A 54058-nucleotide genomic window follows, 5' to 3' on the forward strand; every position below is an offset into this window, starting at 1 on the left:
GCACGTTTTGCTGCTATCACGAGCATAACGGCCATAACGGCGAGAAGTGTATCACCCTTCGTGATCATATTGAAGCTTTGGCACGTGAAGGAAAAATTGATCAATTCCTCTTTCACCCTCCAAGGGGTAACCGTAACCAACGCTAGGTAAATGTGATATATTCCATAAGTGGTGGCACACCCATATCTAAATCTTCCAACAGGGCCATGAAAAATAGTGAACGAGCTTTAAGGTTTGGCCACCAAGTGTTTCACGTGGAAGACATCAGGGGAGATAAGTATCAAAAGCCTAACTGGGATCCAATATGTTTCTACCCTGAGGAAGAAAGAGGTATCATCTACCCTCACAATAACCCATTGATCATGGAAGCTCACATAGCCAACTTTGAAGTACGACGAATCCTAGTAGACACGGGGGCCTCGGTCAATATCATGTTTGCTGAAGCTTTCAGGGCACTTAATGTAGCTGAACACTTGCTCGACCGCTCGATTTCCCCTCTGATAAGCTTCTCCAGTGATATTATGCAACCTTTGGGGAGCATACACTTACCTTTCACCATTGGTACAGGCCCTTACACAGCTACCATTACCACTAACTTCCTGGTGGTTGATTGCCCAACGACATACAATGTCATCTTCGGATGCACAAGCATCAATGATCTCAAGGCCATGGTATCCACACATATGTTGTTGATGAAATTTCCAACCCCTTATGGCAATGGTTACATAAGAGGAGATCAACTTAGTGCACGATCATGTTACAACACTTCGGTCAAGCAACAGCACCTGCATGTGCCCAAGGAAACCCTTTCTATACATGACCAAGTCATAAAGACCAGCCCAGACGAAGCCAACTTGGATCTTCACGATGGCAACAGTCAACCCGACGATCCTCGAGATGACTTTTTCACCCAGCAAACATAACCTGCTGAAGAGTTGAAGAAGGTCTCTATCTCAAAAGATTATCCGGATCGCATGGTGAAGATTGGGACCACCTTGTCACCACCAATTCGGTTGGCATTGATCTCTTTTTTGCAAGAGAACACTGAGGTCTTCGCCTGATCATACGAGGATATGCCAAGCATCTCTCCCCGATATAATCTGTCATCGCTTAAGTATTAACCCCAAGACCAAGCCAGTGAGACAGAAGCGAAGATCTTATGACGCTGAATGGTACGAGGCAATAAAGGCAGAAGTTGAAAAACTAAAAGGCATAGGCTTCGTCTGCGAAGTCAATTATCCAACATGGGTAGCAAATGTTGTCCTTGTTAAGAAGAATTCGACCAAGGAGAGTCTCTTGCTCCAAAAGGTCTTACGGAGAATGTGTGTCGATTACACCGACCTAAACAAAGGATGCCCGAAGGATAGCTTTCCTCTTCCTCTCATAGACTAGCTTTCCTCTTCCTCTCATAGACAGACTTATAGACTCTACGGCAGAGTGTGAACTCCTAAGCTTCATGGATGCTTACTCAGGATACAACCAAATCCTCATGAACCCTCCAGACCAAAAACACACAGCCTTCACTACTGACAGGGGACTATATTGCTATAAAGTCATGCCCTTCAGCCTAAAGAATACAGGAGCGACTTATCAGAGACTGGTCAATTCAATGTTCGCCGAACAGATTGGGAAAAGCATGGAAGTTTACGTTGATGATATGCTAGTCAAGAGCAAACATGCTGACCAACATATCACCAACCTATCTGAAACTTTCACCATTCTAAAGAGGTATCGAATGAGGTTGAACCCCAACAAATGTGCCTTCAGCGTAGGCCCTGGAAAATTCTTAGGCTTCATGATAACCCAATGAGGCATTGAGGCTAATCCCGATAAGATCAAAGCAATCCTCGTCATGAAGGAACCGGTAACTTCAAAAGACATCCAGAGCCTTACTGGCAAGGTGGTAGCCTTAACTAGGTTCATCTCTAAGGCCATAGACAGATGTGCTCCTTTCTTAAAAGCACTTAAGGGAAGTAAGAAGTATATTACATGGACTGATGAATATGCTGAGGCATTCAAGAACCTCAAAGACTACATGAGTAAAGCCCATTTGCTCTCCAAATCTGAGGTTGATGACATTCTCATTATCTATTTATCGGTATCGGCTTCAACAGTAAGTTCCGTTCTCATTCGAAATGATGGTAATGTCGAACGGCCTGTCTATTACGCTAGCAAAACCTTACAAGATGCGGAGACACGATACTCCAACATTAAGAAATTGGCTCTAGCATTGGTCATGTCTGCTCGAAAACTTCGCCCTTACTTCCAAGCACACTCCACCATCGTGCTTACTAATCATCATCTTCGACAAATACTTCAAAGTCCTGACACTTCCGAGCGAATGATCAAATGGGCGATAACATTGGGTGAGTTTCACATCTCCTACCAACCAAAGCCAGCTGAGAAGGGCCAAACAGTGGCAGACTTCATCGCCGACTTCACATATTATGTTGCCATTGTTTCTACGCCTAAAGAAGTGGTTTCATTACCCTCAGAAGCTCAGAAAATATAACCAACAACCCTAGCATGTAGTCTATATGTTGATGGCTCGTCCAACCAACAGGGTTGTGGAGCAGGACTAGTCCTTACGACCCCTGACAAAGTGGCGATGGAGTATGCTCTTCGTTTCAAATTCAAGGCGTCGAATAATGAGGCCGAATATGAAACCCTCCTAGCAGGCTTACGTTTGGCCAAACACCTTGGGGTTAAACGAATTGATATCTTCAGTGACTTTCAATTGGTGGTTAACCAGGTCACCAACAACTTTGACGCTAAGGATAGCTCCATGGCAACATATCTGGCACAAACACAATTGTTGCTCAAGCACTTCCACTACCAGATCACCCAAATTCCTCGAGCGGCAAACAGACATGCAGATGCTTTGGCTCGCCTCACCTCAGCAGTGGAAGACAAGATTGGGAGAAAAATTCAGGTCGAATTGTTGGCAGCACCAAGCACCATGGTTGCGGAAGTGTGCAACTTACAACAAGGAGATAGTTAGATTACCCCGATTTATAAATTCCTTGCTCATGACACCCTTTCAAATGACAAAGTCCAAGCTAAGCATATTCGATACAAGGCTACCCATTATTTGATCATTAATGACCAACTCTACAAGCGGGGTTTTAACCTACCATACCTAAGATGCCTTTTGCCAGTAGAGGCGGAAATTGTCATTCGGGAAATACATGAAGGAGTCTGCGGAGATTCATGCTGGATCTCGATCCCTAGCACACAAGGCTTTTCGCCAAGGATATTACTGGCCAACACTCCACCAAGATGTTATCAGAATATCTCGTTCATGTGATTAGTGTCAACGCTACGCAACTATTCCTCACTCCCCTCCCTAGCCGCTCACTCCTATGATCAGCCCTTGGCCCTTCGCCCAATGGGGACTTGATTTGATCGGCCCAATGCCTGCAGGGAAGGGCAAGGTTCGCTATGCAATCGTTGCAGTTGACTACTTCACAAAGTGGGCCGAAGTAGAACCCTTGGCAACCATTATTGAGGCAAAAATAGAAGACTTCGTATGGAAGAACATCCTTTGCAGATTTGGCATTCCCAATGCGATAGTCACTGACAACGGGCGACAGTTCGACAACAATAATTTTAGGATGTTCAACTCTAAGTTCAACATCAACTTATGTTTTGCCTCCTCAACTCATCCCAGTCTAATGGACAAGTTGAAGCCATCAAAAAAATAATCAAGCGAACTTTGAAAACCAGCTCGGACAAGGCTAAAGGTTGTTGGCCAGAATTTGTACCTCAAGTTTTTTTGTCATACCGCACTTTGTATCGGACATCAACAGAAGAAACCTCATTCTCACTTGCCTTTGGTACAAAGGCAGTTGTCCCAGTTGAGTTTGAGCAAGCAACGTTCCGAGTCCAGAACTACGTGCAAAGTGAAAATGACAAACAACTTACCCTCAACTTAGATCTAGTCGAGGAACACAGAAACCAGGCTCACTTGAGGAATGTCGCCTACAAGCAGTGCATCTCCAACTACTATGACTCAAGGGTCAAACCTTGTTCTTTCAAAGTGGGGGACTGGGTATTGAAGAAAATATTACTTTGCAACAGAGTCCCAAGTGAAGGAACACTTAGTCCAGACTGGGATGGACTGTTTGAAGTTGTTGGCATCAGTCGCCCTGGCTCCTACAAGCTTAGAAGCTCCGATGGCAAGACCCTTGGCCATCCATAGAACGCTAATCACTTGAAGTACTATTATAAGTAAACTCACATTGTACAAGTGTTAAGCTTCAGCCGTTCGGCATCCTATGTAACGAAGACTATTTGGCATGAATTCAATAAAGAGGTGATTTAGACAACTCGATCCTAATCCTCTTACATTCCTAGCAATGAAACATTCGGGTTCAAAGCTTCAACATGAATGCTTCCAACATAAAACAAAGTCTAAGTATATGTCAACAAGACTATACACATAAATGAACAGCTTCATAGTATATTCGTTCAATCATACATTCTAACACATTCATACATAAACCAACTGTGCTTTGAAAGGGTTCAACATATTTTGTGTCGTTCAACATATTTTGTGTCATTTGACACTTGCTACAATGTGAAGAAGGAACTCATCTTCATGCCACCAATCAGGTGATGAAATGTACAACCCGTACTCTCCTTCATGCCACTAACCAGGTGATGACATATACAATCCATACTCTAATATCATTTGGCAACTTGCCACTCATGCCATCAACCAGGTGAAAAAGGAACTCATTTTCATGCCACCAACTAGTTGATGAAATGTACAACTCGTACTCTTCTTCATGCCACAAACCAGGTGATGAAATATACAACCCGTACTCTAATATCATTTGGCAACTTGCCACTCATGCCACCAACCAGGTGATGAAATGTACAACCCATACTCTCCTTTACGCCACTAACCAGGTGATGAAATGTACAACTCGTACTCTAATATCATTTGGCAACTTGCCACTCATGCCACTAACCAGGTGAAAAAGGAACTCATCTTCATGCCACCAACCAGGTGATGAAATGTACAACCGGTACTCTCCTTCATGCCACCAACCAGGTGATGAAATGTACAACCCGTACTCTAATATCATTTGGTAACTTGCCATTCATGCCACCAACCAGGTGATGAAATGTACAACCCGTAATCTCCTTCATGCCACCAACCAGGTGATGAAATGTACAACCCGTACTCTAATATCATTTGGCAACTTGCCATTCATGCCACCAACCAGGTGAAGAAGGAACTCATCTTCATGTCACCAACCAGGTGATGAAATGTACAACATGTACTCTCCTTCATGCCACCAACCAGGTGATGAAATGTACAACCCGTACTCTAATATCATTTGGCAACTTGCCATTCATGCCACCAACCAGGGGAAGAAAGAACTCACCTTCGTACTACCAACCAAGTGATGAAAGCAACTCACCATTCATTCCAACTACCAGAAGACGAGTGGTACAACTTGTACATGTGAACTCCTAGCATTCACAAATAATCAAAAACCCTCAAGCTTGACAACTCAACTAGAGGAGCACTTATGTCCAACAAGAGTTATAGCCACCAACAAAGTCTTATTGCAAGCCAACAACAACTTCAGTGCATGGCATCCGAAGATCAAGCTATTCAGGCCTCTTGCATCTGCTTCAAACATTTCCCCTCTGTAACAATGCAAACACTACAACTCGTAGAAAGCTTCACACACTCTTGATCAAGATAGTGTGAAGCAAAACCAATTAATGGTGCCAACAAGAGCTTCATCAATGGAGGGTAACCACAATTCTCAAAAGCTTCACACACTCTTGATCAAGACAGTGTGAAGCAAAACCAATTTATGGTGCCAACAAGAGCTTTATCAAAGGAGTTTAACCACAATTCTCAAAAGCTTCACACACTCTTAATCAAGATAGTGTGAAGCAAAACCAATTTATGGTGCCAACAAGAGCTTCATCAATGGAGGGTAACCATAATTCTCAAAAGCTTCACACATTCTTGATCAAGATAGTGTGAAGAAAAACCAATTTATGGTGCCAACAAGAGCTTCATCAATGGAGGGCAACCACAATTCTCAAAAGCTTGACACACTCTTGATCAAGACAGTGTGAAGCAAAACCAATTTGTGGTGCCAACAAGAGCTTCATCAAAGGAGTTCAACAGCAATTCTCAGAAGCTTCACACTCTTGATCAAGACAGTGTGAAGCAAAACCAATTTATAGTGCCAACAAGAGCTTCATCAATAGAAAGCTACCACAATTCTCAAAAGCTTCACACATTCTTGATCAAGACAGTGTGAAGCAAAACCAATATATAGTGCCAACAACAAGAGCTTCATCAATGGAGGGCAACCACAATTCTCAAAAGTTTCACACTCTTGATCAAGATATTGTGAAGCAAAACCAATTTATGGTGCCAACAAAAGCTTCATCAAATGAGTTCAACCACAATCCTCAAAAGCTTCACACACTCTTGATCAAGATAGTATGAATCAATTCATGGTACCCAACAAAAGCTTCAACTCCAAAGCTTCAACTCTAAAGCTTCACCTACAAAAGCTTCACCCACAAAAGCTTCACCTACAAAAGCTTCACCCACAAAAGCTTGACCCACAAAAGCTTCACCTACAAAAGCTTCACCCACAAAAGCTTCACCCACAAAAGCTTGACCTACAAAAGCTTGATCCACAAAAGTTTCACACATAAAAGCTTGACTCACAAAAGCTTGACCGACAAAAGCTTGACCCACAAAAGCTTCACCTGCAAAAGCTTGACCCACAAAAGCTTGACCCACAAAACTTCACCCACAAAAGCTTCACCTACAAAACTTCAACACAAAAGCTTTACCTACAAAAGCTTCACACTATCTTGATCAAGATAGTGTGAAGCAAAATCAATTCATGATGCCTAACAAAGCTTGACCTACAAAAGCTTGACCACAAAAGCTTCACCCATAAAAGCTTCACCCACAAAAGCTTGACCTACAAAAGCTTGACCCACAAAAACTTCACCTACAAAAGCTTGACCCACAAAAGCTTGACCCACAAAAACTTCACCCACAAAAGCTTCACCTACAAAACTTCAACATAAAAGCTTCACACTATCTTGATCAAGATAGTGTGAAGCAAAATCAATTCATGATGCCCAACAAAGCTTCAACCTCAAAGCTTCACCTACAAAGCTTTAACACCAAAGCTTCACCTACAAAGCTTCAATATATATATATATATATATATATATATATATATATATATATATATATATTTAATTTTTTTTTCAAAAATTCGAAAATTCAAAAATTCGAAAAATCGAAAAAAAAATTCGAAAAAAAAAATTGCCTAGGCCTCCTCTTCTTTAAGTCTAACAACTTTCATAACAAATATATATGAAGAAGGAGTTTTGGGCTACCACTTAGAAAGGAAATGCCTCATTCGTCAACTCCCTCGACCGGAGACTTGGGGGACTCCTATCATATGCTACTGCACCTTAATACTCGGAAGTCTCATGACCACTCAGTGACTTGTATTTTTCAAGTCTCCAAACAAGACGTTTTCCTCACTCGGGAAGTTAACGGAGCACTACCTCAACCTACATGCTTCATTCACAAAGCTTCAACATACAAGCTTCAACAAAAGGAAAAATTCAAAGAACATAGTGAAGAAGGCCGTGGTGTATTTAAAACAATACTTTGAAATGAAGCAAAGTTTGTTTATTGATATCTCCAATAAGTTACAAATATGTACATATACATGAATCAAAATAAACAAATACGAGGGAGCCTTCACAAAGGTTGCTCAGGAGAAGTCTTAGCAGTCGGCAGAGCCCCAGAAAGAGGAGGCACCAGAGGGTGATTATTCGGAGCCTCAGTACTAGGCAGAACCCCAGAAGGAAGAGGCACCGAAGGTTGATCATTTGGAGCTCCATTACGTGGTACAGCCCCAGAAGACGAAGACAATAAATGCCCTTGGAACAAACCCACAAACCTCTGATGATCAAGTAAAATTTGACCATCAGATTCCTGCAGCTGGTCGAGCTTCCTCTTCATGTTTGTAGCATAGTCATGTGCGAGCCTGTGCAACTGTTTATTCTCATGCTTGAGCCCTCTGATCTCCTGTTTGAGACTTATCACTTCAGCCGCCAATGATTCAACTTGGTGGGTTCGAGCAAATAGGTGTTGGGCCATATTAGACACAGAACCTGCACACTGAACACTGAGAGCCAGAGAATCCTTAACAGCCAACTCATCAGACCGTTTGGAAAGTAGTCTGTTATGTTTGGGAGTGAGAAGGTTCATGGCCACCACCGCAGCGGTCATATCATTCTTCATCACAGAGTCCCCAACGGTAAGATGACCAGTAGGAGATAAGAAGGATGGGCACCATATGTTGTCTTGAGAAGGCATTGCTGCCTCTTCACCAAAGTTCAAGTCAAAACGACGGTCGGATGGGCCAGACATTCTCAGAAATGATGAAGGAGAAATGAGGTGCAATAAATCTCTGAAGTAAGGGGAAAATTCTTACAAGCAATAACTCTCTGAATGTACTTCTTGCACACAATTGGTGCCCTAATAAAAGAAAGGGCAACAGGGTCGTTGGTTCAAAGATCGAAGAGGCACCACTCTCTGAATTTCGAAGAGGCACCACTTTCCACACGCAACATCAGCTCATCGAGTACCACATATAACTTTGCCAAAGATCTCTGACAAAGTTTAGACACATAAATTGTGAAGATCCAACTACCCTACTATTACCCACAAGGGTAAAGGAACAGTACCACTGCTTGATAACTAGAAAGTCCCAATGTGTGTCAACCTCCGTGCTCCGTGGCAAGACAGACTGGCAAAAATGCCTAACCTTTACTCACATTCGAGAAAACACTCCCAACAAGATTGCTTGCTTAAAAATCAAAGAGGCACCGTTCTCTGAATCTCGAGAGCCAGATCCCCGACATGATTGCTTGTTCGAAAATCGAAGAGGCGCCGCTCTCCGAACTTCGAGAGCCAGATTTCCTTGGATAAAGCTTGTCTGCAATCTTCATACGCAACATCAGCTTTCCAGATACCACATACCACTTTTTCAAAGTGCTCTGACAAAGTTAAAACACGTGAAGTTTGCAGCTCCCACTGCATTGCTATGACCAAAAAAGGTAAAGGAATAACATTACTACTTGTTGTTAGGGAGACTCCTATATATGTCGATCTTCATCCTCCACTGACAGTCAGACCTACAAAAATGCTCAACCCTTCCTCATATCTGAGAGGGCACTCCCAACGAAGCCTCTTGAAATACTCAGCTTTCTTCCCTCTCAATAATACCTATGCAAACCAGCCACACCATAGCAAGAGTATCTCATATTATCAGGGTCAAAAGTAAGAGTATCCCATATCATGTTTTTTCCTGTCTTTTCCTTTACCCTTGTTCTTACCTGCAAGACAAGAAGAAAGAGAACAATCAGTCAGCACTTGGAATCAAGCTTCCAATCAGGAACTGATTGCCTGGAATCCCTTGCCTGATTACTTACCTGGCATTGCTCTCGAGTACTCATCTTCAACATCCTATGCTTCCAGAAAAGATACCACATTTGCCTGAGGAACAGATAGGGCAAGTGAGAAGGATACAAGGAATCATGTGGAGACAAGCGCAACTAAACACGTGCCGATTCATCTATTACTTCGTCAATAGCAAAAGTATCCTATATCATCAAGGTCGAACGCACTCTTGATTTGATGGACTTGTTTTGACCTTCAAATTCTTGAGTCGGCCTTATACTCTGGAGGAAACCAGAAAACCTTCCAGCCCAGTTCAAGAATAAGCCTGTGGAAAGTTACTTCTTCAAAAGCAAAAGTATCGCATATCATCTCTTCTCCATTTGCTTTTCCTTATCCTTGTTGTTGTTTACGACACAAGGAGAAGGAGAACAATCAACCGGAAGCCGAAGTCGAACCTCCGATCCAGGTTGCTTACTTGGAAGTCTGATTGCTTACCTTGTCTTTTACCTCTTTCGGCAAATCTCCTAGCTCGACGACTTGGGGGACTCCTACTGTTTTGTATCGCACTTGACCAAGCCTGAAACTACAAGTAAGCTTCAAGTGAAATTGATACATTACCTTGTGCATCTTCATCGGTTAAAGATACCACCCCTGGATGGAGGAAAAGTACTTCCAGAGAAGATGCCACATCTATGTACGAGACAGATAAGGCAAGTGAAAATGATACCACACTTCGGTACTTAGAAGTTTCCTGATTACTCAATGGCTTGGATCTTGCAAGTCCCCAACCGAGGAGCTTCCCTTACTCGGGAACTTATAGGAGCACTGTTTGTACCATACTTGACTAATCCCGAAACTACTGAGCACCGGTCAACGTTATACCGTCAAGGACCCAGAAGAGTTTCCCTCCAACCAAGAGGCCAATCACAACGCGACACATGTCGACATCAGAAGCCAATCATAGCGCGACACGTGTCAACATCAGAAGCCAATCACAACATGACATGTGTCAATGTCAGAATGAAACTAGAAACTCTCTTCTATAAATAGAGATCATTCTCTCACAATATTTCCTAATGTCATTTGTACTAAATCATTCACTTGTACTTACTAAAGGAGAGCTTAAACCTATGTACTTGTGTAAACCCTTCACAATTAATGAGAACTCCTCTACTCCGTGGACGTAGCCAATCTAGGTGAACCACGTACATCTTATGTTTGCTTCCCTGTCTGTATCCATTTACATACTTACCCACACTAGTGACCGGAGCAATCTAATGAAGATCACAAACTTAACATTTTCTGTTGTACCAAAGTCCTCACTGATTTTGTGCATCAACAACATATATATATATATATATATATATGTATACAAGAATATTAATTAACCTACAACCATGCATGATTCTTGTAATAGATTGACCATCAAGTAATTGGGAGACATCACATATATTCATAAATAATATTGCCGTTAATATAAAAATACATGTTAAATGTACTTACAACGGTATTTTAAGTTAGAAAAAAGAAAATCATGACAAATTTCTTTTTAATTTTCAAGTTGTTAAAAAAATAGGTAGACGGATAAAAACAAAAAAAGTAAACGGGTAAACAGGTACGTGGTTATGCTTAAATGGGTATGCGGTTATGAGTATGGTTAACCGTTTATAAACTGTTATGGGTATGGATATACCCGTTTATATAAATACCCAATGGGTAAACGGTTATGCGGGTAAAAGCTTAAACGATTATGGGTAAATAACCACGGTTATCCGTCCGCCATAACCGTTGCTCATCCCTATCCCCAACCGAACAAACAAATCTGTTATTTGTAGTTGCGTTGCCTCCATTGCTAAAGAGGACTTATTTATGTGTATATAAACACAGTTATTGACGGTTATAAAACAGTAGCAAATGGGCTTAAAAAAAAAAACAGTAGCAAATGGAATCATTTAGAGTGGTCAATACGAAAGCTTTAATATTTAAACTTACCTACTAATGATAGGGTTGAATATTTCAAGTTCCTAACACAGTAGTTTGCTATTTAATTAAGCAACCCATAATTAATCAAGGACAAGGATTGTCTGCTCTCATTTTTTTCATGCCCTTCCATGACCTTCTATTTTGTGTGGTTACGGTTAAGCCACGTCAACATTTTATATTATTTTTTTATAAAGATAATAAGACAAAAATGAATAATAATATAAAATGTTAACGTAGTTTAACCGTAACCACACAAGCAGGAAAACATAGAAGAGCATGAAAAAAGAGAGAGCATACAATCTTTGTCCATTAATCAATTGATTTGAAATGACATGTTTTGTCACAACCGATTGAATTGAAGAATGTTGTAAAAGATAATTATATATCTAATTCAAAGTCATAATAAAGTTGAATGCGTTGTGTAGAAAGTGTCCATCGTGCGGTCTTTGGTTGATATTGGCATTGCCCACTTTTTGCGGCTGAGGTACTCGACTCTCCAAGTGCGTGAGATAATAAAGCCGGCCCCTCTGTCTGCAAAAGTCATAAAAAGTGCTTCTGGCTTCTTCTACATGCAGATTACAAAAGCTTCGAACAGAAACACTTTTCGGCGGCATGCAAATATATTAACTCAACGACTCGAACATTACGATAACTGAATAAAGGACGCGAATATTGCGTTTCTTGTGCATTGGTGAAATCAATGGGGACCAGAAGAACAATCAAGCATATTTTCTGATCAGTCTCTCTACTGATTTTTCGGTGTTGATATATTGTGATTAGGGAAATTGTCATTTTGCCTTTTGAATTCTTAGGTAAGCGTCAAATTCTCTTTTAAACTAATTTTTTAGTCAATTTAATCTTGAATTATGTAAAAGTAGCCAATTTACGAGTTAAACATTTTGAGCTTAGGTATTCAAAATTTAATATTAGCATGTTACAAAGATAATTATATATATCAACCCAAATTGTGCACTCAATACTCTGTTTATAATTTACAATTATTTTAACAATGCATTCAACAATAGATTTGATTTTAACTCAGTTAGATTCATAAAATAAATTTAGTATAAACTATCTTATTTTTTGTTAACTTGGGAGCAGCCTCTCCATAAATGGGGGTAAGGCTAGCCGACATTCACCTCTCCCAGACCCTGCGTAAAGCGGGAGCCTTGTGCACTGGGTACGACCTTTTATCTTATTTTTTGTTAAAGAAAAAAGAACTTGACTACCCATCTAATCACTAGCAAATCTACATTGATGTCAACGAATTTAGTTGACTTCGTGGCGGCCGGAAAAGTTGTTGGGGATGGCCTTGGTGGTCCGGGTGGTAGCCACTTCATGCACACAAGGTGTTCTCTTGCTTATCTCAACATCTGTTGACAAACTCGTTTAGAAGTTGTCGGCATCTATCGACAGCCACACAATATGACTCAACAGATGACTATATCACAAAGGTTCCGCCACTGTTCCTATGCAGCATGGCCTTCACGATTTGCAATTTTTTTTAAGGGCTGGCCAGTATATTACATTGAGTCAACATATATAACCAAAATAGAAAGAAGTCATGCCACAAACCATACTGATCATAGTGGTGACTATATGAAGCAGCTCAAAAGTTTTGCATTTTGCATTTTGGCTTGACGTAATTACCATATCTTCAACTTCATTGGGGAAGACATTCTTCAAACTGTACGTGGACAATAAACTCACATCGTCACAGCTAATTCATAAAAAAAAATGAGCTATTATATTGTTAGATATACTGGCAAATATGATAGTAATTTTTCTTGCTTAAATATTTATTTATTAGATTAAGTTGAGATTTTTAGTAGCCTTGAGTGGTAGTTTCGTAGTAGGTTAGTAGGTTAGGCGGGTCCTATATATATATATATATATATATATCCCAATTAGATTGATCAAAAACTCAAAAGAGCAGTTACAGACATACTAAATATTGGTGAAATTTGACTTTAACCTTTCAGTGCGCCACAAATTGTTTCTGAATCAAGACTTTGAGTGCCACAGCCCATACCAATGGCAATACCATGCATATCATTTACCAGCTCTAGCAAATACAGAATGACGACGCTTCTAATTTATTCTAAGCATTAAGATCGTGTTGCTTGATAAAACAAAAGATTAAATATTGGGTTCGTATCTTCATTTTCTTAGACACCTATTTGTGCTTCACTCTTCTATTACTATAAGAAGACGGGTCAACAATGTACATCGGGTTTATACCTTTTTAAAAAAATATAATATATCGAGCTTACATCATCATGAAGAAAGTTTGAGTTTTACCATAAAATTAATTGACAATATAAGGAGTAGCATAACCTCTTACAAGTCCTTACAGTGTTTCTCATTTCACCGATGTGAGACTCTTTTACCTTCACATCACCACGCATTCATCATGTTCAGCCCATCATGCACTTAAAAGAGAGAAATATAACATATAGTTGTAGCAGCCTTGCTCTATACTTGTAAAACAACGACGAAGAGTAAAACAAAAATGGGAACTCATGACGGCACTGATGACAAGCCACTGGGGTTAGCCCCGTGGTGAAGGAGGGGGATGAGTAAGAGTAGGATAGGTGTATTTGGGTCAGTTCGCATTAACAAATTATGAAAGCTATATCTGGGCAGAAACATACAAAGCTATATCTGGGGAGAAACATACAGGTCCTAATCCCATTAAATCAGAAAATATGATACATTTTAAGATACTGGACTCAGCGAAAATGTTCTACAAGTGCCAGCTGTATATATAGTATTTATTTTCTGAGATTAATAATCATCTGATTAGCATCAGGGGAAGCAGTCAAGCAGGTAGGGGAAAAGATTATATATAGTTTAGGGAAACATGTATGTACACTTCCAACTGTTCAACATATTGATATCTTTATGTGTTACAATGATCTACTTGTTTTTAGTTATATTAGTTTATTCCCAACTGCTATAGTAGTTTGTACTAGTTAAAGCCTTCACATTAGAAGTCTAGAATTAGAAAAGTTGAAGCATCTCTATATCAAGTTTCAATCAGTGACTTAATCATTATTTTTTTTAGGAGTAATTAGGTTTTCATCCTTATTTTTACTACTCTATTGATTAAAACCTTATTACTTTTCAATTTTTGATCAAGGTCCTTTGTATTAATAATATCATTAATTATTTCAATAATAAAATATTTTTTATTTATAAATATATTCATTTAATATTAAAAATGTTACAATTAGTATATTTATATTTATGGCTAAATTTTTTATCATATATTTTTATTTTTAGTTTGTACCCATTTTTAATTTGCAACCCTTTTTTAATTTGTACCAATTTTCCTTTCAATTTTAATTTGTACCCATATATTAATTTCTTTTTGTGCCCATATTTTTTAAATTTTTATTTGTATTGTACCCATATTTTTTTATTTATTTGTACCCATTTTTATTTTTGCTAAATGTACCCATTTTGAAGAATGTACCCATGTTTTGATACAATAATTTTTTGGTTATTTTTTATGAATGTACCCATGTTTACACACACACATAATAGTATATTTATATTTTAATATTTTTAATCCCACAAATTATGTTTTTTATTTAAAATCTCATTAATATAAACAACTATAAATTTTAATTTTTAATTTAAAAAATATAGTAACGTACATAGAAATAAATTATCAATTAATTTTAGGGACTTGGATCAAAAATTGAAAACCAACAAAGTTTCAGTCAAAGATTGTTCATAACTAGGGACTGCATCCAAAGTCTCCCTTTTTTTTAATTAGAGGTTAGTTTATTAATCCATTATAAGATTGCAACCCTTAACACACCGCCTTACAACACAACATGATGACAACCATGCACCACATGCATCCATGTTCATGAAGGCACCCCTCTTTTCAAGATGTCAAGTCTAAGGTTTTCCGTTTGCATCGAATAAAATTATATGCTCCACCGCTTGTGCGGATCCCTGCCAATGCCTTTGAATTTCATTGCAATTTCAGCACTTTTTATTGTCAGTAACACTGTAGTTGATCTCCAAACAGCTAGCCAGAAGACTTTACAACCTTATTGTAGGTCAACCACTCTATACACTTTTTAGGGTAAATTACATTTTACGGTCTTAGGTTTGGGATCGATTTCAATTCTTTACAACATCTTTAAAACATTTCACTTTCATACCTTAAGTACTATTTTTTTTTCAATATAATACATCCGTTATATTTTTCATCCATTGGTCCGTTAAGAGTTGACGTGACTGCACATTTATGTCACGTGAAAAATTTTAAATTTTAAAATAATTATTTAAATAAAAGTTATTAAAAAAAAAACCCTTATCCCCTTCGTTCCCCCCCCCCCCCCCCAACCCCCAAAAACCAGAAAAGGGGTCGAAAGAACTTACCTTTTCTGCTAACTTGGGATCCAAGACCTTGCTGGTAAGCAGTGAATAAAGCTGGGAGTGGAGGCGGCGGATGGAGGAATCGAGCGACTGGGCGTGCTGGCAGAAGGATTGCTCGTCAGTGGCGGCTATGGACATCAGCTCTTAACAGATCAAATGATGAAAAATGTAACGGATGTATCATATTGAAATAAAATAGTATTTGAAGTATGAAAATGATATATTTTAAAGATATTGTAAGGAATTGAAATCGACCTCAAACCTGAGGTGGTAAAGTGTAATTTACCCTTTTTATTTTATTTTTTGGCTGTTGATTATCCTTTTTCTTTTTCTTTGATCAGGGGCTACGTTATGGCAATAGTATGGGCCACTTTTAAATTCGGATTGGCCCATGGACTTGCCTAATTAACTCCATTTTGCTAATATGGGTAGTGGCAAAAGAGGCATGTTCTAATGAAATGAATATCAGTTCTTTTGGGGAAAAAACTAATACACATTTCTTTATCTCTTTAAGCAATCTTGTTCATCGATGTCTCTTGATTCTTCTTTGTTATACTCAATTCAAAGACCAGTAATAAACAAAAGTGTGCATAGATAAAAAAAAAAAAATTGATGTATGTGGATATTATTTCCCTTTCTTTTAACGTTTTAACATTTAAATTTACAACCAAATGAAAAAAAGGTTTCTCAATCGACTACAACTCTATAATTTCAACTTTTAAATTTGTTGCCAACAAGCAATTAGGTTTTTATTTAGTGGTACTATTTTTCTCTATATCGGAGAAGACCTCAAGTTCAAATTCTCTACCCCATTGATAGGGAGAAAAATTAGTAGTACGAATGAAAAAGGATTTAAGATCAAATAAAATTTTTTTTTTTTTTGAACAATGATTTAAGATCAAATATTATTGCTTATTTTTCTGTTGCAAGTTAGCCAAACTTTCAAATATATTCATCGAGGAAAAAAAACTTAATTGTTGCTCCCAAATCGTAGAGGTTTTCCGTTTGCATTTTTTAACCTAACTTACCTAACCCTTTGGAAAGTGGCACAAGCTAGAAGAATCTTAGTACAGTCTGCAGTTCAGTGGTAAAGTAATATATATGCGTGTGTGTGTTGAATATTTTTTGTTGGAACTTCATTTGCAAAGGTCTTATGGGCAAAAGGCTAGTTGTTGTTGCCCTAGCCGACATATATATGGATATGGTGAGTTGGATTTCATGATATGAATCATGGCAAAAGGCGACCAACTCCTACTGGAACTGTTTACCAAATTCCCTTTTAATTGATACATCACATCTTCTTGCAGGCCATAGGTTGGATACATCAAAATAAAATTAAAATGCAACATTAGGCACACACCTGTTACTGTCTTGGACTAGCTATCACCAGTATCTTTAAAAAAAAAAATAGGACTAGTTGGTGGCTTCGTCATTGCAGTTCATCTTTTTGAGAGCCGAGAAGACTTACAGAGAGGCATTTCAGCCTCCCCGGCCACCATTGTGAGATTCACAAACGCTATGAATCGGATTCAAAATGTGCTACCACCAGTACCCACATTAGCAAATTGTAGAGAGGGAAAGGCAAGTCCATATCCATGCATCCCTCATCTCAAATTTAAATGGCCAGGAGGACTAAATTAAATAGAGAATGGCCGACTGATTCTTTTTCTGTTTACAAAAGACAGAAGGAAAGTATGCGGTTGTTGTATGCACTAACACACAATTACACATACAATGGGGTTTACAACTTGAGTATTGTAAAAGTAAGTATTATTCTATATTGGATGAAACCATTTTATGTAAATAATTTTATTAATTTTGATAAATACGGGCTACAATCCTTATGTGTACAAGTATATTTTTTATGTAGTGTTCTTTACACGTCAAGGCTTTATCGTGAACAAAACGCGTTTTGGTGGCTAGAAAGTTTCTGTTGTGACTAAGGATTGAAACTTGATTTTAAATCGCTGATTTGATCCTTTAATTTGTGGGATTTAATTTGGGAGATGTTGTTGGTGTAAGACTGAACTCATAATCAACTAAAAACACTGATCTCGATTATACCGCCATTGAGCAACTCCATAGGTCTCTCCTTATATCGCAATGACTTCATAGCAATAAATAACATGATCTTTTGCTTGCTTTCACTCACCTTACCACATCTCTATTCAATGGGGTTACAAGGGTTACTTTAGTTTGTTTTGGTGTGTGATAATGATTTTTTTTTTCTTTGAGTAGGTTAAAAACTCGAACAAAATTTTAACGAGATCACATTTTTTGTGTACCATATCATTGTTATGTGCTCATTACATTCTTAATGAATATCGTATCTTTTTTTGTATTCAGAAAAGAGCCATATTAATTCTCCAATCTAAAGGGTCAATTTAAAGGTAAGTAAGTCTATGGGCCAAATCCTAATCTAAAAGGGCCCTTTAAAAAGACCTGTATAAATAAATGGCCTAATGAACTTCAAACTTAGCAAACTTTGCATTAGTTGGACTTGCAAGGGAGGGTATTCAGGTAATTACAGTAAATCAAAGACTGCTATGCTTGCTAAAGTTTGCTCTTTTGATTTCTTCATCATGTTTCACAACTTTGGATGTTTACTTACAAAATATGCCCTTAAGTACAAGAGAGAGCTTTCAATCTGTTTTATTTGGCACTGCAATGATTTAGTGATGGAAAAGTATATTCAAGCTTTTCAATTAGTTCTAAATTTCGTCTGTGGCTAATCTAACATCTAATTTAACAAAATTTATTGTTTGACAAAAAAAAAAATCGTTTTGAACCCTCGGCCAGGAAATGAAATGTACGCTAGGACCAAATCAAAATCTAATCTACTACTAGAGTTCAATCAAATAATATCATACTATTTAATGATGGTAATTGTGACAGCCCGTCCCTAATTTTAAGAGTTTTTAAAGTTTTAATACAAGACTTTACAAAAATGCTCTTTGAGGTACGCACATTATTCGAGGTTAATCGTCGTGTCGTGCCATCTAAGATTTGTTTTCTTGACATATCCTCGTAGTACTCGTCGCTATGGAAGCGTGGGCGCAGACGGTTCGTGACAGACCAGGGAATTTGGGCATTTTATGAATTTTATTATAAAAATTTGGTGTGCCATTTGGATGACCCAGATTAAAGGAAAGTTGAAAAGGATGGCTCGGATGTAAGGGAAAGAAAATAAAAATAAAAAGATGAAAGAAGATTTTGTATGTGTATGTGTGTGTGACTGGTGAAAAAGAAGAAGTAAGGAGCGGGTTGGGCAAAACTGCCCAACCAAAGAAGAGGCAGGAGCTCCGGGACAGACCAGGGAGAGAGACTGGCGAATGGGGAGAAGAGAGAGAGGAGACCGGCCAATCGGAACAGAGAAAGGAGGAAAGGAGAGAGGGCGAGAAGCGGAGAAGAGAAGGAAGAAAACAGGTCTTCACCCGCGACCCGTTTTGACCCGCGGCACCCACACCCAAATTTCGACGTTTTTCACCCATTTTTCTGATGCATTGAGCCAAACAACCACTCTCAATCATCTTATATGCCTTCCCTCTATCATTTCCATATCAAATTTGAGGAGATTAGGTGTGAGTTTGGATGAAAATACCCACGGGTGCCGCGAGCTTCATGTTGAAAATTCTCCTATGTTTGAAACAAATTCTTCCAATTGCCACCACCCATAGCTTCCTCTTGAGGCCTAGAGCAAAGCCCAAGCATTGGTTGGGACGGCGGAATTGATTTGAGGATGAATTGGAACTCACCCATTTCTAGGGTTCTTCACGGGTTTGATGGAATTGGAACCTTTCCAGGCCAAATTGGCCTTGACCACGGTATGAAGTTTACTCTACTCATTGAGATCTTCATTTCTGTAAATTTTGGTAATTTTTTGAAATAGTTGGATTTTTCCGGCGAGCCGGGGCGGCCGATCGCCACCCACGGCGGCGCGTGCGGCGGCACGTGGCCAATGGACCGCCAATGTTATTTTTAAACTATATTTGATGTCCTAAGTTCAGTTTTGATAGTGGATTAACGTTGGTTGATCAATTGGACTTAATGTCGATACGATTCATGGTTAGGTCAAAAGGTGAATCGACGATCCAACCGTCGGATCGTCACCAAACTTTGATACATAGTAGTACGTAATATTTGAGGATTATAGGAACTTATGGATCAGGAATCCGATTTACGGATCTTTCAGAATTGGAGTTGTAAGTTCATAATATAGAATGTTAACCGTCACTTAGTTTTGGCAATTGACGGAGATCCGACCGTTGGATGGTAATGAAATTTTAGGATGTTGTCCTAGAGGTATATTGTAGATCTCTGGAAGTTTCAGATAGGAAATCTGAGTTGCAGATTATCCGGATCGATCTACGTAGTGACGTGTTTTATATAAGTTATATTCTATCGATATGATTTCTAAGGCATGTCTTGATGATTATTCTAGGCACCGATCGTCATGACGCCTTGATGTGTTGTGCTAGGGAGTTGTAGGGCGAACTCCAGGTGAGTGGGCAATTTTGTTTTCCGTGTATATATATATATATATATCTATATAAATGAGAATTCTTCCCAGAAAATCAATTTAAGAGAAATGCGATATGAAATGCCATGCAAAATATATGCCTATTTATTTATGCATTAGTAATTGCATACATGCATGATTGGTGCTGCGAACGCACAGGTAAGTGTCAGGTAAGTTCATAAATTTAATTATGTAATTGTTAAGTTGATATGATGGAAAGCTCATAAACCTACACTAGGGTGATTGTGATTTGGTAGAGATGATTCAGGCCTGTACATATATAGTCACCCCCGCACCATACGCTCACAATTGGATCCAATTTAGGTGCCCAGTCGTACAGACCATTAGAGGTGGTTCCGATTCGTAGGTGACTAGCGATTTATCGCATAGCTATCAGGGGAGGATAGTGTGAGCATAACTATATTCACCCAGTCGTACAGACCTTTCTAGGGGTTCCGACTCGTGTGCAGTGTAGTGCCGTACAAGTAACTTGCGATGACTCCGGCTAGATTGATTGATGAGAGTAATTATGAGCTATAGTTCAGCTGTACAGGCCACTATAGGTGGATCTGGTTGACATATTATTTTTCATGAGCTATTTATATGTTTTGTTGAGATATTTTGGCATGGCATATAATTCACATACCACTACTTCTAAACTTGGTTTTGAGATAAGTATACGTATTACATATTTCTGGGAAAGTATATGGGTTTTACAACGAGGGGTTAGCGTTTTGGCAATGTGATGATTTTTTGAAAAACTTTGTTTTACTGACCCACTCAACTTTGTTTTGCGCCCTTCCAGGTTCAAGATAACAGAGCTTTGGTGGCCTCGAGGAATCCAATGGTGTTCTGACAGAATTTACAAAAGTAGGACTCACTATCGGGTGTTAAATCTTAGTAATTGTATCTTTAAAGCTTCTGAACTGTGTAAATGGTTACGTCACTCTCACGTAACAGCCAGCATGCCCTCCTTCGGGACGTAGTGTGTCAGTAATTTAGTTTTCAATCATGCGTTAGGATCCAAGACACAGTTTTTGACATACATTTTGACACATATTTTGTGGGGTCCAATAATTAATGTATTGAAATGATTCAACCGTCTGTCTTTTATGTCTACCTCAAATATCACGTCTACCATAAATCACCCAAATTCGAAATCATATGACTATTTCATTAAAATTAACGTTTCTCTATATAACTGTACTCGTCTATTTTCTTCACTCAAATGAATGTCTTATTGATTTTGGATTTATGTATTTTTTTGCAGAAATAATCTATAAATGATGTACTAAAATATAGTTGACTCAGATCATTAAAATAGATTACGAAGTAAATCCTACAAAATATGAGTTTAGGATTTGAGCCTAACTTGTTTGAATTAGGTTTTCGTTAGAGATTATGGTTTTAGTTTATTATAAATATGATGTTTGTTATCACTTGAGAACAAATTGGTCAATATGTAGTCTTAAGAGTTTTGTAGCCGTTTGACATTCTTGTTTTCTTAATAATATTCGTAGTTTATTTGTTCGTCTGTTTGATACTTTGATTTTCAACTGAATTATGTATCAAAAGTTGTGTCTAGGATCTTAACCCTTCAATAAATATTAGGACGTATAAGAATCTCACATCTTAGGGTGTTCCACCTTCTGCAGCCAACTGGTTCTAGATTGTTCAATTTCCCCCACCTTTAGTTTAGCGTTTATCATTTTCATTTCTTCTGGTGGGGTTGGCTGGTTTCTGAGATGTTCCTTTCCTTGTATCTCATAGCCAAAATTAAAAAGAAAGCAAAATGATTTGCCGGTCCACCAACAAATCACGTTTTTCATGCAAAATATATATCTTCTGCATTATATATGGGTCACATCCTTCTAGCTGTAACCCACAATTTGTACGTTTGGATCGATCAAATTCCATTTAAAGTCGCCTTAATTTGACAAGCAAAGTATTACCTGCATATATATATATATATATATATGTCTACGTATATGTTTATGAAACCAGTGATTCTTCATCCGCAACTGAATATATTGCCCGACAGTTTAAACACACAGAAGGCTTTTAAAGCTTTGAAATATTCCAAACCACAACAATCAAGGAACAAGTGTAACTTTTGAAAGCTTTGTTCCATTTGTATATGTATCTGTTGCACCATTTTTTTCTAATTTTAGACGCATATTTTTTGGAGGGCACACTTCGTAATTATTTCAACGATTTGAACTGTCAATCATTTAGGTATTCTCTAAAAAATCATGTCTACTAAAAACACCAAAATCTGAAATCATATGACCATTAGATTAAGTGTTTAGTTATTTTTGTAGAACGTTATTCGTTATCTTGTTTGCTACAAATGAATGTTGTGGTAGACAATTTCCGCCATATTCAGCCTCACGAAAAAGTACTTACAAAACAATCAACTCATTTGATCAAAGACCTAAGCCTGCCCTGCTCACGAGAAGTGAAGGTTAGGCCAATGAACATTTGATGCCTAAGTTAGTTTATCTGAATAGAGTGAGTGTTTAGGGTTTTCCCAAAATTTGATGGAGATAAAGGTATTTATAAGAGGTGGTGGCCAACCTAGGTGTTAGAGTTCTACCCTACACATGGTGGCATTTTATTTGCCAAGGTGTGTCATCCATTGGAGAAATGAGGTAAGAATATTCACAATATATTAATTAGGAGATAACATATTAGGAAAATGGTGGAAATATCCTAATTGATTGAAATATGGATTACTTACTTGATAGAGTTGATCCTCAAATGAGAATGTATTAAAGATAGGATTTAGTAATTAATCATATGCATTTGACTTTTCCTTGCCACGAGTGTCGTAGTCAGTTGTTTGAACTTTCAAGGATACTGAGATGTGCGTGTGAGTATTTGAGAAGTCTGCCCATTTAATAAGGGCAATTTTATCTTTCTTGAGTAAAAAAAATCTAATTGTCGCCTTTTGGATTTTTGAGATTATTTTTTGTTTCAAAATGTTTTAGTTGTTTTGAATTTGTCTAATTTTTTACAAAAATAGCCAGCTCAAATAGTTGGAATATAATTCGAAGTTATTTCACAAAAATCATATGTCAAAAGTTGAAAAAAAGATAGTGTCACCCATACGTCGTATATATATTATATCTTTTTTATTTCAAAAGAAGAAAATCATCGTTGATGATGGATAAGATCAATCTCAATCTTATTCTTCTCACTCTCTGTGGCGAATGAGGTGACACCTGATCCATAAGGGTTTCGACGGCTCAGCTCCACATATCTATCCTTTTTTATATCTGTCATTAGTTAGTATCAGATTATGCAAAAGGCAACAACTTGGAGCCCTAATCCCTTATTTTAAAGGGAACCGGATCCCCTATTGAGCTTACGATCTAGATCTTTGAAATTTGATCCAACGACTACAAACAAGAAATCTCTTTAAAAATTATAATAATCAAAACCGTTTGATCAAATTTCAACGACCCGTGTAATCCGGTTCCATTTTAAAAAACCCTTTTGTGTTGCTTTTTATTTGTTTAATCTGGAAAAGTAGTGGTAGATCATACAAAGGATAACACTTGTTGCTTAGGAAGTTAATTGGCATAGTTGACAGGCAAAAGTTTAGTTATCCTTTTAATTAATATGTTATTAACATTTGCCTACACACTTTGTGTGTATAAATACATTTTTTTTGAGAAAATGAGAAGGAGAGAGGGAGAGAGGGAGAGAGAAAGAACGTGGGGGATGTGAGAGGTTTTTGTTTTTGGTTTTTTTTTTTTGTTTTTTTTTATTTTAAATATTAGAGATATTTTAATATTACCTGTTGATGAGTCTTTAATAAAAAACAGTAAAAATTGGATCTATGAAATTACATTAGTGCCCATTATTTTTTTGTGTGATAGAAGACTAAGTTGTCTTTTCATCATTTTTTTATTGACAAAAAAGATTTCATTAATTAATAAAGATTAGCTCATATTTGGTTGAATTGATGTGGAACATGACAGTTACAAGTTGAAAACTAGATTTATTTTTGGATTAAGAACTGTTTAAAGGTTTTGAATGCTTCAATCAAAACCAACCAAAGGAATAATTAAGTTCAAATACAAACAATTAGAGAATGACAACTTAAAATACGGTTCATCAGAGCTGGAGGATTACATCAAAATCTCAACTTTGCGTATTGTAACCGTTAGATTTAAAAATAGTAATATAAAAATTAAGATTTAACGGTTAAAATATTTAAAATGCTCAATATTTTGGAGCATCTAAGAATTTTTGTCCTGACGTTATATTATGCTGGCTACTTAAAGAAGTTGAGATTCCACTATAAAACCAATAGGTAATATAAGGAGTAGCCTCATTACTTATAAGCACAATTAAAGTTTCTCATTACATATGTGATATTTATACTTACAATACGCTCTCTCACATGTGACGAATTTCAAACCAAGTACGTGAACAACACAAATTGGGTGGCGTAGAGCGTGGTCGTTAGGCTATACGCGAGGGGCAACTTGTTCAAAACCATGAAGAAAGTTAAAGTTCCACTATTAAATCAATTCACAGCATGGAAAGTAGTCAATTTACTCACAAGAAAATCCATCATTTTTTTCGATGTGGTATTTATACTCTTAACACCGCTGTTGTCAAATTAATTAGCATTTCAAGAATAAGAAAAAGAGAGGAACATGTGAGTGGATAATTCAGAACAATTCCTCAGAGACACATATTTTGGTTACACCTGTCATCTCATGTGTGGCAGCAATGTTCTTGTCTTTCGTTTTGGTGATATTTGGAGGAGAGTTCATTAAGGCGGTACACAATTTTGGTTGTTTTAGCGCATTATTAATACATTTAAAGTATCATGACAAGCATTTAGAAGTGGACAGAGAATTATTAAGAGAAAAACGTGAGTGGAGTGTGAGGGTCTAGTGAATAGAATAGTGGACACAGTTAAAAAAAACAATAATTAAGGATTTAAGGTTAGTTGAATTGATAAGATTAGATCCAACAAACTATTTCATATAGTTTAAAGTCGGTCCATTAAATGAATTTTCATTTTGAGTGAATTACAAGAATTATAGGAAACATTTTATTTTTTTTATATTCTAGTCATGTTAGAGAAGTGAGATTTGAACTCCGATATTTGAAGGGGTGTACTATTCACACACATCTTTTTACTTCTCACACATCCCTTGATAATTTCTGTTCGTTGATCTTCTTTAATTCATCCGATCCGACGGCTGAAAACCAAAAAAGTGTGAGAGAAGTAAAAAAAGGTCTGTGGATATCACACCCCATATTTAAATACAAAGGAGAATGCTCTTAAAAAACCGAGCAATGTTTTGGACAGTTGAAAGTGAACTGTGATGTGCTTGGTTTGCTGCAACTTGCAAGGGTGGAGTAGGCTGTGTGGCCCAGAATCATGAGGGGATGGTGGAGGGCGTGGCTTGTCGGCGAGTTTAATTTTAGCCATGGAGGCAGAGGTAGTGCGCGAGGCCATAGTTGTTTGTATAGAAGAAGGTTTTCAAAATGTGATCGTGAAATCCGATTCAAGTAATTTGATCTTAATGCTAAGGGGTGAAAGAATGGTTGAGACAAAGCATATGCTTTCAGCTTTTCGTAAACGCTCATATTATTTGTTTCATAAAAAAAATCTATGAAAGCTCATATTATTTGTTTCGTAAACGCTCATATATCGTTTATGAAAGCTCATATTATTTGTTTCATAAAAAAAATCTAAAGAACACAGGTTTTCGTAAAAGAATGAAGAAAAAAAACTTTTGGTTTTGGTGACTAGAACATTTTTGTAATATGTTGAACTGTTGTCCAGTTCCAAAATTCAATCTCAACATTTATAAGTTCATCAAATATAAGACACGATATAAAGTTCATTTTGATAAATCAGTCGTATTTTAACTCTCACATATTTGAGATATAAAAACACATTTCAAACAAAATTAGGGTTTGTCCAGGCCATGGAATCACACCACCCATCTATATAGCCAATCTAGCAATTACATAGGTATATTATATGGCATATCTAGCAATTGCATGCACCTGATTCGAAAGAAGGGATATTTCCAATTCATTCTTGGGAAGTATTCTATCTTTGATTGATCAATACGTGGTATTCTGAATCCTAATTACTAATGAAATCAAAATAATTTCTGAATTGATCAGAGTTTACTATCCATTCATTCATGGGAACTTTAACGAAAAGCTCTCAGTATTGTTTATTTTAACAAAAAACCATATTTTTACACTAAAAAGTCAATCATGATACTATTCACTTTACCTTTATCGTTAAAATTCAAAATTTTCAATCAATTTTCATTAGTTTTCCTTTTATTTTTATCCTATAAATTATTTGAACAAACCGTCGGACCAACAGAAAAACTTCTTTAACAACCTTCCCAAAAAATTGCAACAAAAATAATAAAATCCTCCAAAAGTTTTGAAGAGAATCCAAGAACGCAAATATGCAGTTCTTAATTAACCAAAATTTTCTGATTTTATTTTGGCCAAAAAACCGGATTTTTGATTTGATCCCTTTTCCCCTAACCAAATTTCGCCACGCGTCCAAGACAGCGTGTCAAAATATCCAACTAAGCGCGGTCAACTTCCTAACAGAAGCGCGCGCGTGTTCCAACGCGACCCCAACTGCCGTACGAGGTTTCGCTGTTAAAATATGAGTAAGATTCTCTCTCATATTCCCTTCTTTTCTCTTACATATTATTTTTTGTCTTATTATCTTTATAAAAAAATATTAATATAGTTTAACCGTAACCGTTTAAATAAAAAATAAAAAAAATAAAAATATTAACATAATCTAATCGTAACCGTTCAAATAAAAAAAAAAAATTATATATATTAACGTAATTTAATCGTAATCATTTAAATAAAAATAAAAAATAAAAAAATTACCATAATTTAATCGTTCAAATAAAAAAAAGAAAGATTAAAAGTGGAGTGAATCCTCCTTTAAAATAAGCTCCGTGCTTCTTTCTTCGTCGACCTCTGAAATCGAAATCGAAATCGCCAATCCCGACAAAGCTCTCACCTACAAAGACAAAAACGGCGGCGGAATGCGTGTCCGACCGTAGTTGTCACTCCAAGGACAGATTTTTCGGGGGAACTGATATTTATGTGCATCCCTCCATAAACGCCCACCAAAGATATGAGCTTTCAGCTTCAGATTTTTTTTTTCGTTTCTGGGATTTTTAGATTAGAGTAGATTAGATTTTGGGAATTGAAAAAAAAATCGAACCGTTTTTGCTTTTCAGATTTTAATTTTCTGGGTTTTTTGAAAGGCCCATGTCTTTAGATCCGAATTCAACGTTGGATTCCGTTTGCTTCACATTTCTCTCTCTAAACCTCTCCCAAAAGATTTACAAATTCAGATTCAAACTCAAGGATTAGCCCGAAAACAAATACTGGGTTTTGAGTATCTCGGTTTAGAAAGTCGTATTTCGGATTCGGGTTTTGGGATTTCGGGTATTTTGTGTTTCGGGATGGGTGCTAGTTTATCGGGTGGCGTTTCGGATGGGGAGGGTTTAGTGCAGCCAAGGCTTGGGGATATACCGGAGAGCTGTGCGGCATTGATTTTGATGCAGATGGACCCGCCGGAGATTTGTAAGTTGGCCCGGTTGAACAGGGCGTTTCGGGGTGCTTCCTTGGCCGATTTCATCTGGGAATCCAAGTTGCCGCCGAATTATCGGTTTATTGTAGACAGGGTGTTCGATGAAAGTAGTAAGAGGAAGATTTCAGGGAAGAGGGATACCTATGCCAGGCTTTGCAGGTCTAATTCCTTTGATGATGGCACAAAGGTTAGTCTTTTTGTCTTGTTTCTCTCTAAAGAGCTGCATTTTGCAATTTACATGGATTTAATTGAATTTGATTTGGGTTTTTTCTTTTTTTGTGAAGGTGATTTGGCTTGATAAGCACAAGGGTGGTATTTGTTTGTCGATTTCTTCGAAGGCGTTATCGATTACTGGGATAGATGATAGGAGGTATTGGAATTTCATAGCAAATGATGAATCCAGGTGAGTTTTTTAAAATTGCTTATTTGTTCGAATTTGATGAGCCAGGAACGAGCAAGAGCTTCAAAATTGTCATCCTTGCCCGAAATTTGCAAGCTGTCTAGTTGATATGTAATGTTTCAGTAATCCTCAATTTTGTTGTGCGATAAATTCCGAAAGGATGGAAGAATCTGATATGTTGTGTTCTCTTTTCCATTTGTGTAGATTCCAGACAGTTGCCTATCTCCAACAAATCTGGTGGTTTGAAATCAATGGGGAGTTTGAGTTTCAATTTCCGTTAGGGAAATATGGCCTCTTCTTTAGGCTCCACCTTGGCAGATCTTTGAAGAGGCTAGGTCGCCGCGTCTGCAACTCCGAGCATGTTCATGGCTGGGACATAAAACCAGTGAGGTTTGAGCTATCAACTTCTAATGGTCACCGTGCTGTATCCCAATGTTACTTGGACAATCCTGGAAACTGGATCAATTACCATGTGGGAGATTTTGTTGTTGACAATCCTCATGATTTGATCAAGATCAAGTACTCGATGACTCAGATCGATTGCACTCACACTAAAGGCGGTGTCTGCGTGGATTCGGTGTTGATATACCCTAGTAGTGTAGCGAAAGAGCCTTAGCTCATTTTTCGTTGGCAGGCAGAGCTGCAAATTACAATTTGTAGCAAGTGTGCAGCCCCTTGGATGTGAGGCAGCCTTGAGAACAAGAAGAGATTGAAAATTAGTCGTTGCGTTTAGGGGCATATCATGTCGTTTAGAAGTGAAATGTGTATATGTAAATCTTCTGTTTGCAGTGTTGTTTTGCAGAGAATGCTTCATGTACAGTGAGTTGTTACCAGATGTTTTTAATTTGACGAAGAGTTTTCATCTTGTTTTTTGTTCCCTACTATTCAAGACGAAGAAATAAACCTGTAGCTGCCGGGATCTGCCGGGTTTGGGCGTCGTGAGAGGATCTTATTTTGCCAAAATAACAGCACTGAATTGTGCTTGTATGTTCTGGTGAGGGACTTTCAATTTCATGTGATTTAGGCGAGACGAATAAGAAATGAATCACAAAATGTTAGATAAAAGAAATTAGAAAATGAAGCACAAGAGCATAACAAAAGTATGATTTGGACTTTAAAGCCAAATTCTTTGTTTGGTGCTTAAATTTGGATCACTGGACGTAAAAGTAAGTCCTATCGTAATCCAATTCTTTACATTTAGCGTTGCGATATATGTTGAATTATAGAAACAAATTATGAATAAGTAACTCCTATCATAATCGAAAACTATCATAATTAAATTTTCCTTAGGTTTTGTTTATATGGAGAAAAAAAGGCTAGTTTTAGAGGCCATTGAAGACCAAGATGAAACGAAAGATGGTATAGCTTTTCATTGCATGACGGGCAAATTTAAACATCGAATCGATGATTTGTCAAGTTACATACTAAATAATGACAGTGCAAAGGCCATAGCCGTCGCAAGGGAGCATGCTAATGCTGACGTCCGCCATTTGGGGTGGAGGAGAAGGAGACTGTTTTGACCATGACTACAGAGAGAGAGAGAGAGAGAGCGCTATATTTTTGACATTGCTCTGATAGTGTGATGGCTTTTGACTGGTGTGAGAAATGTGGTAGTCAGAGTGGGCTTTATAGCCGACGGCATGACTTTGATATGGAAAGTATTTAGTATGATTACAAGCGATTGAGCCCCCCACATGATGCTGCGGGATCTTAAAACTGTGTTCAACGTACCGGATAGAATAAAGTTTATTTACATCTTTATATTAAGGAACAAAAGATACTTGTTTGTACAATGTATTACATAGCCAAAATTGTGAATTGTTGGGATGGTAATGTTCACGGTAGAACTTATGTAGTTTTATTATCTAATGTCAGAAAGAAGTGCTCTGTAGTGATTAATAAAAAAATATTTAAGAAACAATTCATATGCATAAAAAGGGGGGGGGGGGGAGAAAGAGTAAAATGCTAATCAGAATATAAGAGATCAAAAAGAAGTTGCAAAGCTGTTCTACAACCAAATGACACTGGTTGGAATGAGCCTTTTAAATGGTTGAGAAGTTCGGATGATGGTTATACGATGCCTACATTGAGGGTAACATGAGGAGAATTTTTGGGGTAGTATTGTTCGAAAAATTATCATCAACAATGTACATTCTCCAAGAAATTATATTCCAGGCCTAAAATAATTTTTGGGGCATTATTGCTCGAAAAATTATCATCAACAATGTACATTCTCCAAGAAATTATATTCCATGCCTAAAATAAACAGTTAGCCTTCATGAAGTGAAACCACCTAAATTTAGTATGAACCTGTTTGGACCTAAATTTACACTATCGGCCCGTGCAGTCGAGGCCGTTAGATGAGTAAAGTTCTAGACCGTGGGATGATAAAGTGATTGAGATAATTTTCAATTTTTAGTAGGGTATAATATTGTGATTTTTATCATAATATTATCTCTTAATATATATTGGATTATCTGAGCCTAATATTGGCTACATCCAACGGGTTGTTTAAAGATAAATGACGAAACAAATCATATTTCCAACAGAGATATAGTTCAAATGGTTTGCATGGATAATCATGGCATTCAAAGGAAACATTTTGATGGTCTCCATGTGGAAGGCAATTGATGAGTCATGATCATCAAATGGCCTGCACTTTTGGAATTTTGGGGTTTTTATTTCAACCGTTGATGACTTCCACGTGTGCTCCCTTGGTTGGCTATGCATGCATATCTTTGGCATATTTCAAGTCAGAGTTCTTATCAGCACAAAAGATATATGTTATTAATTATTATTAATTAGCACGAGGTAATGTCGTGCTTATAATTGATATTTGTGCTGGTAAGTGATAAAGCATAACAATCTTTTGTTTTGCAAGAGATTGTTATGAAGGAGGAAGCTTTGATGTTAGCAGCAGCTTTACAACACATGCCAAGCAGATATCCAACCCTATAAATACAGGGCTCAGTGCACATTCAAGGACCTTTAATTCAACACAAAACTGCTATGTGCAAATTCTCTCAACAACCTTGAGACTTTTTCATTTTCTTTTTTTCGCCGACACACCTTCAATTTGGATAAACAGCACTGTGAAGGCAATTGGTGATATCTTCAGTCGGCATAGATAGCACTGTCACCGTAGAACCAGCCGGTCTCACAGCATCTTCAATCGGCATAAATAGCACTGCGTCGAGGGTGACTGGTTATCTATCCAAGTCTCGGTTGAAAAGGATTTCCGAATCCTTATTAGTCGAGGTTATCTCATTAGCCTTCTCGGTGAAATGAGGTGTTACAAGTTATTACATTCGGCACATTGAAAGCCGAATTTGATATTGAACTTTGTTTATACCATATTTAGGGTCTCGTATTTAGATTTTGTACAAATACTCGAGGGACTTAAATGTAATTATGTGATAAAGGAATGGGCAAATATGTAATAAGTGAGGAGTCCTTATTCTATAAAAGGACCCCTTACCCTCACAATTAGGGGAGGCCAACTCTTAGGCCTAAAGCCCCCCTCACCCTCTCACATCTCCTTTCACATTATAGAGGTTTCTCTCCCTCATAATCCTCTCATAAATACATAAGCAGTGTGGACGTAGCCCAATCCTTGGGGTGAATCACGATACATCTTGTGTTATTTACATTACTTATAGATTCACGGTTGGATTTACGTTGTACCAAGATCTCTGGTTTTGTGCATCAACATTTGGCGCCGTCTGTGGGAATCGATACGAAAGGTTGTGTCGGTTCTCTTTCATTTTTTTTTACCTCCACCATGAATCTGCAAAATCACAAAAAATCAAGAACACCACTCTCTTTCTCTAAAAATCCTGAGATACCCAGAAAAGCCCATATCTCTGTTTTGAAGAAAAAAAAAAACAACAGTGACAAATGCAACATCCAAATTGCAATTACCGAATCAAAAGCAACATCCGACACCTGTGCTCTTCCCTCCCTCTCTTTCCTTGTAATCTCTCGACACCAAGGAAACCTAGCTCCCTCTCTCACACTTCCTCTCTCTCCCTACCATCATTTGTCAGTTATAATAACTATTTTCATGACAGAGGAGGGGGAGAGGAGATTCTGTTTAGAAAGTTTGAAACGATGGCGAGCTCGAAGACTCTGTTCGCTCTTGGAGGCCAAACCCTGCTCCTTGCCTCGTCGACCTTCGCAGATGACGTCGTTGTGCTCACGACGGCGCCATTGTCGAGGTTAACACCCTCGAGCAAGCCAAGCTTGCCGAAGACGCCAGCGCTTGCTCTGTCCTCTTCGTCCCGAACTGCAACTTCCGAACTGCAAGACCCCCGGCGGTCATATTGATTACGTGGAGGACGGCGAGCAGGAGGGTTTCAATTCGTACCCAGATGGGTTTATGCGCATGAATTACATGAAGAACAAAGCGACGCCATCTGTGGTGCATCAGCATAAACCCGTGAGCCCCGAAATCATGTTTCAATTGGGGGAATCTTCTTCTTTGAATTCGTAACCTAAATCCCGATTAGATTCAGATAAGCAAAATCACATATTTCGTAGATCGAGCGAGAAAATTCTCACTTGGACCGGGGGCAGTAATTATCTTTCCTCTTTGCTCTGCTACTGGTTCTCGCACACTGAGGAAAGAACAGGGCAGAGGCATTGATGGTGTTGGTGCAGTCTAAGTGGGGGTTAGAGAGCTTGCACAAGGACTTGGCTGCTGTGGTCCAAGCGGGTCGGATCTACTAGGGCTGGACCATCACCCCTATTCTTCACGATGCCACTACCGTTCTCTGAGCCAGAGGAGGAAGATTCAGCCTTCAATAAGCATTTTTGGATCTGGGTTTTCGTTCCCCTGAGGGAATCTCCAAGAACCCTAATTGTCAATGACTTCCAACTCGGTGGTGAAGAAGGCGAAGAAGGTCTGCCTCTTATACGACGCCGAGACTAAAAGCCCTTACCGAGAATGTCGCGGCCCAATCCGACTCCGTCGAGCTCCGTAGCATTACTTAGAAGAAATTTGATGATGGATTCCCCAACATTTTCAGACCCAATGCTCGTGGAATTCGAGGGCAACATGTGGCATTTCTCACCTCGTTTAGCTCCCCGTTGCGTATGGAGGATGATGGAGATGTCGCCATCGCTTTCACGTTTGCCAGGGTCTTGTCAAACATTCCAATTTCGATGGGAGGGCCTACTAGTTTAGTTATCTATGATATCCATGCCTTGCAGGAGTGGTTTTACGTTGGTGATAATATCTTACTGTGCTTTGAAAACGAGATCCTTTTGCTCAAAAATAGGCTTCAACAGCTTCCTGATTTCGACAATATATCCATTGCTTTTCCTGATAATGGTGCGTGGAAACGATTTCATAAGTAGCTACATCATTTCCTTATGGTGTCGTCTTGCTTTTACAAACAAGGAGTGCATAAGCTGGCTGCTTTCCAAAGTGGAAAGGAACAGCGTCACCAAGTGGAAGCCATCCCTGCCAGCTCAACCACCAAGCAAAGAAAAAGAAAGGCCCATCACTCTACAAAGCAAAAACAAAAGTAAAGCAGAAAAGGAAAAGAGAAAATAAGAAAAGGGGCAAAATTATAAGGTTCCTATTATTACAATTCCTTTTGTCTACCAGGTGAAGAGACAGAGAGAGTGTGACGGAAAGCAGAAAGCAAAAACAAGGAATAAACACCCCACCAGAATGATGTGATTTACTTTTCTTGTTTCTGAATGGTGTAAATTATTTTTTTATCTTTCGGAGACATCTGTATAAACCCCATCAGAAGGTAAAAAAAAAAAAACGGTAAAGCCCAAAATAAATAGGCTGGAATGTTGTGTGGAGAGTAAAGGCCCATAAACCTAAAATAATACTAACTAGGTCATCAAAAGTATGCCCAGTACTCCACAATTATTCGGCAACCCGTCGCTATTACCACCAACTAGGTGATTAAAAGTACGCCCAGTACCCCACAATTATTCGGCAACCTGCCGCTATTACCACCAACCAAGTGATCAAAAGTACGCCCAATACTCCACAATTATTCGGCAACCCGCCGCTATTACCACCAACCGAGTGATGAAATGTATAACCCGTACTCTAATATCATTTGGCAACTAGCCATTCATGCCACTAACCAGGTGATGAAATGTGCAACCCATACTCTAAAATCATTTGGCAACTAGCCATTCATGACACCAACCAGGTGATGAAATGTACAACCCGTACTCTCCTTCATGCCACCAACCAGGTGATCAAAAGTACGCCCAGTACTCCAAATTATACATAAGCATTACTTATGTCATTCATACATAAATATTCATGAGCATCATTCATGACAATCATACATAAACATTCATGACCATCATTCATGTCAACAATCATGAGCATCACTCATGGTAACATTCATGAGCATCACTCATGTCAACATCCATGAGCATCACTCATGGCAATCGACATAAATATTCATGAGCATTACTCATGTCAATCAGCTTCAAAAGCTTCATTTACAAGAGCTCTAGCTTTAAAAGCGTCATTTACAGAGCTCTAGCTTCAAAAGCTTCACTTGTAAAGCTTCACTTGTAAAGCTTCACCTACAAAGCTTCAGTGTAGGGTATACAAATACCACCTCCGAACAACCACCACTTCGGCCCATATATGGATTCAATTTGAAGTCTTCAGCCAACAAACTTTATTGACCGAAGACTTAGTGGACTACATTATGTACCATATATTGGGCCTCAACTGGGCCTCATGAAAAATACTTTGAGGACTTAGCCCATTGTTTATGTATTAAGGAGCGAGCCCTTATTCTATAAAAGGGACTTCCTCACTTTCATTAGAGATCACCCATTATTCATGTACTGAGGAGCAAGCCCTTATTTTATAAAAGAGACTCCCTCACCTTCATTAGAGAGCAACGCCGCCAGCTGAGCAACCGCTTTGCCGCGAGCATCACTTCTAACCCATCATTTATGTATTGAGGAGTGAGCCCTTATTCTATAAAAGGGACTCCCTCACCACCATTAGAGAGCATCGCTGCCAGCTAAGCAACCGCTTCGCCGCGAGTATCACTCTTAACCCATCACTTTTGTATCGAGGAGCGAGCCCTTATTCTATAAAATGGACTCCCTCACCATCATTTTTGAGAGCATCTCCGCCTACTGAGCAACCGCTTCGCCACGAGCATCAACTCTAGCCCATCATTTATGTATTGAGGAGCAAGCCCTTATTCTATAAAAAGGACCCCATCACCTTCAAGCGCCACAAGCCGAGCCAACCAAGGCAACTTAAGCCACAAGCTGAGCAGCCTCATAACATATGCTACTTATAGTTGAGCATCATTTCACTTTGAGCACCACCTCATATCAAGTACCAATTCAAGACGACATCTAGTTACTTTGGCCTGCACATGGACTAAATTTCAAGTCTCCAGCTAAAAGACTCTCTTGATTGAAGACTTGGGGGACTACTGTTTATACCATATTTAGGGCCTCGTATTTAGATATCGTACAAATACTCGAGGGACTTAAATGTAATTATGTGATAAAGGAAGGGGCAAATATGTAATAAGTGAAGAGTTCTTATTCTATAAAAGGACCCATCACCCTCACAATTAGGGGAGGCCAACTCTTAGGCCTAAAGCCCCCCTCATTTTCACATCTCCTCTCACATTACAGAGGTTTCTCTCCCTCACAATCCTCTCATAAATACATAATCAGTGTGGATGTAGCCCAAACCTTGAGGTGAACCACGATACATCTTGTGTTATTTACATTACTTGTAGATTCACGGTCGGATTTACGTTGTACCAAGACCTCCGGTTTTGTGCATCAACAAACTTCGCAGAAGTAGCAGCCCTGCCTTCAGGCTCTAGAACCCGAAGGCCAAGAGTGTTCCTTCCTCGGCCCCAATCCTGAGATTTAGAAGTCAGCAGCACACCCAACGCAACATCAACAAATTTTACTCCTCGGCCAAGCTCGGCCGACAAGTTGGCACGCCCCGCATTCAACCGAAGGAAGTAGTTAGCTAATAGATTACTCGGTATGCGTGCCACATAGGCTTGGTAGTTTTTAGGATCAACAGAACCAAACTCCAGGGAGATGATGATGATGTGAAATTCAACATGCAAAGAGTGAAGGAGAGGAATTTCAACTAGAAAGATTTGGAGCAAAGTCGCTGCAGAAATATGGTAACCAGTTAGAACCTTGATTCTAAGTTCCAAATGTAGAATATCAATGTCCTTCATAAGAATTATAAACAAAGAGAAGAATTCAAAGAGTATGACCTTCACTGGTTTTCTCCAACTCCCATTAATTCCACATTAAATGGGGAAAAATCTTGTTTTCCAAACGAAGATGTTGAACATCAATGTCATTCCACTGTTTTCTCTCTGCATCAATGAAGCGGAAAATACTTTAGTCCCATCATGTTGTCCTGGCTGATAGCTTATTTGAAATAACACTGTTAAAAATCAAACAAAAATTAGAATGAAATACATAATAACTGTACTAGATTTATGGAAAAGGATTTCATCCACCCAATTTTCAGTGCCCACTGCAAAATGAAAAGATAAAAAGTTTAGTCATAAAAAATCCACCAAAAAATATAAAGATTACTAAAATAATTGGAAACATTACCCAGAAAAAAATTGAACTTCAAACGGAATTTCAAAATCAACATTGACAAAAAATTAAAAAAAAAATCATAAAAAACAAACAAAAAAGTTCAATTGAGAAAGGGGTATGCAAAAATGAAGAAAAGAATTGCGAAAAAGGGTATTTGCTGGAAAACAGAGACTCACAACCATAGCTAATTCAAGGGTGTAGAGTAATTACCTTCACCGGACCCATAAAAGGTCGAAAAGGCCTGAAATTGGCCAAAATAAAATCGGATTCTCGTCGGAAAAAACGCCGCAAGCTGTACTTATGGAACTCTTCAATCAATGGGTAGGTTCGAGCATGCAAAGCTCAAATGATGTTGTTGGGACTGTCCTGAACTGAATAGTTGTGGTTGCGGGCCGGCCGCCACTGGAAAGCATGTGAAAGTTGGGTTTTTTGTTCGAAGGCTAGTCGAAGATGGGGAGAACGGCAAGAGGGAAGAGAGAAGGAGGAAGAAAAAATATAAAGCATATATATATTTTCTGAGGCAGTGGCAAGAGAAGTAATAACATAAAATTGGCAGGGGCAAAATGGGAAGCACACTGTGCTTATGAACAGTAACACAGTTGATTTTGAGTTTTGGTATAGATTGAATTTTTAAATTCATCAAATTTTCCCACTTTCTTCATTTTCTGCTTCTAGAGATGGAAAATTTCTTACTCACATGGAAATGCCACGCTCCAAAACATAATTTTAGCAACTAAAAATGAAGAGATAAGGATGAGGTAGAGATTTGCAAAGTGTTTTCCCCTTTTGGTTTGTTTGGGTACAAGGATAGTAGAAAGCTACTCCTAATTTTGAAGCTTGATATATTTTTACATAACATTAAGGGTTAAGTACTTAAAACCCAACAACCTTTTAGTGTCGTTCTGAATTGGTTTCAACCATTTTAAACATTTGAAACAAGTGTTCAACCTATTGATAATGTCGCATCCGCCAAGCCCTATTAAAAAATTTGTTAAATTAACTAGACTTACTTTGTTTGCAATACCAATAGAAGATCATAGAAGCATAGCCTCCACCAACTAACGGTCACCACCATTGGCTCCCATCAGACCATCACCTCCAAACCCAACGCAAAACCACAAACTCCACCTTACAAGTCAATCCCTCAATATTGAGAAGAAGGTCATAGAGGTTGCTGAAATGGTATGGATTGCCACTATGCAACCACCACCATCTTCATCGCCCATAAATAATAACTTGAAGCTTTACGAGTTGAGAATCAGTGAATGAGGAAATCACAAGAGCATAGGCAAACTCCTTGAAACCCTATCTGAATTAACCCGGTTCTCTATTACGAGATTGCCTTCCTAATGTAATTTCAATTTGGGTTTATTTTCGATTCAATTCAATAATCATTTGATCATTGAGTTCCATATTATATCAATCTATGTTTCAAGTTTAGATTTTGAGACAAATAATATTCATGTTTTGATCATAATATTTTCAGTTGATGGGTTTTGAATATAATCTATTTTTGCAAAATTAAATGGGTCTTAAAGGAAAGTATGATGGATTTAACTGTTGTGATGGTGTGGTGGCAGTGACTGGTGAGAAATGTGATAGTGGGAGCGGCCTTTTATAGCCACAGGACACAGGCATGACTTTGATATGGAAAGCATTAGGTATGATTTTTTGAAATTCATCGAATTTTCCCCACCATCACATTTCGTGCCCTAGAGATGGAAATTCTTTGATATGGAAGGCGCTGTTCGCTCGCTTCAGGAAAAAGTTCGTAATTGTTGTTTACCTGTTTTAATGGTGAACTGCCCATTTATACATTTCTTTAAGAGCAACTCCACTCATAGAACCCTTCCCCCTGACAATCTACTATTGAATCTACCATTTGGAACAGTAAATGCCTTTAATAAATAGTAACTACCATTAATGAACAGTAAGTGTTATTTGCATCTTCACCCTTGAAGCCCTCTCCCCTGGCAATAAGCAATAAAATATTAGTTTTTTTGTTTGTTTAAATAATACAAAATAAAATTATTTGTAATTTCGGATAAGATTTTTTAAATCATTCTCGTTGTGCCACGTGTCATTTTATAAAAAAAACAATTATTTAGTGATGGATTTCGATAAGATTTTTTTCCAATTTTTTCTGATTTTTTACAATTTTTTTTTAAATTTTTATTCAAAAAATTAATCTCTGCCATTGGATTTTAAAAAATTTGAATTCCAACACTCTAGATTGTGCCACGTGTCACAACGGTAATTTTTCTTAATTTTAAAATTATTTTTTCTTTTTTTTTTTAATTTATAAAGTAGATTAATATCAACCGTTGATCTCAGATCGAACGGTTGATATAAAATTAGCTTTTTTTTGTTTATTACCGTTGCAAATCAGACGGTTCTTATTAAAGAACTGTTGGGATCGAACGGACCGTGGGAAGCCACATGGCTTCCCAACGGTAACTGGGATGTCTGAGCGCGCGGGCCCTCCCCCCTGAAATCCTGTCGGGCGACGCGCCCCCACTCGCGAGTGGGGGGCACGCGCTTGACACAAAAAAAATAAAGAAAAAGGCCGGACCCAGCCCTGGCGTCAGCGTGACGTCATAAGGCTCGGGGACCAGGCCTGTCAATTTTCCACGGGCCTGCAACTCGGGCTCCCACCCTCACTTGGGCCCTTCACCGCTGGACCTCCTCCCACCGGCCCTCAGGCCCTTTCTTGGAGCCTGTCCCCCTAGCAACAAGGATGGCTGGAGTTGCTCTAAAGATGTAAATAGAGAACGTCATCATAAACGCACATGAGTAGTTAATTGCGATATAAGGACTAATTTTGTTTTATTTGTAGTTTTAAATTAAAGGAGTTGTTGTTGGTATTTCAAAAATCTCATTTTGCATACCAAATTTTCTATAATTAGAAAGAAAAATACACTTGTAAAGAGTGTAATCCAACATGAGAAATGCTTTGCTAATTAACCTTGACAGCCTAATGATTCGTTGTTACATAACGTTAAAAAACCAAAGCCTTATTATTGATGTAACCATTAATATTTGTCAATGATTTTTGTCTCGACCAATAATATTACTTGGCAAAGTGACGTGCAGATTCAAAAGTTCTTTTATTAGTCGAAATGGGGCGAAGGTCCTGTCTAATAAAAAATATTTAATATTTACTTTACATTTATTTTTTATTCGTTAAAATCTACAATATTTTTTTTCTTTAATAAACAATATTAACTACACTAAGGGAGTAAGAAAGTAGCTAAATCTCACAATAAGCTAGTAATAATATGGTTCAAATTCGTTCTTTGGTGAAAATCGAATCTAAAACATCTCACTTACAAATGAAGATGATACCACTAGACCATAGTACTAAGTGACGTAATATAATCTTCCATTAAGTTTAGTGATTTTATATTAAAAATAAGGTTCTAAAAGTTGCTAGTCGAGCGCCTATGCGAACTAAGCGGGTTTGAGTAAAATTACTATATATTATATAAATAAGGTCCTATTTACACTTTAAAAAAAAAACTATACTTTAGGAATTTGAGTTTATTATTTAACATACAACATACAAAAATAGTTTTAGTATCTTAGTAATTTGATGGTATAAGATGAAAAATTCAAGTGATTACGAGTCTGTAGTGCTTTACGAAATATTTTTCAAAAGTCGTATAAATTTGTAATAAATTTTTAAAAGAATTAATGGGGTAACACCAAGGTATAAAATATCGATAATATCGGAAATATTGGTAGTCCAAAAATACGGAAATATCGGGATATTATCGATATCGATAAAAATTGAATAAAAACCACGGAAATTGTAAGAAAAACTTGGAAATTTTTATTGAAACTTTGTAGGATGTTTATTTAGTAATTATCTATTAGTTTATCACAAAAAAAAAAGGAAGAAAATGCATTGCATGATGGATTTAACTGATTTAAGTTGATTATATAACGAGCTGGCAAACATTGTGAGTGTAGAAAATATGTAGTAATTAATGAAAGAAGTTTAAACACACCATAATCATTTATATATAATGAATTAGTACAATATTTTACACTTCATACATTGCATGGTAAGATACATGAGTGACTTAGTACCACATAAAGTTCCTATCAAGGTCTAAAATATCGATGATATCGGAAATATCGGTAGTCCAAAAGCAGGGAAATTTCGATGGAAATATCGGGATAATATCGATATTTTAGACCTTGGGTAACACCATGAAAAAATAGCATTGGCCTGGAGACATGTAACTGATGTAAGACATTTGGCACCACACCTCCTAATTTTTTTGTGAGTGAGGATCCTCGCCATATCCTCAAATCATATATGTTCATCGTACATCGTACGGTCATAAATTATTGTAATTTTTTTTATTTAAAATTGAATATAAACAATACTAAACGAAAACTGATCCCACGATATACGATGAACGAATGTGATTTGAGAATCCCCGTAATCCTCACAAAGAGGATCCAATGAGGATCCTTTCTTTTTTTTGTCAACATATTCATAAGCCTTTTAGTTAATAGGATACCAGGTGGCAGACCCTTATAGGATAACCGTGGAGCAAAAAATAATCACAAGGCGACACGTGAATTCTTGGGTAAAAGAGGACAAAAATACCCTTGAGGCATACTGGGATTCCTACGCGCGAGCAGCGGGCAATCATCCCTAAACCAAGTCAAAAGTGCCCAAAATAGGTATCAACTTAAAACCTATTTCATTCCATATATCCCTAAACCAAGTCAAAAGAGGTCGCACTTGGTGCGATGGCAAGTGCCTTCGCCCATGAGCGGTAGGTCTCGGGTTCGAGACTTGGGAGCAGCCTCTCCATAAAATGGGGGTAAGGCTAGCCGACATTCACCTATCCCAGACCCTGCGTAAAGCGGGAGCCTTGTGCACTGGGTACGACCTTTTTTTATATATTTCTTACCTCTTTTTCCCTCTTTTAGCTAATCAATTAGCTATTTATTTTATTCTTTCCATAACTTCTAAAACCTTCCTTCTAAAAATCATGATAAATGGCCAATTAAGGGGTTAATTGCCTATTTAATCCCTTAAATTGTCCATTAAGTGATCCCTTTGACCCATAAAACACCACATGGCCGGCCATCCTCCATGTTTTCTACCTTTTCTACCATATTTTCTCTTTTTAATTACCCTAATTAAACCTAAATTTAACCCAAAAACCCTAGCTAGGCTGACCACCTCCTATCCCTATATATAGGCTCCCATTTCCACCAAAAAGCAATTCCAACACTTTGGCAAAAATCTCAAAATTCTCTAAACACTCTTTCTCTCTAAATTATAACTTTGGCATCGGAGGTTCTTCAGCCAAAGCCCCCCCTTCATCGTGGGTGCATGAGGCTCTTGGCCTTAACCTAAGGTGTTAATTGTTTTGTAGGTGCAAAATTGTCCAAAATCAAGGAGCAAGAAATTTGCATTCAGAAATTGGTGCTTTCATTGAGAGTTGAAATCCATACTCTTAGAAGACTCTCGCACAAAAAGGTTTTTTCTTTATTTTTTAGTCCATTTGAATATTTTTCATACGTTCTTATTATTAGAATTTTTTACTTGCAAATGTTCTTTGGTAAAATGTATAAGCAAAATATAATGGTTAGAAATTTAGAAAATTCCATAAGTGAAAATTCTAATGTTCAAGAAATGGGATTGCGAAGAGCCGTGAGGCTAAATGCGACAATAAGTAGAGCAGCACCACCACCACGAGTTTCCACCACGGTGGCGAGGTCCATGGTGCTTTCACCACGGCCCGAGCCGTGCCATGCAAGGCTCACGGCACGAAGGCCACGACCTAAGTCGTGCCATCCAAGCTTGCACGCATCTGAGCCCAAGCCTCGCATTCGCATGCATCACGCGCTGAGCAACCTACTCTCGACGAGCTGCCCACTCCCGTGGTCCAACCTGCTCCCGACGAGCAGCCCACTCTCGCGGCCCAGCCTGCTCTCATGGCCCAACTTGCTCTCACAGCCCAGCTTTCTCCCGCCAAGCAGCCTACTATCGTGGCTCAGCCTGCTCCCGACGAGCAGCCCACTCCCGTGGTTCAGCCTGCTCTCGTGGCCCAGCCTGCTCCCGACGAATAGCCCACTCCCGTGATCCAGCCTGCTCTCGTCGAGCAGCCCACTCTCATGGCCCAGCCTGCTCTCGTGGCCTAGCTTGCTCCCGTGGCTTTCCAAGCAGCCCAAGTAGGCCCAAGACTATCTCAACCATCCAGACCTATTATCGAGCCGAGAGCATTCTCACCACATTTTTTCACGGATTTGACATTTTCCAACTCAAATCTCGCGCACGGAGTCTACCACCCTTCTACTGCCCAATGAGGCGCATTCCTTCCAAGCTCTTCCAATCCAAATGGCGAACAACACTTGTCTCGACAAGTCATAGAGTTGACAAGTGCCCTTGCACAACAGACAACCTTGGTGAATCAACTTTTGCAACGCATCGGGATCCAACGTGCCCCGGATGAGGTATCTCGAAGTAGGACAAGGGTATGCGAACCTTTCCAGCAGCTTCCCGGTAAACAACCACTCGACCAGCCACGAGCCGAACATTTGGGCAGTGTATATTTCCGATTGGGCCCTCGAGATAGCGTATACTCCCATCTTAGCACGCGGAGGAGTGTGCACTCTAGACTAGGCCCACGGATGAGCATACATTCACGGTTGGGGTCACACTCCGATAGTCAACATGAGCAATCTTCCGGGCAAAGTGTTCATTCGAGGCTAAACCTGCAAGAAGCATCATCCACCTCACATTAGAGTAGGCAGCACGACGGACAGAGAGAAGCAGTCACTCAATCCAGCTCAATTTTAACCAGCAGCCTGCGAAGAACTCGCTTGCTTGCTATGAACGCACCATATGCACTGCATCTGCAGCATAAACGAGCCAAACGCATGGAAGAGCAGCCTAGACCAGCAAGTCATGGCTAGGGACAGCCGAGAGCTCCGCTACCCCAATAAAGGCAAATTCAGGAAGAAGTATAGAGACTCTTAACTAAGCGATTGCATGATTTCCAACGCAACAAGGTCATCGACGAGGCACTACGACGGAACATGACCAACATAAGCAGGTCACCCTTCACGGACGAGATCGAGCAGTCAGAGCCTCTACGCGATTTCAACGTGCCACCTTTCACATCTTTTAAAGGGGATGAAGATCCGGATAGACACTTAAAGTGCTACCGAAGCACAATGATCCTTTATCGAAACAACGATGATCTCATGTGCAAGATATTCGCCACCACTCTATAAGGCAAGGCGCAAGATTTGTTCTACACCCTGCCACCACAATCTATCCAGAATTTTGACAAACTTTCTTTGGTTTTCACCAAAGAATATTCATCCTACCGCTCGATAAAAAAAAAGTCTGACCATTTGTTCGATGTTAAGAAAAACCCAAAAGAGTCGCTTCGCGACTATGTGAGGAGGTTCAAAGCAAAGAAGGCAAAAATAGTCGGATGTAACGACTCGATAGCTAGAACAACCTTCCAAAAAGAACTTTCAGCAGACCACCCACTGTTCGGAAAACTGATAATGAAAGAAGATCTAACTCTGGCAGACTCTTTCGTTTTGGTAGAGAAGCATGCACTTTGGGACGAGGATCGCCAATGCACATTCAAAAACTTGAAGAAGTACCCGACGTCACATCCCTACTATCCAAACCGGAAACAGTAGAGGACTTATTCACATGTTTGACGGTATCTAGAGCAGCAATAAGCTTTATCATCATGCAAGAAGAGCTGGGGGCCCGACTACCTATATTCTACAGTTTAAAAGCTCTCCTCGATGCTATTAGAAATTCAAAAGTTAACTTTGGCAATATTTGTTGTAACCTGAAAGCTCTCATCGCCCGCAGTCATCATCATGACGTACTATTCCGCCGAATCTTGACGCACGACAATAAAGGCGTAGACTTTGGCGGATGCAAAGTTTTCTGACGAACGCAACAACTCGGCCTAAAAGACATGTTAAGGGCAGACGAACACTGGAAGGAACACTCATAAGCAAGTTTTATCTTCGTCACCCCATAAGATTCTACATAAGAGCAACATGTACCAGAAGTTGAACACTACCTCTTGCTACAAGTCACACCACCCTAGCCGACCATTGCTTCATTATTTAGCTCTAGAGTGGCCCAATACCGGCAGTTGAGCATCTCCTGCCACATGTAACATGGCCCTAGTTCCATGGCTCCCTGCCGCGCCTTCACGCCTAGCCTTGACAACGTAACAGAGCGACCTAATGACACCCCGAAGGTAGCTGAGCACACTTCAGCCGCGCTTGCTCTACAAAGGTTCAGAGCAGACGTGGTCATTATCACCCCAGGCGGTTCGATGCCCGAGCAGGTGATCATTCTAGGTTTCAAAGCATCTAACAATGAAGCAGAGTACGAAGCCCCACTAGCAGGCCTTCGAATGACAAAAGACTTGGCAGTGAAAAAGCTTTCAATTCATTCTGATTCCCAGCGAATCACCAACCAGACTACTAGGGGCAAAGGCATGATGATCGTGGCAATCGACTACTTTACCAAATAGATAGAAGCAGAGCCCATGATGACCACGATGCATATGGATATAGAGTGCTTCATATGGAGGAACATCATTTACCGATTTGGCATCCCTTAATCCATCGTCACCAACAACGGCCCGCAATTCATAGGCAAAGATTTGGCAAAGTTTTTCTAAAAATATGGCATCAAGCAGCATATGTCTACGCTAAGATATTCTCAAGGCAATAAGCAGGCCAAAGTATCCACTAAAATGATCTTCGACTGCCACAAGAAATCCCCCACCAGTAAGAAAAGAAAATGGCCAGACGAACTCACTGGATGTCTATGGGCATATCGCACCACCAAAAGACGAGTAACCGAAAAGAGATGGCCACAAGCTTAAATCTGGCAGAGGAGAAGTACGAGTAGACTATCACCCGCATCGCAGCTTACCAGCAGTAGTTCCTTTCCGGCTACAACAAAAGGGCCAAGATCCGGCAGTTCCATCCCAAAGATCTAGTCCTAAGAAAAGCCTTCATCATTACCCACAAAGAAGACTCCAAAAAGATGGATCTCATCTGGGAAGGTCCGTACAAGATCAGCAGAATAGGCGGCAAGAGTAATTGCACCCCCACCACCATAAAACGATAAAAAGATTGAAAAGTAGTGGAGCACCTACAATTTGAAGAAGTACCATGTGTGACCTCCCACTACATCAAAGCCTGAAGACTCAAGAAGCTCGACGGGCACCACCTCACAAGTCGAGGATTATCCAGTTGTTATGCAGTTCCTACCTTACAGCTAAGTTCTCGTTCGTTTCACTCGTTTTTCAATGAGGAATTCAGAATTAATCACAACTTGGCTCGGCTACATGCTTACAACAACTGATCATTCCGGCATTTCAAAAGAAGACTGCGCCATTCTTCGGGACCCATAGCAGGAATTGCGCCTCCGGAGGGACCAACCATGCTCTCTAGTGCGAGAGGGTAAACTAATTGCTCTCCAGTACGAGAGGGTAAACCAATTCCCCAACACCTATATAGGTCAGGTCTCCAAGATGAGAGGATAAACTTTACACTCTGAATATCCAGACGTGGATGAGCCTGGCTGCCCTAGTATAAGTAGATGCACGATGGCTTGTGCTAGGATTCCTAGAATTAGCCACAATGGTCTTTTTCAAGGCTTAGCTAACTGAAGGATTTTGGGTCTCTTGGCCTAATCCGCAGGGAATCGGGCCCTAGAGACGGATGGGGTACATTATGCAGTACGCCCTATAGACGACTGCCCTGGAACCCTAAAGCTGCTACCAAGTGCACTAAGGTAGCCTACGGATTCCGGAAGACTGCCCACGACTTGCCTTTTTAGCAGTAAAGCCGTGCTAGACTTATATAACCGCACATTCTTGTGAAAGGTTAAATAAGTTAACGCGCATATACGAAGTTTTATCCACTGCCGACATGCTACGTAGTTGATAAGCTTCACCTCTGCCAAGCGTGGAACAACTTACACCAAGTCCTAAAGTGTTGTGATACTTGCTACGCAACCTACGGAATTGAAGAAAATCAAGGTTAACAGCCTAGTGGTTACACGGACTTGTCTGCTTCTGTAAGTAAGGCATCCGGCTGCCAACCCTAAGGCTAACAACTTTGCAAAGTTCTACACCAACACCTACGGCTGCATAGGCTATGCGAGCTTGTCTGCTTATAAAAAAGTAGCATACCTGCCACTGGTCTATCAAGTCTAAAGGTTAAGGCATGAACAAAAGAAGCAAAGATGAAGAAAACCGAAGGAAAACATGTTTATAAACAACTAGCAAAAGCCGAAGGAGTTCAAGCAAAACAAGAGCTATAAGGAAAAACAAAGAAAATCCTAAAGGCTACCTAGAATACTACACTACAGCAGCTTGGACATTCTACGACTACTCGGTCGCCACACCTTCAGCAGTTGTAACGCTTTTAGCAGTGGCATCATCCGGCGCTTCACCCCCGGTTGCCCTAACCTGGGCACTAACTTCTCCAACTACTTCACCAATGGAAGCTTCAAAAGTAAAAGCAAGCAAGTCTTCCAGAGAAATAGAGAATGTCTTGAAACCTCAAGCCCATCCTTCTCACCATTCAGCTGCTCATTTCTTATCAAGCAGACTAACATGGACGCACTACAGCTCATCCACTCATTTCTTAGCATAAGCAGCAATCAACTTTTCATCTTTTGCATAAGCAGCGAAACGAAGCTTAGAAACTACAAACTCAAGATCTTGAATCTGAGGTATTGTAACATTCAATCTCCTTTTCTGTACTTTCATGCTTAGCTTGGATCCCGTCAAGCCTAGTCTTCAAGTCAACGATATCTTGGTGAGCGGTCTCAAGTTGTAAAGAAGTGGGGGCAGAAATATTAGACCCCTTCAAATCAACGAACTCAGAATCTTCCATAGTATTTGCCATCTCTTTAGCAGCCTTGCTATATTTGCATCATAGTAAGCAGAGCAATCCTTCTATATTGGGTTGTATGCTTTGCAAACGAGCTTGGGCAAACAACCTTTCTGACACCATTAACAAACTTGGTACAAGCGTCCACGTTTTCAAGAGATCTGGTTTCAAAAGAACATAGATCTCAGCAGCCTCCCCAGAAGCAGGCTTAGTGGATTTCTCATAGCTGCCTACGCGAGCAGTCTCCTCATTCTCAGCAGGCGAATCAGTCTCAGCAGTATAAGGAATGAGCCTTGGCGCCATTTCAGCAGCAGAGTCCACCTTATCGCTTTTCATAATAGCAAGCCTCTCTAAAGGTGAACCGGACTTAGCTCCCAACAGATGTCATGGTATAAAATTTGGCACTAGGGGCATGATAGGACCTTTATGCTGAACAATCCTATCAGCAATCATACTAGCCATTCTTGACATGGAAGACGCCACATGCTCAGATCTAGCAGCCTCATTTTTCATCCCCTTGGAAAAAGTCAAGTCAATCACAAGCCTGGAGGCAATCGGCGAGCCTGCGCAAGCAGCGAAATAAGTTTTTCGTTTTTTCTCAGCCGACATCTTTTGAGCAGGTAGGGAAGATCCATTTTCCCACCTTCACTTGCAGTAGGATCCATAATAGTGATTGGACGAGCCAATGCATCCGCCTTGATCCTATTCACCTTTTCTTTTAAGAGTAGCCCACGTTTCTCCTGACGAAAAGAGTTAATGTACCCAACGCCATTCGTGGTAGCCAGCATGGGTGTTCAACCTAACATTCTAGCAGCTCATGAGGCTCACAACCTCTTCATTTCTCTCAATCACCTGCCTAGCTCCCATCATGTCCAAAAGCTTAAAAGGACATGAGCCATGTGACTCGCCTAGCACTGCGCCACAGCGCCACAATCCGTGGCCCCAGCCATACAAGCTGCCCTTGGTTCTAGCCAAGTCGAGCAGCTTAAAGCAGTGGTCCTTGCCACAATACATCTTTGGCCCATGCCGAGCCGACTCTTGGCCCATGCCAGCCGACATGCCGCACCACCCCGATGGCTGCCCCGCGGTAGCATCATCCAAGAACAAGACAAGGAAAATTAATTTTTTCTTACCTCAGTGCGGCACAAAGAAGATGAAGAAACAATGAAAGACGGTCTTTTACACGAGCAAGATGTAGAAGATTGCTAGAGGAGGGGGAACAAATATCCTCTAAGCTATCTCTCTCTTGTAGGGTAGAATAAATCTCTCTCCAAAGTTGATTTAATAACCCATTTAAGGTGGACTTAAATAGGCTTTGAGAGAAATTTATTTACCTTTCCTAGAAGGATCTAATTTCCTATTAAAGAGAGAATCAACATCAAAATAGGAAGCAGTCTTAAGTTTTCTAAAGCAAGAAGATCTCTACACCTGCTGCCATTTCTTGCAAGTAGCCCAACAGGTGTGGGGGCATTTGTGGAGCCAAAAATAATGACAAGGCGACACGTGGATTCTTGGGTAAAATATGACAAAATACCCTTGAGGCATACTGGGATTCTTATGCGCGAGCAGCGGGCAATCATCCTAAACCAAGTCAAAAGTGCCCAAAATAGGTATCAACTTAAAACCTATTTCATTCCATATATTTCTTACCTCTTTTTCCCTCTTTTAGCTAATCAATTAGCTATTTATTTTATTCTTTCCATAACTTCTAAAACCTTCCTTCTAAAAATCATGATAAATGACCAATTAAGGGGTTAATTGCCTATTTAATCCCTTAAATTGTCAATTAAGTGATCCCTTTGACCCATAAAACACCACATGGCCGGCCATCCTCCATGTTTTCTACCTTTTCTACCATATTTTCCCCTTTTAATTACCCTAATTAAACCTAAATTTAACCCAAAAACCCTAGCTAGGCCGGCCACCTCCTATCCCTATATATAGGCTCCCATTTCCACGAAAAAGCAATTCCAACACTTTGGCAAAAATCCCAAAATTCTCTAAACACTCTTTCTCTCTAAATTCTAACTTTGGCATCGGAGGTTCTTCTGCCAAAGACCCCCCCATTCATCGTGGGTGCGTGAGGCTCTTAGCCTTAATCTAAGGTGTTAATTGTTTTGTAGGTGCAAAATTGTCCAAGATCAAGGAGGAAAAAATTTGCATCCACAATAACCATTACAAAAGAAGACCAAAATGTTGCATTTTCCCTCTCTGCCTAGGATGATTTTTAGAGCATTTTCCCTTTGTGTGGAGCCCAATGAGGAAAGTGTTAGTGGTTTTCATTAGCCCTAAAGCGCTCACTCGCGTTCATCGAGATTTCAAACAACAAAGCAATAGGGATATCTCGTGATTATCTCTGGCGATTCACATATTCCAAAGCAGTCTGGTGATTAACCTATCTTACATTACTCGAAGCCTTTGTAAACTTATTAGACTTGAAGAAACCAATAGAAAGGTACTTGTGTAATCAGGATAATCAATCAATAGCTAGAATTTAAAAAAAAAAAAAAGGAACATCAACGCATCTTTCTATTGTGACGGCACCGGGTTCGGACTACATGGAATTATAGCATGGGGGACGTCTATTTAGCCCTTTCTAGCCCCGATCGGGGTAGGTAGTCAGTATTGAGCTATGTCATATCTATAAACCACCATTGGCAACACATACACATACTAAGCACGACTATGTCTAGAAGACACATAAGTGGTCAGCATAATAACTATCTTAACTTTACTGTATCTTTTGTTTCATTTCTCCTGGAACAATCACAAACACTTTTTTTTTTTAAGATAGTAAAGATGGGCGCTGGTCTAAAACAAGACAGACTGATCTCTATTGTCATGCTTGCGTATACAAGTTTTCCCACTCACTCTATTGAGTTACAACCCTTGTTGGGTTCTGCGGGCAAGACAATTACATGGGATTACAATTCTCAGAGGAGATCAAGAGGCCTTTAATGCCTAAATGGTTGGGAATTAACATTCTCGTCATCTTTCGTAGTACAGAAAAACTCGTACGAAGGATTAGTAATTTGACACTTTAGTCCAATAGACTCCCATAATAGACAGTTGACACAAAACCATTGAAATGAGGAGACATCTAAGTTAAATGACCAGGTATAGCATCACATTTGACACCTGACTAAGTTACAACCCAACTAGAGGACCCACAAATCAAGCTTATATTAGTAGCAATGTTAGAATGGGTGTTAGGAGAACATCACAACTGTCTAATCTCGTGATTCGCAGTACTTGCTTTAAGCGTTTCCTCGTGGCGCACATGCTATATCTGCTAGGACTCCAAGTACTTGTTGATCCTACGACGAACTTCTGCCCAAAAGAAAACGCGTGTGGAAAACGCGGGCTACTGATGGGGCTTTGCCCGTTCTCCCTCCTCTTCCGCTTTACAACCGGAAAAAGAAAGATTCCTCAACTCTTTCGAGTGTTGGAAGTGGTGTGGTGGAGCTCAAAATGGGTTGGCTCACCAGCACATGCTTGCTTGTTTACTTTGCAAGATGATGGTTTTCCTACCAACTTCTACTGATGTGATCGGATTGTTGACATTTTAAGTTCAACTCACATATACCACAACTGTTAGATTTCTTTAATTCAAAAGTAGTAAGAAGCTTTCCATTATCAATCTAGATATCTGTCATTTGTAAATAAATGCAAAATTATAGAACCGTAATTTTACGACCATCTTGTACTAAAAACGTGGTTGGTGATATACGCATTTTGAGCATTATGGACAGTTTATAACGCTTGTCATGAATGGAAAAAAATATTAACAAAGAAAGAAAGAAAGAAAGAAAAAGGAAATAATGTACGAATTTATATGGAAAAGGAAAGTAATAAAGAAAAGAAAAGGAAAGTAATTTACGGATTTATGGGTTAATGATAGTAATCTACAGATTTATGCTGAAAAGGAAAGTAATCTACGAATTTATGTGGAAAAGGAAAAAATTCAAAGACATTCAAAATATGCATTGGCCACAACACAGAAAAACATAAAATTTGGCATCCTATTTCCAACTTTTTTTTAAAAATATATTTGTGTTGTGGTCTATTTTATCTGACAGATGGACTAGGGCCGACGGCAGAGAGAGAGAGGAGAGAGATGTGTGTTTGTAGAATTGTAGGGGAATGTGTGTGTTGTTATCCCTCCTACATTGTGCCTTTATTTATAGTAGTAAAGGGAGAGAAGATATTCCTTCTCCTCTAAGTAATACAAGTTGTAATAGGAAAGGATAACTAGAATCAAATCTTATCTAGGATTTACACAATCATACTTAAACTAGGAATGTTTACAACACTCCCCCTTGAGTGGGTAAATACTCAAGGTAGATTCAGCATCATGCAGAAGTTGAGGAAGTCGACTCGTTGGCATTGATTCCAAGGAACAACGCTTATTCTCAATAAGGTAGGAACTTGCATATGTAGTAAGTCTCACTAAAAAAACCCTAAGGCTATGGCAAAAACCCAAGTAGGGATAAAATCCATAGTCTAAGGAAAAATGCGTGAGAAATGCAAAGTCAAAAGAAACGTCTACAGGACGTCATCAGGGATATGATCAGCCCAAGGTGGGTGCCTCGTTAAAACCTAGTTAGGTAGCAAAAACCCAGTGGGAAAAATGCTCCTAATTGTAGGGAAAAAGAGTACATTAAGATCAAGCAAGTATCTAGAAGATACTCCCCCTGAGTTTGACATAATTCCACAAAGAAATAGCAAAGTTACAACTCAGAAAGTTTACGCATACCAATTCCATGAACAAGCTTCTGAAACGTCGCCTTCGGTAGTGATTTGGTGAAGAGGTCGGCCAGATTGTCTTGTGATCGGATTTGCGTGACTTCAATCTTCTGATGCTCTTGTTGTTGATGTGTAAAGAAGAACTTCGGCGCAATATGCTTGGTGTTGTCTCCTTTGATGTAACCCTTCTTGAGCTGTTCGATGCAAGCTGCGTTGTCTTCAAAAATCGTCGTCGGGGCATTAACGGCGGGATGAAGATCACAGGAGCTTCGAATATGGCCCACTACTGCTCTCAACCAAAAGCATTCCCGAGTTGCTTCATGTAAGGCGAGAATTTCAGCATGGTTAGACGAAGTGGCAACTAAGGTCTGTTTAGTTGACCTCCAAGATATTGCGGTGCCTCCAACGGTAAAGACATAACCCGTTTGAGAACGCGCCTTGTGCGGATCAGATAAGTATCCAGCGTCGGCATAACCAACAAGGCGAGAATCAACCCGATGAGCATAGGGTGCGGCATCACTCGAGGATTCGTAGGGATAGAATAAGCCCAAATCCGTAGTACCCTTAAGGTAACGGAAGATGTCTTTCACGCCAGTCCAATGTCTGCGTGTTGGTGCATTGCTGTATCTTGCCAAAAGATTAACAGCGAAGGAGATGTCGGGTCTAGTGCATTGAGCTAAGTACAATAAAGCGCCTATCGCACTTAGATAAGGAACTTCAGGCTCTAAAATCTCTTCATCATCCTCCTTCGGACGGAAGGGATCTCGCTTTGCATCTAGCGTACGAACGACCATAAGAGTACTTGAAGACTTCGCTTTATCCTCATTAAAACGGCGCAACACTTTCTGGGTGTAGTTCGATTGATGTACTAGGATTCCATCCGAACAATGCTCTATCTCGAGACCGAGACAGTATCGAGTCTTACCTAGATCTTTCATCTCAAATTCCGACTTCAGGTGCGAAGCAGTTCTCGCGAGCTCTTCAGGAGTTCCGATGAGATTCATGTCATCGACATATGCTGCAACAATCGCAAATCCGGAATGTGACTTCTTAATGAACACACAAGGGCATAGTTCGTTATTCACATATCCCTGACTAGTCAAATACTCACTTAAACGGTTATACCACATTCTTCCGGATTGTTTCAAACCGTATAGTGAACGCCTCAGCCGAATTGAGAGCGTGTTCCGGGGTTTGGAAATATTTGAACCAGTCAATGTAAGTCCTTCGGGAACTTTCATATAAATTTCCGTATCAAGATCCCCATAGAGATACGCGGTTACTACGTCCATCAGCTGCATATCCAGTTTTTCGGAAACTACCAAACTGATAAGGTATCGAAAAGTAATCACATCCATAACGGGTGAGTAAGTT

General features: G+C 39.2%; 1 protein-coding gene and 1 pseudogene across 2 annotated transcripts; both read left to right on the forward strand.

Moving 5' to 3' along the window:
* The first annotated feature begins 27355 nt into the window (after nucleotides 1-27355).
* LOC126619635 (F-box protein PP2-A13) lies at nucleotides 27356-29273 on the forward strand. 2 transcript variants are annotated; one of them, XM_050288055.1, is made up of 4 exons: nucleotides 27356-28195; nucleotides 28293-28378; nucleotides 28457-28519; nucleotides 28613-29273. In XM_050288055.1, the coding sequence occupies exons 1-4, from the start codon at nucleotides 27881-27883 to the stop codon at nucleotides 29022-29024; spliced, it is 876 nt and encodes a 291-aa protein (XP_050144012.1). In that variant the 5' UTR covers nucleotides 27356-27880; the 3' UTR covers nucleotides 29025-29273. The 2 variants fall into 2 exon arrangements, with proteins under 2 accessions (XP_050144012.1, XP_050144017.1); XM_050288060.1 differs by lacking the exon at nucleotides 28457-28519 and having other exon boundaries at nucleotides 27359-28195; nucleotides 28293-28411.
* Nucleotides 29274-32829: 3556 nt separating this feature from the next.
* Nucleotides 32830-34126, forward strand: LOC126619648 (ribose-phosphate pyrophosphokinase 3, mitochondrial-like; annotated as a pseudogene).
* The last annotated feature ends 19932 nt before the right edge of the window (nucleotides 34127-54058 follow it).

This window comes from Malus sylvestris, chromosome 1 (assembly GCF_916048215.2).
Source record: "Malus sylvestris chromosome 1, drMalSylv7.2, whole genome shotgun sequence".
Lineage (NCBI taxonomy): Eukaryota > Viridiplantae > Streptophyta > Magnoliopsida > Rosales > Rosaceae > Malus > Malus sylvestris.

Coding starts and splice junctions, on each gene's coding strand:
- LOC126619635 (XM_050288055.1), top strand. CDS start 27,881: ATGGGTGCTAGTTTATCGGGTGGCGTTTCGGATGGGGAGGGTTTAGTG. Junction 28,196..28,292: donor CCTTTGATGATGGCACAAAG/GTTAGTCTTTTT, acceptor TTTTTTGTGAAG/GTGATTTGGCTTGATAAGCA. Junction 28,520..28,612: donor GCAAGCTGTCTAGTTGATAT/GTAATGTTTCAG, acceptor CCATTTGTGTAG/ATTCCAGACAGTTGCCTATC.